Source organism: Micropterus salmoides, unplaced genomic scaffold (genome assembly GCF_014851395.1).
Source record: "Micropterus salmoides isolate LMB-PRFRI ecotype aquatic unplaced genomic scaffold, ASM1485139v1 Ms_hic_scaffold_10, whole genome shotgun sequence".
Lineage (NCBI taxonomy): Eukaryota > Metazoa > Chordata > Actinopteri > Centrarchiformes > Centrarchidae > Micropterus > Micropterus salmoides.
This window is the reverse complement of record NW_024040041.1, coordinates 28,851,171-28,912,118: the sequence shown is the minus strand read 5'-3', so window position 1 is coordinate 28,912,118 and position 60,948 is coordinate 28,851,171. Positions and strand designations below refer to the sequence as shown.

At 39.9% G+C, this 60,948-nt stretch overlaps 3 pseudogenes; 2 read left to right on the top strand and 1 right to left on the bottom strand.

Annotated features, from left to right (window-relative positions):
• Positions 1 to 361: 361 nt before the first annotated feature.
• On the top strand, positions 362 to 19,003 carry LOC119894548 (annotated as a pseudogene).
• A 5,337-nt stretch (positions 19,004 to 24,340) lies between these two features.
• On the top strand, positions 24,341 to 38,209 carry LOC119917930 (annotated as a pseudogene).
• A 2,529-nt stretch (positions 38,210 to 40,738) lies between these two features.
• LOC119894532 lies at positions 40,739 to 56,988 on the bottom strand (annotated as a pseudogene).
• Between the last annotated feature and the right edge of the window lie 3,960 nt (positions 56,989 to 60,948).

The following is a 60,948-nucleotide window of genomic DNA, read 5'->3' as shown; positions in this document are numbered from 1 at the left end:
TACATTTGAAACCATTTAAAAGTGACACAATACGGCTAAACATAGACAGTTCAGAATACAAAATGGACATACTTGACTTTTCCAAGTTAGTGTAGCCAGATCTCCAAATATAGGAGAAGAAGGTGTCATGAAACAGGCCTGACCATAGCTTATAAAAGCTGCTAAAGTCTTGTTAGGGTGAGTGATGTCTGCGGTGTTCTTTTGAAACAAGAGCGGGGAATCTTATTCAAAAGCACTCAAACATTTGATGAAACTGTGACTCTGGTAAGTCTCATCCAATTTTTAATTCTGACAACATCTCTTTACTTTTTAACTATTTGTGTGCACATGTGTTTGTCCCCGCTCACGCAGCTAGATAAAAATGAGTGATGTCGAGATGGAAATATTCGGGGTGGCTGCCCCGTACCTCCGCAAATCAGAACGGGAGAGAATCGCAGCCCAAAACATGGTGTTTGATGCCAAAACAGCCGTCTTTGTGCCTGACCCGAAGCAGGAGTATGTGAAGGGAAAAATCAAAAGCCAAGACGGTGCTAATGTCACTGTGGAGACGGAGAATGGAAAGGTGGGGGTATTTTGTGGTTTAGAAATCTGTCTGTTTTTATCTGTCATTCAAGTCACTGGACCTTTGAATTCACACTTCAGGTTGTCACTGTGCACCTGGATGACGTTCGCCCCATGAACCCTCCCAAGTTTGACAAGATCGAGGACATGGCCCTGCTGACGCATCTCCATGAACCGGCCGTGCTCTTCAACCTCAAGGAGCGCTACGCCGCCTGGATGATCTATGTAACTACAAAAGATGAACACACAAAGAAAATAAATTATCTTTCTAGTTCAAAATGTGTAGAAACCACATAGATTTATTTTCTGTGGCAAACTTCATGTACATATTTTCATTACCATGACACCCAGGGTCCTTAAACTTGCTTCATAATTTCTTTATTTTGGTGTTTTTTCTCTCTCATGTATTCACAGACCTACTCAGGGCTCTTCTGTGTGACTGTGAACCCCTATAAGTGGCTTCCAGTCTACAACCCGGAGGTGGTGGCCGGGTACCGTGGAAAGAAACGGCAAGAGGCCCCCCCGCACATCTTCTCCATCTCTGACAACGCCTACCAGTTCGTGCTCACAGGTCCAGTCTCACCATGATATACAGTGTTACATTTTGAAATTAAGACATATTATATTATTGGATGGGTGTTTATTATTTCCATAAAGCCTTTGTTGATCATATCTTATATTGTTAATCTGAATTTGCAAAGTAACTCTCAGCTTAAGTTTAGTACAATGCAGTAAAAAAAACATTTGCCTTTGTATATACAAAGAAGGTTAAAGTCAAGGGCAGCTGGATTTGGTTGAAGATAAAAGAAGACGTTTTGTCCCTCATCCAAAGGACTTTTTCAGTTCTGACTGACTGTCTTCAACCAAGTCCAGTTGCCCTTGACTTTAACCTTCTTTGGATAACTATGACCTGGATGACTGGGAATCTAAAACAAATAACATATAATGGAAATACTCAAGTACAAGTACCTCAATACTGTACTTAAATACAGTACTTAAGTAAATGTACTTAGTTACTTTCCACCACTGATAATACCTGATATGTGCTCTTATATGAATGATGATTAAAAGCATCAAGGTAATGACAGAATACCCTCAGAAAAAAAACTTAAAGAACCTGAAAAGACATTTTACACTTGCTGTGAGTGATGATGAGGTCTTCCATGAATGCTTCAAGGAGTTTTGATTTCTGTATTCGTGTCTTTCTCTGTCCTCTTTGTCCTCTCGCTGATTTGAAGTCAGAGCGGCTCATTTTTAAAAAGATGGTGTCATGTACTTCCATGCAACAATCAGGATCTCTTAAAAAATAATAACTTATGCTACTTCTACTTATGTTTCTCTCTGAACTTTAACATTGATTGTTTATTGCTTATTTAGTGATGAAAACATTATATAATGGAGTAATATTCAAGATTTGAAACCAGGTTTTCTGGGGTTTTACAGCAACTATCAGAGTGTCTGGGGTAGGCAATTTATTTCGAAACATTTTTGTTTTATTTGTTAAAAATTCTCTTTACATCTTGAAAGTAATCAATTAGTCAAATGGTCTGACACAAAAAGGAAAAAATATCAGGATCTGTGTCTGTCACAGAACTGTAAAAAAAAAGATTGAAGAGGATACATACTAAAACTGAATTAAAATATTCACAACTATCAGGGTGGTTAATGAACGTTTGCTGCAGAAATGTCACATATAGTACACATTGAAACAAACAAAACATTTTACATGCTAAAGATTTATTTTGTTTTTATTTGTTTTTTCTCTTACTTTAAAAAAATATAATTGTATTGTTTATTAGCCTATATATGTACTTTATACATATATTTTTTATTCCAATAAAACATTTTGAATTGAACTGAAATTGTAAAAATTACAGCTGAAATATACCAATGTTCACCCAGTTTCTTTCTCTGTAACAGATCGAGAGAACCAGTCTATCCTGATCACGTAAGTGCGACATCATGTGCTGCAACAGGTACTAAATATACATTATTTCTTATCACTCACCTCACACTGTACTTTTGTTAGTGGAGAATCTGGTGCGGGGAAGACTGTCAACACAAAGAGAGTCATCCAGTATTTTGCAACAATTGCATCATTCGGAGACTCCAGCAAAAAAGAGCAAGCTGCCGGCAAAATGCAGGTTCAGTCCACCTATCTTCCATTCTAATAATATATTGATTAGCTATGTAACCATGGGTTGCAACAGCTCTTTTGAAGTTATTATTCATAATTTGAGTTTACAGGGGACTCTGGAGGATCAAATCATCCAGGCCAACCCTCTGCTGGAAGCTTTCGGCAACGCCAAGACTGTGAGAAACGACAACTCGTCTCGATTTGTAAGTTCAAATCTGATCAGTAAGGAAGATGAGAGCAGACAATTTTGCACATATTATTATAATTCATTTGCTATCCATGTTTTCTCTTGATAATAAAAAAAATGTTTGTTGACAAGATAATTAACTGCTGATCTTGAGATAAAAATGCAAATGATGACAGTTCAGTAATATATTGTAACTCATAATAATTTAACTTTTCCAGGGCAAATTCATCCGCATTCACTTTGGAACAAAGGGGAAGTTGGCATCAGCTGATATTGAAACTTGTAAGTTTGCTCAAATCACCGTTATTGAGTTCCCACTGCTCTTGTAATAATATTTTATTTCCGTGTTTTTATGATTAGACCTTTTGGAAAAATCCAGAGTGACCTTTCAGCTGCTGGCAGAGAGGAGCTATCACATCTTTTATCAGATCATGTCAAACAGGAAGCCGGATTTAATAGGTAAATACGCTTTAAACTAGTTGTGAATGTGACTTTTGCCGCACTGCTACTGCAGCTGCTGAACCTGCATAAAGAGATCACTACTTTCTGTGTTTCATTCCAGAGATGCTGCTGATAACCACCAATCCATATGACTACCCTTTCATCAGCCAGGGTGAAATCACTGTGCTGAGCATCAATGATCCCGAGGAGTTGATGGCCACAGATGTGAGTGCACCATGTAGATATATTTTATCATATTGGAAATATATGCAAAGAAAATAATTTTCTTAAATAGTTTAATGTAGTGAGCTTTTTCAACTCTTAAAAAATGGACAAAGCTTCAGTGTGGCAACATCACAGCTTCACTTCTGTACACTTTTTAAGCTCAGTATGTGCTTTACGTGTCCATGTGTCTACATCATGGGTCTAAACTCAAATAACGTATTTTATTCGTTCTGATTGATTGCCATCATTCATTTGGACAGAAAAATCATGTTAAACCATAACAGAAGATCATCAAACTGTATCATAAGGATCACAATCAGAACCAGATAAAAGGAATCTGCCTTGGTGTTTTGGTGCACAACAGTGAACATAGTAGGCAGGTACTGGAAAAGTCAACAATCATAAACAAAAAAACAAGTATTTAAAATATATATAAAATAAAGAGCCGGACAGTGTTTGAAACAAAGAGGATGCCAAATGTAGTGTCTCAAAAAGTTTCTGTCTAGGGTAGGAGGTGTCAGCCATAATCCTGCCTGCTCGCCTCAGGCTCCTGGAAACTGTAAAGGTCCTGGAGGTATGGCAGATTAGAGTTACTCACCTTCTCAGCAGAGCGAATTATACGCTGTAAAGTGAAAACTTCCACTTAAAGTTGATAATATTATATTATCGGTAAACTAAGACCGACCTGTCCAGGGTGTACCCTGCCTTTCGCCTGATGTCAGCTGGGATTGGCTCCAGCCCTCCACGACCCTGTACGCAGGATAAGGGGTTGACGATGGATGGATGAATGGTAAACTAAGACTAACAATACTAATCACAACGCTTTAACATCTGTGTCTGTTCCTCAGAGTGCCATTGACATCCTGGGGTTTAACACGGAGGAAAAGGTGGGCATCTACAAGCTGACTGGAGCTGTAATGCACAACGGGAACATGAAGTTCAAGCAGAAGCAGCGGGAGGAGCAGGCGGAGCCCGATGGCAGTGAGGGTGAGACGTCTGAGCTGTTACTCCACATTTAAACTTCACTGTGGCAACATTACAGTTTCACTCTTAACGCTATCATAATTTTCCTACTTCACATTTTTAAGCATAGTATGTGCTTCACATGACTAAGTCTGATTTATCTCCCACAGTGGCGGACAAAGTTGCCTACCTCATGGGTCTAAACTCAGCTGACTTGCTGAAAGCGCTGTGTTATCCCCGAGTGAAGGTTGGCAATGAGTATGTCACCAAAGGCCAGACTCCGCAGCAGGTACAGCTGACATGTTTTTACATCTGAAAGCATGTTTTAATCATGTTCAGTGTGAATAAAAAATAATTAAAAAGTAGGGCTGGGCAACAATTACAAATTTTAATAACAATGTGATTAATCGCATAGTTATGCGCAAAATTGAATACTGAATTCTAAAGTAGTGTATTGCGCATTTTTTATTTAAATGTACTGCTATATACACAAAAGTGCAATAACATGTGGTTTGCAAACACAATAAACGCATAAGGTACTTTTTATCAGCAGTATTCCCTTTACACAGTAGCAATAAAATATTTCTTGTTAATCTCAACTTAAACATTAATGTAATTGATTCAAGTATTTAACCAAAGCTATTTGTCTGGACACTCAGGCATTACCTTTTATCTAACTTCCAGAGTCCAGAGCCATGATCATAACATCATAACAGGCACCTTCTGAGCAACAGGTTAACATATATAAATCTGTATTCTTGGTTTTTTTTTCTGAACAGGTATCAGCAGAAACATTTTTCTTTTATCAGTTGTAGATCTCGTGCTGTATTTGATGCTTTGTTGATGCTTATATGTTGTTTCTCAAATATAAGTTGCTTTGGATAAAAGCGTCAGCCAAATGAGTAAATGTAAATTTAAATGTTATCAGGGAGCAGCGTAAACAGTCTATGTTCAGTAGCAAGTGTCACTATTAGAGTGAGGTGACTTGCTCGATTTAAAGCCTCTACTCGCCCATTCAGAAATTCAAGCCCGCCCTACTCTGCTTCTGATTGGCTAGTAGTCCTTAACTAGGAACTGCACATGTGCAGCTCCCAACAAAGATCATGTGGAGGCAAGATGCATCACTCCATAACTAAAACGAAGCGTTCAACACACAGGGTGAAAAAAGGAGCTGTAGCAATGTGCAGTATGACAACAATATGGTGTTTTTTGAAAATTAAACCATGTAAACCTGTTCTGGTACAACCCCTAAATAAGATTTTGAACCTGAAAATGAGCATAATATGACCTCTTTAAATAATTAATGCGTTAATGCGATAATAACACGTTAACTTGCCCAGCCCTAATAAAAAGATTATGTTTGATTATAGGTGAACAACGCCATGGGTGCCCTGTCTAAGGCCGTGTATGAGAAGCTGTTCATGTGGATGGTCACGAGGATCAACCAGCAGCTCGACACCAAACTCCCAAGACAGCATTTTATTGGCGTCCTGGATATTGCAGGGTTTGAGATCTTCGAGGTAAACGGGATTAACACAACAATAAATAAAACACGTTTTTTTCACGTATCTTTATATTTATTTATTCTATGTGGTTTAATTCAGATGAACAGCCTGGAGCAGCTGTGCATCAACTTTACAAATGAGAAGCTGCAACAGTTTTTTAACCACCACATGTTTGTGTTGGAGCAAGAGGAATACAAAAAGGAAGGAATTGTGTGGGAGTTCATTGACTTCGGCATGGACTTGGCAGCCTGCATTGAGCTCATTGAAAAGGTACGTCACCTTTTGATGAACACAAATATTTATATCAACAGGAGATGCACGCTTTCCAAGACTAATCAGCTTTCTGTCCTGCAGCCGATGGGTATTTTTTCAATTCTCGAAGAGGAGTGCATGTTTCCAAAGGCGACAGATGGCTCCTTCAAGAACAAGCTGTTCGACCAACACCTGGGGAAGACCAGCATCTTTCAGAAGCCCAAGCACTGCAAAGGAAAAGCAGAAGCCCACTTCTCGCTGATGCATTATGCCGGAACTGTAGACTACAATATCAGCGGCTGGCTGGAAAAAAATAAAGACCCTCTAAATGACACTGTGGTGCAACTTTACCAAAAAGCTTCCCTTAAGCTGCTCTCTCAGCTCTTTGCCACATATGCCACTTCTGCCGGTCAGTTCACAGACATATTACAGCAAGATGTTGCTGGCCATATAGTTTACGACATCGGTTATGTTGCTTCTCTTGTGTTTCTGTAGCTGCTGCTGATGGAAGTAAGAGAAGTTTCAAGAAAAAGGGCTCCTCTTTCCAGACAGTTTCTGCACTTTTCAGGGTAATAACCAATAATATTTATGATGTATTTGTTTTTGTGTCAGTGATGGAAGGTGGTATGAGTTACTTACTAGTACTGGTACTGATGCACAGACTAAGCACACCCCCACCACCAGATAATTACATTTTTATTTTAATCATTTAAAATGTAAAAGTTATGTTTTTTGTTAAAATTTGTATTCATGTCCCAGAGTTCCCCTACATGATGGTCTAGGCCTCTAGGTCATTAATTATTTCTGGTAGAAATTAAATAATTAAGTTAAGTTAGTAACTGTAAAGATAAACTACACATCAGGATCCCAAGATTCAGAAAACACAACCTCAGTGTCCCTGGTAGACTCCTAACCTTGGTTAATGTCCGTGCATCGGTCTCACTACCTGACATGTAACCTTTTCTTTAAGTTAAGATCAAGACTGATTGTTAAGAGACCTGTTTATCTCATGCAGGAAAATCTAAATAAACTGATGGCCAACCTCAGATCCACACATCCACACTTTGTAAGATGCATTATCCCCAATGAAACCAAAACACCAGGTAAGGTTCAAAGTGATAGAGTCTTTACATTTTATTTTTGATTAAAGAAATTAGATATAGCGTGTTAATTAGTGAGACATTCATGTAGAAATATTTTGTTACCTTTGTTATAGAGCCATGTTAGCGGTTTTCCCCTGTTTCCAGTCTTCATGCTAAGCTAACCAGCTGCTGGCTCCAGCTAATTACAAACATGAGAGTAGTATCAATTTCCTCCTCTAACTCTTCTAAAGACTGTGTTTGTTTACCTAAAATATTGGATTATGCCTTTAACACATGTAGGGTCCATGGACCACCATCTGGTCCTTCACCAGTTACGCTGTAACGGCGTGCTGGAAGGTATCAGGATTTGCAGAAAGGGATTCCCAAGCAGGATCCTCTATGGAGATTTCAGGCAGAGGTGATGCACCGCACTTTGTTTATGTTGTCTGGGGGGATTACACACACACACACACACACGACAAAACACTGAAACTCACCTGTTTGAGGTTGAACTGTCTCTGTGAAAGGTACCGGATTCTGAATGCCAGTGCGATCCCTGAGGGGCAGTTTATTGACAGCAAGAAGGCGTCAGAGAAACTACTCTCCTCCATTGATGTGGACCATGCTCAGTATAGATTTGGATACACAAAGGTATTTCATCTGAAAATTCTGACAATGTGTGTTTCTGTATGTGAACTTAATACAGTTTCTCAAATATCAGACAGAAGCCTCTGAAATGGTTTCTCTCTGAGTCCAGCTACTTACAGTAAAAAAGTAAAACCATACACTGTGACATAATAAATTGAATTGTTCTGTAATATGACATGCCATTTAATTAAATTCATTCATTCATTTAAAGGCTTAATGGATTCCAGAGGCTGCCCCCATATATCAGCTGCTAAACCACCCTAAATAATGGAATCAGTCTGACCTTTAATGGACCGTTTTAGATTCCCATCATGGACTTTGGACAGGACATAGGGTTTAATCTGCCACAAGCAACCCAACTGATACTAAATTCATTTCCATTGACATGTTGTATCTTCACAACACACAGGTTTTTTTCAAAGCTGGCCTGCTGGGTCTTCTAGAGGAGATGAGGGATGAACGTCTGGCTGTGCTGATAACTCGCATACAGGCTGTGTCCAGAGGTTATGTCACCAGGCTGAGGTTCAAGGAGATGGCAAAGAAAAGGTCTGACAAATCAACATCTTTCTTAAACTTGCAACTTTAGTTTAATTAATATGTCCTTACAGAATGAGCCATAGAAAAACGAGAGACGGCCGATAGAAACAAATTAAAGAGCAGAGCGGAGTTATTTGATATTTACGAAAGTTATTAACTTTTAACTCAAACATTTTAAGATATGAGTAGAAAGTTTTTTTATTACTGCTGCGTTTTGAGTCAAATGTTTTTTAACTGCTACTTCAGCAGACTATAAAAAGAAATATTACTGGGACCACTACAGAAAATTGCAAATGAACAGACGCTAAACAAGGACAAACTGCTCTCAGCTGTAAAACTTGATGGGTGTGTTTGCGCTGTGGTGTGTAGTGGTGGCAAGTGATGCACAATTCACGGTGCTGCAATCCATTCTTTGTGTATTTGCCCCCCATTTTTCAGAAATCTTGGTTATGTAGTTAAATATCTTAAGGTGACGCATCTTGAAATAGTTTCTGTTCTTTCTCCACAAGTACTTCTTTGTTTTGTTTTGTCTTCTGTTTTAAATTATGTATGGAAAGCCTTAGAAAGGTCATCAGTTTTTCATGACAACATTGTTTATTGAATATTGTTTTTTTCCTTTTTCACACTGTAGAGAGTCCATCTTCATCATCCAATACAACATCCGTTCATTCATGAATGTGAAGAACTGGCCTTGGATGAGGCTCTACTTCAAGATAAAGCCTCTGTTACGAAGTGCGGAGGCCGAGAAGGAGATGCAGACCATGAAAGAGGAATTCTCACGACTCAAAGAGGAGTTTGCAAAGTCAGAGGCCAGGAGGAAGGAGCTGGAGGAGAAAATGGTCACGCTCGTCCAGGAGAAAAATGACCTTTACCTTCAAATCCAAGCAGTATGTAAACATTCAACCATGAATAGAACAAAGGGGTCTGTTTGTATTGATTTAATTCTGTCAGATAAAGAGATTAGGAGAGAAAATACTGAAGTTTAGCAGCTACATAATCAATATAATGTGGGATTAAAGGAGGTGTCATTGATCTCTGCAGGGGAAGTATAATCTTTTTTTTAAACTTTGTTGCTTTTTTAAAGTGCTCCACATACAAAATACACATACAGAACACACATGCCCCCTCAAAATAAACAAATAAATAGATACAATAGATAAATAATGTAAAAATACATCAAGGAAGGACTAAACGCAGTAAACTCAAATAATAAAAGTTAACAGCATTTTTCACTGTACTGGTAACAAATTTATTAAAGTCAGTAACTGAAATAATAGCTATATTACATTGGAGTTTACAGTATAAAATTGAGAAAAATTATTAAAATTAATTAATAAGAACATTAAATTCAAGAGAGACTATCCTAATTCTCAGGGTCTATCAGAGTGAGATATTTAAGCAATACCATGATCTTATAATCACATCGGCCGGAAATAGCAAAAATAGCACTTTCGGTGTTTGGCCTAATAAGTCAAAAGGTCAAATAAATTTTACCAAACAATTACGTTGACATGTCAGCAGTGTGGAAGCCTTTTAAATTGTCGAAAAAGACGCAAAAATGGCCGTTTGCAGACACTGTTATGCTGAATTGTCTCCTGGCACATCGACTCCATCTGTGGCTGACTTCTTAGAAAAGGCAACAAACAGTCTGACCCACTTTGAGTGTTTCTGTCAGTCGTTTGTGAGAAGGCGATAAGCTAGCCACACCTAAATTTGGAGTGCACACACATTCAAGCCTTTATGGTAAATCCACTGTGACGGACCAGTGCGAGCTGACAGGCAGGTTAGCGACTTTATCCTGTTAGATTCTCTCTTTACAAAGACAAGTGTTGCAGTATGAGAGTCCTACCTGAAGAGAGGCTGTGAAGTCTTCATGTTACTCGATACGAGAACCACATTCAACATTATTTATCATATTGGGTCAGACTTTCTGAATTTAGAGCGAGGATACACATGTGACAACGAACAGTTTTTAAAATAAGGCATCTATACAGGATTAAATAAGGATAAGGATATAAATAAGATTAATTGGATTATATTCACAGAAAGTATAAAACATATTACATGTATCCATTAAAAGTAAATGGACACGTCATTTACTTTAGTGGACCCTCTTTAGCCTCGGACCCCCACACCATAGTCTCTCCAAATCCTGTGGGAAACACAGAGTAAAAAGCACAGTTTGACTTTTTTATTTATGCAGTGGTAAAAAAGTGAATGTACTTGTTCGGTGTTCGGTATTCAGCAAATCTTTTCATTATATTCGGTTTCAGTTTCGGCCAAGAATTTTCATTTTGGTGCATCCCTAATTCTAGCTCCTCCTCTACGAATCTCAGAAAGGGATGGCAAATCCTGCAGAATATGCCATATGAATCTCGCAGTGTGTGCTTAATTTTTTCTAACCTCTGATAATATAAGATATTCCTGATCCACTGCAGATAAGATGGAGGAATTGCGTCTTTACATTCCAGTAGAATTAGACCACGAGCAAGCGGCGTACAGAATGCCAATGCTGGAGCTTATTCAAAGTGTGTGTTGAAAGTGTCCTAAACACAGATCCATCATCTGTAGATGAACTGTTCACTTTTAGTGCACTGTTAATGCACCACTGTGTCCCTGCTCTTAAGGAGAGGGAGAACCTGTGCGATGCCGAGGAGAGGTGTGAAGGCTTGATAAAGAGCAAAATCCACCTGGAGGCCAAAGTCAAAGAGTTCTCCGAGAGGATGGAGGAAGAGGAGGAGATCAACTCCGAAGTCACCGCTAAGAAGAGGAAGCTGGAGGACGAATGTTCGGAGCTCAAAAGAGACATCGACGACCTGGAACTCACCATCGCCAAAGTGGAGAAGGAGAAATATGCCACAGAAAATAAGGTGCCGTCGATGGTTTTCATCATGTAAAACCTTAAACAGTATATTAACACACTAACTTAAAAATGCTTCTCTCCCTAGGTTAAGAATTTGGTGGAGGAGCTTAGCACTCTTGAGGAAAACCTGCTGAAGTCTTCAAAGGACATCAAAGCTTTGCAGGAGGTGCACCAGCAGACGTTAGATGACCTCCAGGCTGAGGAGGATAAAGTAAACTCTCTAATGAAGATCAAAATCAAGTTGGAGCAACAGGTTGATGATGTAAGTATATAATGTCGTGTGTTTAATCATCGAGGTAATCTGATCAGAAGTTGCATAATTTCCCTGGATTGGTTTCCATGGTTGACATGAACGTCTCTCGTAGCTCGAGGGCTCACTGGAGCAGGAGAAGAAGGTGCATGCAGACATGGAGAGATCCAGAAAAAAACTGGAGGGGGATCTGAAATTGTCCCAGGAAACCATCATGGACCTGGAGAATGAAAGACAGCAAATGGAAGAGAGACTGAAAAAGTGAGTTGTTGGATACAACGTGAAATGCTTAGGTTTAATAATGATTTACCCCTTAAGATTGAAGGATCTGACGGTTATACTCATATTACTGAAATGTAATAAAATTTACATTTTGAAAATACACTTTTTACCTTTCTGGCTGAGAGTTGAATGAGATGATTGATTACACTCTCATGTCTGTACAGTAAGTATAAAGCCACAGCCAGCAGCCAGTTAGCTTAGCTTAGCACAAAGACCAGAAAAATGGTTAGCCTGACCCTTTAGTGACAACAATTTGCCATTTTAGATGGATTATATGCTGGACTATTTCTTGGCAAGGACCTTCCTCGTCTATCTGGTGCCCTCCCGGTAACCTCACGGTCAGACAAGAAGACGTTCTGTCACATAACCCCCCTTAAATGGCAAATTTCAGTTTTCAAGAGGTTCAAACAAACCAGAGTCAATGTGTTAATTAGTGAGCTTTGTAGGTGTTGCTAGGTGGATTTTGTTACCTTTGGACTAGCTGTTCCCCCCCTTTTAAAGTCTCTATGCTATGCTAAGCTAACTGGCTGCTGACACTATCTACATTTTGAATGGACAAAGGTGAGTGGTATCAATCTTCTCATCTAGTGGTGCGTTCCAGTTGACATGGGAAGTCGGAATTTCCAAGTTCAAAATTTCAAAGGGAACGCCCCCTTAAGACGGATTACCAATTTGGGAAATCGGGAGAACTGCAATGCCTTGACTTTGTGATCCAAGATGGCTGTCGTGGTATCAGCAGTTAATGAAAGCTGTAGTTTATACTGCTTATTAGCACTTCTGTGTACTTGTGATTCATAGAAATGTTCGTGCACGAAGTGCTGTTCAGCTGCTGTCTGTGGACGCGTTGCTACAGTGTTTACTGTGAGTAAAAACTGCACAATGCAGGGGTTTTTATCAACTGGCGAATCAATAGCTAACCGGTTTTCCGACTTGTTAACTGGAACGGCATCAGCTCGGGTGTGACGTCATTCCCAGCTCCGACCACCGACTTCCGAGGTAAATGGAACGCAGCAGAACTCTCAGCTAAAAAAACAGACAAATAAGCATATTTCAAAAAATGTTGCAATATTTCTTTAAACGTCAAAACCTGCTGCCTTATCAACTTAATTGTAGAAAATTTGACACTTGCAATGAAGTGTGCTGATAAGAAAAAAAATCTGTTCAGAAAGGACTTTGAAATCAGCCACCTGCAGTGCAAAATTGAAGACGAGCAAGCCCTTGGGACACAACTACAAAAGATGATTAAAGAGCTTCAGGTATGATTTATAACCATTTTGGTACATTTTCTTCAATACCCTTAGAACCCAGATTTTTACAAGTTAATACAACTTTACTGTAGGCTCGCATTGAAGAGCTAGAGGAGGAAATCGAGGCTGAGCGCTCAGCTCGAGCCAAAGTGGAGAAGCAGAGGTCCGATCTGTCCAGGGAGCTGGAGGAAATCAGCGAGAGGCTGGAGGAGGCCGGAGGAGCCACCGCTGCTCAGGCTGATCTCAACAAGAAGCGCGAGGCCGAGTTTCAGAGGCTGCGTCGTGATCTGGAAGAGTCCACCCTGCAGCACGAATCCATTGCTGCAACTTTACGTAAAAAGCAGGCCGACAGTGTTGCCGAGCTCAGTGATCAGATGGAAAACTTACAAAGAGTCAAGCAGAAACTGGAGAAAGAAAAAAATGAGCTGAAGATGGAAGTCGATGACATGGCAAGCAATATGGAGAGTGTTCTGAAAAGCAAGGTGAGAGACGCATGCAGGTAAAGTGATGTTTTCTTTCCAGAGTTTACCTTGCTTGTGATAACCGCTGCTCAATATTTCAGGCTAATCTGGAGAAACTGTGCCGGGGCCTTGAAGACCAAATGAATGAACACAAGACCAAAGCAGATGAAGCCCAGAGGTCTGTGAGTGATTATGCCACACTCAGCGCTCGTCTACAAACAGAAAATGGTATGTTTGTAAAGAAAATGCAGCACATGCAAAGGGGCAATTAAGATGTACGGATCATTTAGTTTTTGTCCTCTTTACCCTGAATAGGTGAGCTTACACGTCTGCTGGATGAGAAAGAGACCATCATATCCCAGATGACCAGAGTGAAATCTGTGGCACTCAACAAATTGAAGACTTGAAGAGACTTTTGGATGAGGAAATTAAGGTCTGAAACACACAATTAAGTCTGATCTACAATCTGTCTGAGTCACAGCAATGATTTAAACCTGCACCAGGGAACTTTGTAGAGTAGCAGCTTGAAATCCTTTAAGGTTAAGTTAGGAACTTGTACCAAACATGCTGTCTGTCATCTGTGATGTTAAAGGATACTGATTGGATATTTCTTGTGAAAATTTATTGGCAACTATTTTGAGAAGTTATTAAACGTTTAAAGTCTATATTCAAGTTTACAATCATTCCCGTCTCCCAGCAGCTTAAAATGTGAGGATTTGCAGCTTATCTCTAATGTGATTCTAAACTTACATCTTTGGGTTTTGGACTGTTGGTCGGAGAAAACAAGCATTATTTTTCAGCGTCTTCATATATCTTACAGATCAAATAAATTTTCTTTCTCATAAAACATTTGCAAATGGTGCTGTTTTTACATCCCTAATAACTTTTATTGGCACAATGCTACACTAATTAGCAACAACTAATAATCAGGGGAAGAGCATCTAACCACTTGCAGGATTGTACATTGCGTCTCCAGCATGCTCAAGTGCTCAAACTACTGTTGTATATGTTCTTGCTTTTTCAGGCAAAAAACGCCTTGGTTCACAGTTTGCAGTCATCTCGTCATGACTGCGAGCTGCTAAGAGAGCAGTACGAGGAGGAGCAGGAGGCCAAAGCTGAGCTGCAGCGCTGTCTGTCCAAGGCCAACAGTGACATGGCTCAGTGGAGAACCAAATATGAGACAGACGCCATCCAGCGCAATGAAGAGCTCGAGGAGGCAAAGTAAGACCTGTAAATCATATTTTTCAAGTCAGGGCTGATGGGTTGCTTACACTTTAACACAATTTATGTTTGGTTGAAAGGAAGAAGCTGACCCAGCGGCTGCAGGAGTCTGAGGAAATGACAGAGACAGCAAATGTCAAATGTGCATCTCTGGAGAAAACCAAGCATAGGCTGCAGGCTGAGGTTGAGGATCTTATGGTTGAGCTGGAAAGGTCAAATGCAGCTAACGCCTCCTTGGACAAGAAACAGAGAAACTTTGACAAAGTATGTCGTTGTTTTTTCCTAATCTATTTTTTTCTCTTCTGAAACATGTCCTCATTTGCATCTTGTTGAGGCCATTTTAATTACACATGCTGTTTCCTCCTCTATTAGGTTGTGGCTGAATGGAAACAGAAAAATGAGGAGAGTCAGTCAGATCTGGAAGTTTCCCAGAGAGAGTCGAGAGTGCTAAGTACAGAAATCTTCAAGCTGAAAAATTCATACGAAGAGGCTCTGGATCACCTGGAGAACATCAAAAGAGAGAATAAAAATCTTCAGCGTAAGTGTTTTGACAGGTGGTGAAAAGTTGAAGTGTTTGTTTTTGACCTACCAAGATCATGTTTTTCTTTACAATTTCAGAGGAGATCACAGATATCACCGAACAAGTCGGACAATCTGCTAAAACTATCCATGAGCTGGAGAAAGCTGCCAAGCAAGCTGAACAGGAGAAGAGAGACACCCAGGTAGCTCTTGAGGAAGCTGAGGTATGTATTACGTCCTTGAATGGCATCATAGTGTCATTTTCATTTAAATAATCCCAACCTCAAGTGTTTTTTCCTCTCTCACTGCAGTCTTCCCTGGAACACGAGGAGACCAAAATCCTGCACCTTCAACTGGAGCTGAACCAGATCAAGTCAGAAGTGGACAGAAAGGTGGCGGATAAAGATGAAGAAATCGATCAGCTCAAAAGGAATCACCAGAGAGCCGCCGACACTCTGCAGAACGCGCTGGACGCAGAGACGCACAGCAGAAACGACGCTATGCGGACGAAGAAAAAGACGGAGGGAGATCTGAACGAGATGGAGATCCAGCTGGGTCACGCCAACCGCCAGGCAGCCGAGGCAACCAAACAACTGAGGAACCTGCAGACTCAGTTGAAGGTTTGTTGATTCAGTGATCATAGAAATGTTTAGAACGATATACTGGGTCGGTTTAAAGCTCCACGCCTTTTTTTTCTGTCCCAGGACTCCCAGGTGCATCTGGGAGTTGCGCTCCAGAGTCAGGAGGACTTAAAGGAACAATTAGCTATCACAGAGCGACGAATCAGTTTGATCACGGTGGAGAATGAAGAGATGATGGCGGCGCTTGGGCAATCTGAGAGAAGTCGCAAGCTGGCCGAGCAGGAGCTGATTGAAATCAGTGAGAGGATTCAGCTGCTGCGCTCCCAGGTTAGGAGATGATATATAAGACGGTACAGGACAAGACAGGACAGGAAAGAGCGTCAAAGGAAATGGTATAAAAGGACAAAACACACCAAACCAAACATAGACAAAACAAAATGGTACAGGATGACAAGATGTGAGAGGACAAGACTGGGCAGGTTATGGCAGGACTGGAAAGGAAAAGGTCTCACAAGAGAAGTAAAGGTTAATTGACATCACTAGTTAACACTCAAAAAGTCAAGTCCAATGTGTATATAGAGCGTATTTAAAAATAAATATTGACCAAAGTGCAATACAGAGAAATTACAAATACTATTAAGTTGATAAAACAAGGAACACATATAAATAACTATAATAAGCAAAAGTACTATTTTATCATTATATCAATAATTAAGGGGCCTCAAATACAATTGTTAAAAGGGAGATCTTTAGCCCTCTGGGGTTATATGTTTTCCTTTTAGCCGTATCTTAGCTGTAGTGCTGTAGGAAAACCTGCCAATTGTTATTTATTTTGTGGCTTATTGGTTCACATGCTGACGGTGTTCTTGGTTTACAAAGCAATAAATCCAATACATGTCCATCAAAAAATGACCTGATCGGCTCAGACCTCTGTGTTGGCTTGGGACATGGGCACTTTCTTTTTCATTTTTCCCCAAATAATGAATGAATGAAATATTCTTTTACATCTTACTAAACAACCTCGCCTATTTGGGTTTCTCAAAACTGGGTGACAGTTCACCCAGGTCACCACTTTACTAAAATACAGACTTTTTCTTTGTGCATTACAAAGTTCATTATTGACTTTAAACAGCATTTGAGAGAACAATCTCATCAGACAGTCTTACTAAATGGACCTTGTGGTGGGATTGTTTTCTCAAAAAACAACTGTAAAAGTCTCTAAATATGTGAAAACTATCAATATTTGATTGTGGATCCAAACCACTCACACTTTTAATTAATATTACATATTTAAATGTTATGTGTTGAACAGAACACCAGCCTTCTGAACACTAAAAAGAAGATGGAGTCTGACTTAGTTCATCTGCAGTCAGAGATGGAGGACACTGTCCAGGAGGCGAAGAGTACTGATGAGAAGGCCAAAAAAGCCATCATGGATGTGAGTCTCCCTTCTAACCAATTAACTGCAAAGAGTCATATATCAATTTTGGCCATGGAGATATAATTTCACCGTGAGTTAACATTTGCATAAAGGCCGCCGTGATGGCTGAGGAGCTGAAGAAAGAGCAGGACACCAGCGCTCACTTGGAGAAGATGAAGAAGAACCTGGAGGTCACAGTGAAAGACCTGCAGCAGCGTCTGGATGAAGCCGAGCAGATGGCTCTGAAAGGAGGGAAGAAAGAGCTCCAGAAACTGGAAACCAGGGTATGAATCAAACAAAACCATTCTGTGGAGAAAACAGTGTGGAAAGTGATTTAAACTTTCTGTCTTTTTTAAGGTCCGTGAGTTGGAAAATGAATTGGACACAGAACAGAAATGCAGCAGTGAGGCCATGAAAGGTGTGCGGAAATATGAGAGAAAAATTAATGAGCTCACTTTCAGGTAAAAGGTATTTCCCTTTATATAACATGAAATTTGAAAGCTTGCAAAAATGAGATGTGAGAGGAATCCCTCAAATGTTTTAGGGTGAGGAGGAGAAGAAGAACGTGGCAAGACTCCAGGATTTGGTCAACAAACTGCAACTGAAAGTGAAAGCATATAAGCGGCAGTGTGAGGAGGCGGTGAGTAAAAATACATGAATGCTGTGTGAAATGTTTGCTCAATCTGTACCTAAAAAAAAAAAATATATATATATATATATATATATATTGTTTTCTGTGACACTCAGGAGGAGCAAACCAGCAAACATTTGGCTAAATCTCGGAAGGTGCAACATGAACTGGAGGAAGCTGAAGAACGAGCAGATATCGCAGAATCCCAGTTAAATAAATTACGAGCAAAGACCCGTGATGTTCTTAGTAAAGGGGAGTAGATATCTACACTGGTGTTGAACATGTATCTCCAAAATGTCACTTTTCTTCAGCTTTGTGACATTGCAGCTAATCCAGTGGGTTTTAAAATGGCGCGTTTCGATTAACAAGTTGTTTTTTGATGATATACAGTAGATGGCTGGATAAATAAAGTCAGAAAAAATAAAATTATTTTACTTTGTGCGGTGCTGAGAGTGAATTTAGGAGTCTGGAGTCAGCCTGGGGAAATAAGTTGTTCTGTAGTCTGGTGGTACAGGAGCAGATACCCTGGGATGTTGTTCTTTATGTACTGCAGAACCAGTTTCTCAAAGCACTTCATCAGAATGGGGGTGAGTGCCACAGGGCGGTAGTCATTCAGACACTGCAGAGTTTTTAGGTGAAGCAGGTGGGAACACTCTCCTGTGACAGTGAGATGTTGATAATACTAGTAATAACATCAACTACCTGATTAGCACATGTTTCTAGTACAATCCCAGCTAATTTACTGATATTCACTCTAAGCAAGACTCTTTTCACACTGCTGTGATCTAGCCTGTGATGTTTCTGATCGCCTGCTGCCACATATCTTTGGTGTTGTTTGGTGTTGAGTTCTCTCTCCAGTAAGGAAAGATGCAAACACATTGCATTGCTGGAAATGTAGGATCCAGTGTTTTTGGATAGTGATTAGGGACAAAAAGTTTAGAGATGTCGTTCCTCTGCTGCTTCGACCTTTCACCATTCAAGACAAGACACTTAACCCCAGAGGCGTGCGACCTCTGACATATATAGCAATTGTAAGTCGCTTTGGGTAAAAGCGTCAGCTAAATGAATAAATGTAAATGTAAATGTAAAATGTGTCTTTGTCTCCAAACTTTATGGAAGCAATATATTTCATCACTGGGGTAGTAGCCCCTGGTAAAACAATAATCACAAATGAAGTCACATCTATGAATTTATTACATTCTTACAACTATTTTTGGGGGGTTTGTTTTCTTTGTTGTGTCTTTAATGCAAAAGATAACTTAAATATGAAAAAAAAAAAAAAGTTAAGCAAGTGTTCACCATCTAAGTTTAGCATCCTAGCATTTGATCATTAGCTGGGATAGGCAATTTCAGGGAGGCAGGCCAGCCAGTCTTTTCATTCTGACTGAACTAAATGATTGGACTTGCATAGTTCAGGTCTGCTACAGCCACATATTTAATTTTGTGTCACAGCATTTGATTTATTGAGTGCTATGGGGATGTAAAGAGAAATACCCCAGCTTTAACACAAAGTACAGCTAAGGCTCATGGGAATGTCATTAGCCTAGCAAGTATTTAGTCATAAACAAGTATTGGTTATATTAAAACTAATTTGGATTCATCCTCTGAGGAACATGAATACGTCCCTGGCAATCAGGACATTTGTCAAGAAATTTTACTCAAACTCAAATGGCATCCTCTGGGTGGACCTAGAGGAACCAGTCGCACCAGTCCATAGAGCCATGCCGCTAGCATGGCTAAAAATGCTAACAATTATTAAGCTTTGTCACCATCTATGTAAAGATAAACTGACTAGTCAGAGTTGAAAAAATTGTTTCTTACATTCTGGATACACAGCATCCAGTCTCCATTCGGTGCTGTTAAGTCAGGGATCAGTCGAGACTGAGCTAAGTAAACAGGGACAGCTCAACATGTTCAAAGAATAGTGTCAACGCTGCAGTTATTTATGCACTGACCAAAACTAAAACCTCATTCTTACCAAGACGCAGAAATATGCATTTATTAAGTCTTTGTGCCTGTCAAGTAAATGTACCTGGACTTTATGGTAAATTAATGATATCAACACATCTATAGTGAATCCTGCCTGTAGGTCAAACACCATTACATCATCTTAAACTGCATCAGGATTTCAGTCAGTGATAAAATCAAACCAGATCTACATTTGCTGGCAGTGCTCACACACTATTATTCTCATTAACACCACAGTAACACACCAGTTCAATTGACAAAATGACATTAGCATTATCTTACTCTACCGCTGAAAACAAAGAGATCAGAAAAAAATCCAAGTAACACAGGCCTGGAATTTGGGCATTGTAGAAAAGCCTGAGTTAAACATATCAAAATCCACTTTTTTACTCTTGTCAGCGATGCAGTAATCAGCAGCAGCAGGTGTGTTCATGACATTTTTAGAAATCCACGTGAAGCAGGGTTAGAGTTACTGCTCTGCATGTGTGACTTTCAGCAGAGGAGGGTTACGTATGTAAGTGCTGAAGGTAACCTCCAAGTGAGGAAAAAGTACAAAGAGGAGGACGGGTGGTACTTAAGGAGCTGACAGGCTGTTGCTTGCTCTAACAGAAACAGGACACAGATTTGGACCGGCAGGGACAAACAGTCCACCACCTCGTTAACACTTTCAGTCAGACTGTGGTGTCATTGGAGAGAGAGACTTGTTTTGGTAGCTAAAATATTTATACTGAGAACATTGTATATATACAGATTTACACAGATAATATATACAGTATACAAACACAGGACACTGGAAGACATTACACTGCCCTACAAAGCCAAACACAGCAGATTCTGTTCAAAACTGAGTTAAATCTGGTCTGCTTTACCATGTAAAAGGTCATTTGCTATAGAAATGTGTTATTGATGAAAATTAAAATATTCAAAATTAACTAGAACATGAAAACAAAGATTAAAAAATGTCCACACTCCAAAGCCTAGCTAATGAGCTAGCCCTAGCCGCAGCTAATTCCCCCACTTTTTCCTGTTTCTTGTATTTGGAAAAATAATAACCATACTTTTGATGCTCTAACATCTTAGTAATTTAGTTTTATACTACATACATAAGCTAAATGTAATCATAAAAGGAGAAAAATAAGTAGCCAGGCACCACATAAACTAGTCCAGCTAAAAGCTAACTAGCCTAGCTAACAGAGTAGCAGTAACTGCCGTCTCTGCAGCCTTTGGCTCTACTTGGAATTTATATGATTTCATGTGGTTTATAAGGTCTGTGAGTTATAATAATCCTTACTTACTTATCCTTTTTTCACAGTTTCACTAAGTTCCTAATGTGACAGACAGGATCATCTATCCTAACATTAAAAATCACCCCAGTCATCTGGAGAAGTCATCAGATTAAAAAACATCATATTATTTGTATTATTGTCTTAATATTTATTTTTATACCATGCCATTCATTCAGTATTCATATTTTTTGTTTGTTTCTTAAATAAATGCCTTTACTGACTTTGCTTTTACTTTCACTCAGCCTTTAAATTAAGTTTTAAAGGCTGAGTGAATAATGAGATGTTAGATAAACCATTTACAAACCCCATTGGCCTATCTGACAAATTTATTGATACAAAGCTGAGAACAGAGCTGGATTTTTGTTGTTGTGTGTTTTATCATGAAAAGTCTGGGAGATACACTGTTCTCAGAGGACAGTGACAATAGCCAGATATGTATTAAAATCAAGGAAGAAAAGCCTGTGAAACAGCATTTACTCAAAAGGACACATGCTTTTCACAGATTTCTAAAATTTGACCATATTATTTTATTAAAATCTTATTTTATATTATTGTACTCATTATGTCTAAAATTAATATGAAATCTGATGAAAAACTTCTTACCCATCGTGTCAGAAATAAACACTGAGTTGGTAAAGGAAACAGAAACACATGAAGTAATTTCCTCTCTTTTAAATTGGATTTTAAGCTTAAGATTGTATTTGCTCAGTGAGATTCCTCCTTTCACAGAGCCCATAAACACACAGTAATTACTGCTTGGTATTAAGAAGTGATGTGATGTACAGTATTTTCAAGATGACAAGCTGCTGATCCCCCTAATATAATGAGATCTCAAGTTACAAACAACTCTCCCATGCTAAATGTGGTACAAAGCAGTTGTCATGTGTTGCTTTACTGCTTGCGATGTTCACACAGCATTGACTATATCACACACACCGGGTGCTTTTATGTGCAACAACTTCTCCCTCGATGTGGCCGGCTATCACTAACCTTATATGTTGCAGACAAATCAATTATAGTTTGAATAACAACACCACCATTTAAAACCATAATCAGCAGAAATGTATTTGTAGTTAATTTTAATGCCACCAGGATTTAGCGCTTGTCCAAAGATATTAAAATCTTTCTCAAATATCAAGTTCAGTGTCTCTTTACATGATTGTTTCTTCATCTGTCTTTAATGGGTGCTGTGCCACGGGGCTCAACTCATGGGCCATTCTGTGGAAAGGTTCAAACGAAGCCACAACATTTTTGTTATCCAATTATTATGTGCCACTATGTGTCTAAATGAATTGCTATGACTATGAAGCTAGAAGAAGTTGTCAGTGCAATAAAACAATAGATAGAAGTGGATAAAGCTGCAGAGCTTATTTGAGAAGTTTATATGGATAATGTGACACTCTTTGAATTATTTGATGCAATTACATTAACCACAGCGGATGTGCTAATTGTAGGACAAGAGTTCTGGGGCATTTCTGAGCTACACTGCCTGTTTTGTTTTTGGTACTTTTTTGATAAAATATTTAAGAAATTAAATAAGTGGGGTAGAAGAGACATAATACCATATATATTTTTTTTATATATCTTACAGTATAGGTTATTGGATGATACTGCTGGACAACAGAAATTATGTTAATTTAGGCGATATAAAACACTTGACACCATCAAATCACTACTTAAATAGCACCAAAAAAACAAAAAGCAAGTAAATGCCATACAAACTATGGGAAACTCCAAAGAGTTCAAAGATAATGAAGGATCTGAAAGCCTTGACTTGACATATGACAATATTGTTGATATAATTTATGAAATAATTGTATTTGCTGTTTCAGCAGCCTAAATTCCCAATAGAAAGAAAGCAGCACAGGCAGTAATCATTGACTTACATGAGGAACTCTTCAAATCAGTTTTTACATTGGCCCATTGGCTAGATGCAGGTGCAACTAAGTCAAGCAGCTTCCTTTCAAGAATTACAGGTTGCGTGATAGAGAGTTTAGACAAAGTTGTGGCTGGAAACACAAGTAAACTTTTATGTCATGTCCAGTTTATAATAATGTCATGTTAAAATACGTGCATGAATTGCACTAAACCTTGGGAACCTTGGAATTAAGTAATTTATTATTAACCCTAATCGATTGTAAAATGTTCAACACAAATTCAAAATATGTTCCGCAGAATAAAAACCTAAAGACCATTTCAAAGCAATTCCCCAATAAGAAACCTGTCTGAAATCTGATTTTCATTCTCTCACTTTCATTTTCTCATGACACATTCCAAAAAAGTAATATCAACACTGAACTGACATCTGTCCAGAGTTTAATCCGGTAAATCCAAGCAAGGTGCCTTGGAGGCGAATGAGCAGTTGCTCCTCGAGTTAAACAGGAAGGTCATGATGCATCATGGAGACACTGGGTTTGGTTCATACCCATAAATACACACAATGACAGCTTCTGTCTCCAAATCAATATTATCACAATGAGTACATTGATTAAGCAATTCGTTATGCATTTAACATGAGATGTCATACTGAACAGCAAACACAACATAAACTTTAAGCAGCTAATAGCAGTTCTCGACAGAATGAAAGGCATGTAAAAATAGTGCTTGGGGATCATCACCTGTCGCTGCTGACATGTTCCTATTACCACTAGAAGATCCTGAGCCATATTTAAGTGTTGAGCAGAGATCGATAATGCAACTTGATTGACATTTGAATGGAGTGGCACTGCCAAGATTGGAGTGTCCGGTTTGCTTCAGCAGCACATTCATCTTTATAAAAGGAGCCTCCACCTCCTGCTGCTGTTCACTTAGAGGTCTGCCATTCACTGACCATTGGTGAGATCTATCATTTTCCCCTCTGGCATCTGTCCATAACGGTGGCTCTGCACAGATTGTCGTCTTATTCTTTTGGTGTGTGATCTGTGGCACCGCAGAATCTTGAGTTCTATCTGGGTGTGTCAACCCGGTAAGTAAGATACAAAAGTATCAATAATTTGATTACAAATCGTTTGAAAATTTGGATTAATTGCACTGTTTGCCTTACTTTCATGGTTTTTTATCTTCAGACATCAGCATGAGCAGTGATGCAGAGATGGCCCAGTATGGGCCAGCAGCAATCTTTCTCCGGAAACCTGAGAAGGAGAGAGTTGAGGCTCAGAACCGCCCGTTTGATGCCAGAACGGCCTGCTTTGTGCCAGATGCCAAGGAGCTGTACATCAAAGGTGTCATCCAGAAGAGAGAAGGTGGCCGAGTCACCGTAAAGACTGAAGCTGATGAGGTAATATGTCAGCATCACTGATTCATCCCTGCATACTTCAAATTACTGTTGGCGCAGTGCAGACTTTTCAAATGAATTTGCACTTGCAACTGAATTACCAATGTAAAAAATAATTTATTCAAAAAGGAAAAATCATGTCGTACAGTTATTACGTGCTACTAGTGGCTGCCCTAAAGGTGGGGGAAATAACAATCTAAAATACTTTAGCGTGCTTAAAGTAACGTAAAGAATACATGATTTGTAATAAATGAGCTGTAACATGCAAAATGCTGGTATGAGACTTTCAGCATCAGTTGGTTTGTGACTTTATTTGTTAACAGAACCCCATATTTTATACATTTTAATGATGAATTTTATACTCTAGTGTGCTATTTTTCATTTCTTGTTGTTGAATCCTGTTAGTTCTGCTGCAGGAATTTGCTATTTATACACCCACTTGGTAACATCATACGCAGGCATGGACTTCAATTCCATTGCTATGCTGATGACATCCAAATTTATTTCACCACCAGCTCCGATAGGCCATCCCTGCCTGACTCACTCACTGCATGTATCAGGGACATCAAGCATTGGATGTCTCTTAACTTCCTCAAATTAAATGATAATAAAACTGAGATATTACTGATCAGCTCTGCTGCCTCAGTCAAAAGGATGGACCAGTCCTTCTATATTGATGGTTTCCATATTAAGCCTTCATCACTGACTCGTAACCTCTGTGTCTTATTCGACTCATTCGGCACTCATATTTCTTCTCTTGTTAAAAACTCCTTCTCTCATTTTCGGAATATTGCTCGTCTAAGATCTTCTCTCACTTTAGCTGACGCTGAAATCTTAATCCATGCATTAATTACATCACGTCTGGATTATTGCAATGCTTTATTTCTTGGTCTTCCCAAAAAACTTATTGCAAGATTACAGTACGTTCAAAACTCAGCAGCAAGAGTTCTCACCTCCACCAGGCGTTCTGCTCACATTACTCCGGTGCTTCATGACCTTCACTGGCTACCCGTAGCATCACGTATCCACTTTAAGGTATTGCTTCTAACATTTAAGGCATTAAATGGTCTTGCACCCCCATATTTGTCTGATCTACTTTTCACCTACCACCCTGCACGGCCTCTCAGATCAACTGAACTTGGTTTATTGTCCATCCCTCATTTCCGGTTGTCAACAATAGGTGGAAGGTCATTTAGTGTTAATGCTCCAAAATTATGGAATTCACTGCCCCTTTCACTTCGAAATATTTCATCTGTGGCTACATTCAAGATACAGTTAAAAACATATCTATTTAACATGTATTTCGTTTAAATGTGACTATATGTATCCTATGTGATTGTAAGTTGTGTGTTAGTGTGTAAATGTATTGTAAATGTACCATGTAAAGCGACCTTGAGCTCTGGAAAGGCGCTATATAATAAAACTTCTTCTTCTTCTTCAGTCAATATAATTTCATCTTCTCTCACTTTATTTTCCAGACTGTAATAGTCACGGAAGAAGATTGCCATCCTATGAATCCCCCAAAGTACGACAAGATTGAGGACATGGCCATGATGACCCACCTCAATGAGCCCTCTGTGCTGTTTAACCTCAAAGATCGTTATTCAGCGTGGATGATTTATGTAAGTAATGAGAGAGAGATTTTCATCTCTTTATCAGTGATTCTCGCTGTCTTGCCTAACATACTTCTCACCTGCAGACCTACTCTGGACTCTTCTGTGCCACTGTAAACCCTTACAAGTGGCTGCCGGTGTACGACCCACAAGTTGTTGCAGCCTACAGAGGGAAAAAGCGCATGGAGGCCCCGCCACATATATTCTCTGTCTCTGATAATGCGTATCAAAATATGCTTACAGGTACGAAAGAGCAAGGAGGTATTTGAGCCTCTCGCGGAAATTACAGAGCCCTGAATATCTCTGACAGCTTTGTTGTCCCTGATGTTGAAAATCAGATATTGGCCAGACACAGTGGTTGAGGAAGTATACAGTTCTTTCACACAAGTAAAAGTACTAATACCACACTGTAAAAACACTGCATTACAAGTCAAGTCCTGCATTGAAAAGGTTACTGAAATTAAAAGTAAATGTTCTTGGTGCAGAAAGATGCCCCCTGTGACTGTTACACTATTATATTCTATCACTAGATTATTGTTACTCATGCATTAATGTAAAAGCAGGATTTTACTGGAGCTCATTTGGAACTATTTTGTATCTGACTGAAACTAATGATTATTTTCATTATGGATTAATCTGCGGATTACTTTCTCCATTAATCAATTGAATGTTTGGTTTGTTCAAATTTAGAAAATAGTGAGAAATCCCATCACAATTACCCAGAGCCATCAGTGGCAACACACAGTGGTGGTAATGGACTCACCAGGCTCGACTCAACGTGGTTCACATAATAAACAGTTTATTGAACCAAGTCCAAAAAGTCACAGGCAGCAGTAACAAAATCACAGGGCAGAAGTCGAAGTCAAATACAGAGAGCTAAGGTCAAACACACCAGAGAGCGCACACTGAAATATCGCTAGGATTCTGGCACAAGGGATCAAGACAAACTGGCACTGATACAAAAGGGGAAGTAGGTATTTAAACACTAGGGCTGGTGAGACAATGAGGCAGAGCTGGAGCACATTAGGTCAGGGACAGGTAATCACACAGGACAGGGAGGCAGACAAAGACCCGAAAAGAGACAAGATGTTAAGTTCCAACAGACAGGAAGTGGTTACAGACATAAAAGTGGACACAATAATCTAACTGCGGTGGCTGGGCGTGACAAGAGTCCAAAGTGACACCTTCACAATGGTTGTTCAGTCCAAACCTAAAGATTTTATTAACAATACATTACAAAGATTGAAATATGTAATTAAAAGGAAAACTCATTTGTGAAGCTGGAACCATAAAATGTTTTTGCATGACTTTTTAATCCACAGCTCATAGTAACAGACTTCTTTCAGGGTTTTAAGCAACCTTGTCACTTAACCAAACTAATGCAAATAATGCAAAACTATAATTAATGCAGAACTGTCACTGAAGCGTGTTCATATTTTCTGTCACTGACAGATCGTGAGAACCAGTCTGTATTGATTACGTGAGTTGTGTTGCATTTTAGTAAAATTCAGTAATTCAGTATGATTCTTTGGTCTTCTTCACGTCTCTTTCATTCTGTGCTCACAGCGGAGAATCGGGTGCAGGGAAGACTGTCAACACTAAACGTGTCATCCAGTACTTTGCGACGATTGCGGTGGCTGGTGGCGACAAGAAAGAGCACTCGTCTGGCAAAATCCAGGTAATCCCTGAAAAAGATACAATAAGACTGGGTAAAGAAAACACAGTGGGACTCTGATGAGGCTGGCTGTGTTTTCCAGGGGACGCTGGAAGATCAAATCATTTCAGCGAACCCTTTGCTGGAGGCTTTTGGGAATGCCAAGACTGTGAGGAATGACAACTCCTCACGATTTGTAAGTAAGAGCTCTCAAAATAAGACCTTTCCCAAGAGACAGTTGCTTTAATAGCAATAGTCCAAGTACTGTAACCTTGTCTACTCCTTTAAATATTCCTTATGATTTTAAAAATGAACTTGCATTCTACCCAGTTTTATTTTGATTTTATGTTCCGTAGGGTAAATTCATCAGAATTCACTTTGGAACCACAGGAAAACTGGCTTCTGCTGATATTGAAACCTGTAAGTTTATTTTTCCACATTAATAATTTTCATTATATGTCTTCTTACAATTGACAATCATTATTTGATACATAATTCAACGTAGATTTGCTGGAGAAGTCGAGAGTGACATTCCAGTTGTCTGAAGAGAGGAGCTACCACATCTTTTATCAGATAATGACTGGCCACAAACCAGAGCTTATAGGTAAGCTGAGGCCATTATAGCTTGCAAATTAAGATATTTTGGAAAATGAATTCAGAAAATACGTAATCATTTTTGTTTCTTGCTTCAGAAATGCTTCTCATAACAACAAACCCATATGACTTCCCTATGATAAGTCAGGGGCAGATCTCTGTGGTCAGCATCGACGACAAGGAAGAGCTGGTGGCCACAGATGTGAGCTGTCTCTTGTCTTCCAGTCGCATACAGGTGCATTTTGCTGGCTTCTACTAACAATGAATTTAATGTAACAGACTGCCACTGATGTCTTGGGCTTCACCAATGAAGAAAAAGTCTCCATCTACAAGTTAACTGGTGCTGTGTTGCATTATGGGAACATGAAGTTCAAGCAGAAGCAGAGGGAGGAGCAGGCGGAGCCTGATGGCACTGAAGGTGAGACTCTTTACTTTTCAATTAATGAAGACATGCAGACGATATTAAAAAATATTTCATGTTTATCTCTCAGTGGCAGACAAAGTCGCTTTCCTCATGGGTCTGAACTCTGCTGACTTCTTGAAAGGCCTTTGCTACCCCAGAGTGAAAGTGGGGAATGAATATGTCACCAAGGGCCAAACTGTCCCGCAGGTACGACAATAAGTGATAATGCATGATGAGGTGTACTAATATAAGAAAATAATGCACAATGTGGAGGGTAAGTAAAGTAGACTGGCCTTTTACTTCTCCAAGACTGTTACTTTTCATATCGGAACACCTTGTTGTGCATTATTGCTCTTGACAGTATATCATAACCAGTGACCAAACCAAATTTCGGATGGTAATGCAAATGTAAAATCTGATGCTAGTGTTAAGTTTGTTTACAAAGCAATTTAAGGAAATCTTCACATCAGCCGGGAACATCTCATCAGTTTCTAACGAGACGTGTGTCAAATCGTCCCAATCCATAGCATGGTTCATGATAGATACATCATTTAAAAATAGTGTCAGAAAATGGCAACACGTGTAGATGAGATTGATGCTACTGTTTGCGAAATAACAACTCTTGAAGTTTAAATTCTGAATCGTCTTTAATTGTGCCAATGTGTTTGGCAACTCATGTGTGTTTTTATTTAAATGACAACAAGCACGGATAAGAATGACAATTGATGAGCGTTAAACTCTTAACCATTAACTGCCCCTAGCAACTGTTTTCACACCCACGGTGGATTGAAAATGAGGTTGGTGGGATGGATATGTAACTCACTACTGACTGGTTAGGGCAAAACCTATCAAATGCCTCCCACCCCAAACCATGTCCAGTTCGGACAACTGTCAGCCAGTGAGAAACATTTTATGTTTTGTGCCGTCACCACATTATAAAGATAAATAACCCTGTTCGCATTTAAACTCTATATTTTGTGTTAGTGATTTATGTATCTTCAAAATCTCCTGATCAGATCACCAATGCAGTTGGCGCTCTGGCCAAGTCTGTCTATGAGAAGATGTTCTTATGGATGGTTATACGAATCAATGAGATGCTGGACACAAAGCAACCAAGACAGTTCTTCATTGGAGTGTTAGACATCGCTGGATTTGAAATATTTGATGTGAGTTTGGGATTAAATTTATTTATTTAAAATTTATTTCGATCAGTCAGTGGTGATGATGATTTCCAACAGTAATGCTTGTTTCTCGGTTTTATGTTGATATGTCATAAATTAATGGTTTATTCTTGTCACAGTTCAACAGCATGGAGCAACTTTGTATTAATTTCACCAATGAGAAACTGCAGCAGTTTTTCAACCACCACATGTTTGTACTGGAGCAAGAAGAATACAAGAAAGAGGGAATCGAGTGGGAGTTCATTGACTTTGGTATGGATTTGGCAGCCTGCATTGAACTCATTGAAAAGGTAGGTAGGTAACTACTGCACATCAGTATATATTATACCAAATTTTAGGCACCATATATAATATATTCCTGTGATACATTCACCAGCCAATGGGAATCTTTTCCATCCTCGAAGAGGAGTGTATGTTCCCCAAGGCCTCAGACACTTCTTTTAAGAACAAACTCTACGACCAACATCTCGGAAAAAATAGTGCTTTCCAAAAGCCAAAGGTTGTCAAAGGCAAACCTGAGGCTCACTTCTCCCTGGTGCACTATGCCGGCACTGTGGACTACAACATCACCGGCTGGCTGGAGAAAAACAAAGATCCTCTGAATGAGTCGGTGGTGCAGCTTTACCAGAAGTCATCGATGAAATTGTTATCTTTCTTGTATGCTTCATTTTCTGGTGCTGACGCAGGTACAACATTTGCAAAACTTTGGAATAACTAACATCTACAGTAGAAACACGAGTTTTAGTATTCTTAAGAAAGAGACTAGTGGGTGTCTGGGGTAGAAATGATTTAGGGAATGATTCAGCAAAAGACCCCCCCCCCCTCCCCCGACACCTACATTGGCAAATGTCAAGTAATACTTTTGTTTCTGCTTTGTAGAATCGGGTGGTGATGCTGGAGCTGGCAAAGGTGGAAAGAAAGGAGGGAAGAAGAAGGGCGGCTCGTTTCAGACAGTGTCTGCTGTTTTCAGGGTACAGAAGTGATAATCTATTTAGATATGACTTTCTTGCCCTGCATTTATTTCCAAAGATGGGGACTCCGCACAGTTCAACTCTTTTCCAATAAGTTCCATCAATCAAATAATAATGGTTGGTTTGATTGTTAAGCTTTAAGGAGGCAGGACTTGTAGCCATACTGGCAGTGCTTGAAGGCTCAAATCAGGGCAAGAAGCAAAATCTTTTATTCTCAGTGTTTGACATTCGAAAAAGATGTAATGACAATTGATCTCCTGCAGGAAAATCTTGGAAAACTAATGACCAACTTAAGGAGCACTCACCCTCACTTTGTACGTTGCCTGATTCCAAATGAGGTTAAAACACCAGGTACCAATTTAACGCCAAAAATGCTCCTCTTTAATGATATAAACTAAACCAATACCATGTAGATTAAAAACGGTGTGTATCTTACAGGGATTGCGTCTGGATTCTACAGTATAACTTGCGCTTGTTCATGAATGTGAAACACTGGCCGTGGATGAAGCTGTTCTTTAAAATAAAGCCACTTCTAAAGAGTGCAGAGACCGAAAAGGAGATGGCGACCATGAAAGAGGACTTCATCAAGTGTAAGGAGGATCTGGCAAAGTCAGAGTCCAAGAGAAAGGAGCTTGAAGAGAAAATGGTTTCTCTTTTGCAGGAGAAAAATAACCTCCTCCTGCAAGTACAAGCTGTGAGTATCATAGCAAATAAAAGCCAAACTCACTTAAATCATTGTCCAAATGATCATACAATACTGCTGTTCTCTCTGTGTTTTTCTTAGGACTCAGAAAATCTTTGCGATGCAGAGGAAAGATGTGAAGGCTTGATCAAGAGCAAAATCCAGCTCGAGGCCAAACTCAAAGAGGTGACTGAGAGACTAGAGGACGAGGAGGAAATGTCCGCTGAGTTAACCGCCAAGAAGCGGAAGCTCGAAGACGAATGCTCTGAGCTTAAAAAAGACATTGATGACCTGGAGATAACCCTGGCCAAAGTGGAGAAGGAGAAACATGCCACAGAAAACAAGGTTTGTAAGACTGTTTGTTCGGTAGCTCCATATATCTCATACTTCATATCCTTAGTATTTGCTTGCTTGCTTGTGTCAGGGTGTCTCAAAAACAACTTAACATTTCAATGGAGTTTGGTTGTGTCACCATAATTATTTAAAATTAGCAGCCAAAAGTCTATTCTTACTACCTATTGCAGGTCAAAAACCTAATGGATGAGCTGGCCAGTCAGGATGAAAAGATTGGTAAACTGACCAAGGAGAAGAGAGCCCTACAAGAGGCTCATCAACAGGCACTGGATGATCTTCAAGCTGAGGAAGACAAAGTCAACTCTCTGACCAAAGCCAAGTCTAAGCTGGAACAGCAAGTGGATGATGTGAGTTGCTGCAGACAATAATACAGTCAAACACTGGTGCATCTTAATTAACTTTGTGCAATTTGCTTTCAAGCTTGAGGGTTCATTGGAGCAAGAAAGGAAGATCCGCATGGACCTGGAAAGAGCCAAGAGGAAGCTCGATGGGGATCTGAAACTTACACAAGAATCCCTGATGGACCTAGAAAATGACAAACAACAATCCGAGGAGAGGATTAAGAAGTAAGCTCATGCGCTGATCATGTACAGTATGTATGAGGAAAATAAATATTGACATCATCATTTTCTTGTCCATGCAGAAAAGAATTTGAAAACAACCAGCTGCTCAGCAACATTGCAGACGAGCAAACAATTAATAACCAGCTTCAAAAGAAGATGAAGGAGCTCCATGTAATACTACTCGGATTAAAGTCACACATGACCCAGGCTGATAACAACCATTTGTCCCCTGATGATGGTATGTTTTTTTGTTTTAAGGCTCGAATTGAAGAACTGGAGGAAGAAGTCGAGGCAGAGCGAGCTGTCCGGGCAAAGATCGAGAAGCAGAGGTCGGACCTCACCAGGGAGATCGAGGAGATCAGCGAGAGGCTGGAAGAGGCCGGAGGAGCCACCGCCGCTCAGATCGAGATGAACAAGAAGCGCGAAGCTGAGTTCCTCAAACTGCGGCGTGACCTGGAGGAGTCCACGCTGCACCACGAGGCCACAACCGCCACACTGCGCAAGAAGCAGGCGGACAGCATGGCTGAGCTGGGAGACCAGATCGACAACCTCCAGAGAATTAAACAGAAAATGGAAAAGGAAAAGAGTGAAATGAAGATGGAGATTGATGATTTGACCATTAATATGGAAACAGTTGCAAAAGCCAAGGTCAGATTTTTTGAATCGCTAATATGTTAATAGCATAAGGTACTGCAGAACTAACTGGATGAATTTGTGTTTTTTAAAAAATTAAAGGTCATCCTGGAGAAGACTTGTCATTCACTTGAAGATCAGCTCATGGAGCTAAAGACCAAGAATGAGGAAAACATGCATCAAGTGAATGATCTTACCAATCAGAGGGCCCGTTTTCAAACTGAGAATGGTAATATCTTTCCTCCTTTTAATGAAATTCATAAAGTTACAGAGTTTTAGTTTGAGTTTTAGTAAAATGTATTTCCTTTTCTTGGCTTGCGGTAGCTGAATTATCCCGACAAATGGAAGAGAGAGAGAGTCTCATTTCCCAGCTGACGAGAGGAAAGCAAGGATTCACAACAAAAATTGACGAGTTAAAAAGACTGATCGAGGAGGAAACAAAGGTAATCGAAGGTTTGCAAACACTGACACTTACATGACTTTTTTTTCTCATGAAGCATCATAATGGTTTCTTCCTCAATAGGCTAAGAACGCCTTGGCTCACAGTTTACAGTCAGCCCGTCATGACTGTGATCTCATTCGTGAGCAGTTTGAGGAGGAGCAGGAGGCCAAAGCTGAGCTGCAGCGCAGTTTGTCAAAAGCAAACGCTGAGGTGGCCCTGTGGAGGAACAAATACGAGACTGATGCTATCCAACGCACCGAGGAGCTTGAGGAAGCAAAGTAATTATACACTAAGACAAGATCAATAGATCAGGCTAAGGTTTGGCTTAAATGGCTTTAACCAAATATTAGATATCAAACAGTCATGTGGACTGTGCCTAATATGATTTTTAAAAAGTGCATATTTCATTTCTTCATTTATTTTAATATTACATTGACAAAATATTAATTTAAATGTAGTCATCATCCCACTAGAGTTTTTCAGTCTTTGTGGGGCCATCATTTTCTAATAAATCTGAATAATGCCCAAGAAAGTTTCTTGGAAAATAGGGAAAGTGTTTATTTTGTACACTTCTAATTCATTCATTCCAATTAATTGCTTGCATAACCTACAGAGTCTTGTAGTTAGTGAACAGCCAATCAGCAGAACATATGAAATGATTCTACAGGCAAGCAGTCAGTTCAACATGTACTGTATGAAGGATAAAGTTTCCAATAATAACTAAATAATGACATAATATAATACATTTTTTCTTTTTGGAATTCAAAAACTGCATTTAAAGTCACTCTTTAAACCAATTTAACTCTAACTAAAATATCACTGTTAGACTTGTGTTATATCACTGACTGACTTTTTCTCTATATTTTTCTCTAAATCTTTTACTATATTACATTGTTATTTCAAAAAGCCTTGATAGCTGCCAAAATGGGACTTTGGTTAACATTTTAATAATAATAATTACCTTTGATAGGAAAAAAATCACCCAGCGTCTCCAAGAGGCTGAAGAACAATGTGAAGCAGTGAATTCAAAGTGTGCCTCACTGGAAAAAACTAAACAGCGACTTCAAAATGAGATGGAGGATCTCATGGTCGATGTGGAAAGGTCCAACAGCTTAGCTGCCACCCTCGACAAGAAGCAGAGAAACTTTGACAAGGTATTTTCTTTGGCACTTAATTCTAATACTGCTTTATATTACAAAATTAATTCTGACTAGCTAATTTTCCAACAAATTCAGATTCTAGCTGAGTGGAAGCAGAAGTTTGAGGAGTCTCAGCAGAGCTGGAAAGCGCTCAGAAAGAATCTCGATCTCTAAGCACTGAGCTTTTCAAACTGAAGAACTCCTACGAAGAAGCCCTCGATCATCTGGAGACAACGATAAGGGAAAACAAAAACCTGCAACGTAAGTGTAATCTTATTGTGAGAAACAACAGTTTCTGAGGAATATTTTAAATAAATTATTTCAAAACCTCTCTGTCAAAACACAGAGGAGATCTCAGACCTGACAGAACAGTTTGGGGAGAGCGGGAAGACGATTCATGAACTGGAGAAATTCAAGAAGCAGGTGGAGACAGAAAAATACAACATGCAAACTGCGCTGGAAGAATCTGAGGTACAACTGATAACAAACCATCAAATATGTCTTCAGTAAACCACAGCCTTGGTGACTGTTATTTAAATGGATACACATGTTTTAAGGCCACCCTGGAACAAGAGGAGTCTAAGATCCTGCGAGTACAGATGGAGCTAAACCAGATGAAGGCTGAAGTTGACAGAAAAGTGGCAGAGAAAGACGAGGAGCTCGACCAGCTGAAGAGGAACAACCAAAGAGTGATGGAGTCAATGCAGGCCACTCTGGACGCTGAGGTCCGGAGCAGGAACGACGCCCTGAGAGTGAAGAAAAAGATGGAGGGGGACTTAAACGGGATGGAAATCCAGCTGAGCCGCGCTAACAGGCAGGCGGCCGAGTCCCTGAAACAACTGAGGAACATACAGGCGCAACACAAGGTACAACAAGAAAGAGTTATGGCTTAAAGCAAGACTGTACTGGAACACAGTCTTCCTTTTTGCAACTTATAAGTTCAATTTATAAGTCAAAAACTGCACCTTGCTCAAGTCAAGACACCTGGCTGCTGCAGCTTTACTTGGTTATGACCAGTAGCTTATGGTGGCTAACTTTTTTACTTTACAACTACTCTCTGTCAAGATATCTTGTTCTCAACCTAAGTGGACAGATAGACTGACAGTCCAGAGGGACGACATCTCTAACCTTAGGCCCCATCACTACGGGGGTTAAAAATGTCAAAACCATATCAGTTTAACAATGGATAAATGCATTTTCAGGATGCCCAAATCCGCCTGGATGATTCTACAAGAGAGCAGGATGACATGAAGGAGCAGGTAGCCGTGATGGAGCGTAGAACGGCCTTGTTGCAGGCTGAGGTTGAGGAGCTTCAAGCAGTTGTGGAGCGAAGCCGCAAAATGGCTGAACAGGAACTGGTCGATGCCAGTGAACGCGCAGGACTTCTACATTCTCACGTAGGTTGTTTACCGGTATCAACTTATCGAAACAAACCCTTTTGATGTGTAGGATTTACAAGTCACATCTCGTTTATCGTTGGCAGAACACCAGTCTTCTAAATACCAAAAAGAAGCTTGATGCGGATGTAACTCAACTTCACACTGAGATAGAGGAAGCCGTTCAAGAGGCCAGGAATGCCGAGGAGAAGGCCAAGAAAGCCATAACTGATGTAAGGTGCTCTTACTGCGCTCTGCTTTTGGTTAGCACAGACATTAATCGAATTTATAAAAACAATACTCCTGTTGTGGCACCTCTAGGCTGCCGTGATGGCTGAAGAGCTGAGGAAAGAGCAGGACACCAGCGCTCATCTGGAGAGGATGAAGAAGAACCTGGAGGTCACAGTGAAAGACCTGCAGCACCGCTTAGATGAGGCAGAAAACTTAGCCATGAAGGGTGGAAAGAAGCAGCTCCAGAAACTGGAGGCTAGAGTATGTATGTGTGTCTAGTGATGTTTTTACCTTTGTATTTTGCACTAAAATAAACATGATATTAGACAATAATGATGACTGACTGATGGAGAATACCTGGATCCTATCAGGGAATATCCCGTCTTTCTACAAAGATAGTCAGACATATGACTAGTGAGTTATTTAAATGTATTTAATTCAAATACATTCATATATTTAAATGCTATATTTCTTTTCAGGATGGCTTTGAATTGAGTTGTGCACACATAATTTAGGTTTGGTTGCAACTGCACAATCCATCCAAATCCAACCACTTATCCTGCGTACAGGGTCGCGGGGCAATGCATCCAAATGTTAAGTCCAAAATGAGTAGCTTGATCACTTATCCATAATGCATTATGTACAAACTTTTGTGAAAGTTGATTAGAAAAAAGTGAAAACATCAAAGACATTTCAGAGCAGAAATGAATGTTTCTCATCGATTCACTTTGGAGAATTTTGCTTCTACACCTCACGGTTCAGTAGTTGTGAGCCAAACGTGACGTGGCCACATGGTGGTAACAGTGAATCGGATCCAAGAACTATTAAATTGAACAACTAAAGTAGCTATTAACATGTAGCACAGACTACAACAGCACCACACATCCATCCATTGCAGGTAAAAAGGGATCTGGCACCTATTTCATAATACTGTATATTACGCAAAAGAGTATTGTAACGCTAGTCCATTAAAACACACGTTCAACTTAATCAGCTTAAAATCAGCTGTGTATATTTCTGACATAAGCGCTTCAACAAAAGTCCCGATAAAAATCCTAGGGGACAGACAATTTTTGAATTGTACTCTTGTACGTAGGTCCAGGAGCTGGAAAGTGACCTTGAAGCTGAGCAGAAACGTTCTACGGAGGCCATCCAAGGAGTCCGTAAATATGAGAGGAAAGTCAAAGAGCTAACCTATCAGGTAAAGCTGCAACAACTTCCTCCAAGCATATTGTAGAAAATGATAAAGTTATGAATGACAGAATCCAGCAGTTTACTTGACTGAGAGAAGTTTACTTATTTTGCTTCTTTCAGTCTGAGGAAGACAAAAAAAACAACATCCAACTGCAGGATTTGGTGGACAAGCTCCAGAGCAAAATGAAGGCCTACAAACACCATGCTGAAGAAGCTGTGAGTGAATCAGCAGAAATCTATTCAGTGATTCAGTAATGTGTCACATCACCAATATGTTCAACGTAATTAACTTCCAGGAGGAGCTGTCTAACGTCCACATGGCCAGATTCAGGAAGGCTCATCATGAGCTAGAGGAGGCTGAAGAAAGAGCTGATGTGGCCGAATCTCTGGCCAGCAAGATGCGAGCCAAGAGCCGTGAAATAGGGACGAAGGTACTGAGTGACTGGTGTTTTATAAGTACAGTAAATCAGAGTTTTGGCCCATAAATATCCAAAAGTGCTTTTTCAGTAAAGTATGATAGCTTGTTATGCTGTCGTGATCAAAGCTGATGTTAGAAATCAAATTTTTAATTCATATACACTGTTTTTGCATCAATGTGTTTGCTTTGCAGGCACAAGAAGGACAGGGCGAGTAGCTGAATGTTGGACTTTATGTTTCTCTGAACACTAGTAGAAATGAATGTGAACAACCGAAGTGTTTGAGAGCAAATTACATATAGTAGTTCATAGTTTACCATACTGTAATAATATCATTGCATGTTAACTCCGATCAGTAAATGATATTTTGATCAACCTTCAAATAAGTAAACACTGTCATTACTTACATAACAAATCCAGTAGTGATGAAGAGGATGTGAACATAAACAGCATCATTAACTGGTGAACTGAAGCTACAATATTTATCTCCAAATAAAGAAATTACGTTAAATATAAAAGGCAAAATAACAATATAATTTTATTTGGAGCAAAACTCAAAAAGAAGAATAATTATTTATAAAGAATTATTATAATTAAGAATCCTTCTCCACTTTTCGTTGTTGTATACAAGGTTTTGATTAATTTTGCATTATCTTTTAGCGATTTACCAACCGGGCAACTGCCTGATGGCCCTAAAGCCTCTGGGGCCACAAAAAGCCCCAGGTTCACAGTTTATTGTGGTAACCTTGTTTGGGGATATAAAGTATTAAAGCACAATAAAAGAAAAAAGGCAAGATACGGTGATGAATCTTACTTTACCTCCTGGTCTAAAGGCCCTGTTATGAAGAGGGTCCCATTTCAAAATCTAGTTTTAAAATCTTTAGTAATTCAGCTGCAGTGCTCATATCTTCCATATTCCTACATTCTTGCCATTATATTTAATATCCATATCACCACATGAGCATTTGGTTATTCATTCACATAAGTCTATTTTCCAAATCCTAGTCACCATCTTCAAATTTGTTTAGTTGCTTTCACTGTCAGAGTTTAGTTTGTTGTCGATTACTGTTGTTTAGTTTTAGAACAGTAATAAATGTTTATAAAATTAAAGTTAATATGTCCTGTGTTTGCTTGCTCACATTTCACTCACTAAACAGGATCTAGGATCTGTGGGGACAAGATCTGCTCTTCCATTCCATAGACATTAAATAAATAAATAAATAAATAACAACAACGATATTAATAATGGTTAATATGGCTTTCTCTAGATTCAATCAATCAAGTAGTGGGATTATGTTTAGATATTTTATTGAAATGAAGGCAACATACATCCACTATCACAATGCAAACAATTCCTGATGCTAATCAACATTTTGCATCCAACATATTTAAAGTCACTCTGTACGATGTAAGCGGAAACCTCTGGGTCTGAAAAGTGAAGCCAATGTGGAAGTGCCTTAAACCTGCATTCTTTCCAACGGCCAGCTGGGGGCGACTGTACTGGTTGCAGAAGTCTTAATTGGACTTAATAAGAACATGACCCTACGTCTCACTTGATTTATTACCTCAAGTCTTTCAAGTCTTCTTCAACACAGCATGATGTTTATTTAGTAAATTATGGTCCCATTTAGAGGAAAATAGACGATAAAGCAGGGTATGTTTTAGGGCGGGGCTATCTTGTGACTGAGTAGTTGCTATCATGGCGACCCAGACCGTTCTCATCTCAGTGCGTCCAATACCAATGTTTCAGAAAAAGTGACAAAACTTAGTTAGCCAAAGGTACCTTCAGCGTCTGTATGTCTCGTACAGGCGGGCAGTTTTGGCGAGGGTCCATAATCACAGAGAGAATTAACATTTTTCCCTTGTCAATGTTTGTATAAACTTTATCTAATGTGTGGTTTATAATGGACAGTGGTCCAGAAACAGTGACAATGTAACACATGGTTTTACTGAATAATTAAGTAAATATAATTTCTTAATATATCTACCTAAAGAAACCTAATTTCTTGACGGGCCACTCAATGCTGTCACAGAATAGACACCTTTTGTGCTGTGTCAGCCACCATAACTGTCCTACGCGCTTTAGCCCCTTTTCCACTGCACGGTACCAGCTCGCCTCCCCTCACCAGCAACAGAAAGTTTTATATTTTACAATTTACATGTTATTTCATCACTAAATCCACTTCTGAGAAGTTTTCAGGTGAGAAATCAACTGTGATTTCAAATATTGACAGTTTTACGAAAAGTGACGGCGGAACTAAAATGTGCTTGAAAGTAGCGGCGGGGGAAGCCTGCGCCAACCCGGAGGAGGAGCTTGTGAGGCCGGCCAGCCGCCTGCTCTAGGGTCCTCTGGTCCCACCGTCACACAGACCACTGCAGCAATAATGGCAGAGGAAAACACAGCTGGAAGGTTTTCATACCACTTATCTGTCGTTACATTCTGAGTAATGTTGAAACTTTTTTACTTAAAGCAAGAGACAGCTGTATTTGGCTTCACTGGTGTGTGTGTGTCGCATTGAAAATTACATTGCGGCAGTTGTGTGTGGCATCGCTATGACGACATTGAGGGGTACTATCTCTGGGTACTATCTCTGGGTACTATCTACCATGGAAAACGGAGCACGGCCAAACCGAGTCGAGTAGAGCTGAAGCGAGGCGAGTTGAGCTGGTACCGGTAATGGAAAAACAGCATTTGAAAGGTTAGGGGGCAGTGGTAGACTGGACAGTTGGTTGCAATTCACAACCCTCGCCACTAGATGCCACTAACTCTTACACACTGTACCTTTAAATATTATCGTGATTACATAAAAATTATATATATGATATGGCTGTATATTAGAAAGTAAATACATATTCTGTTAGGAGTATGTAGTATAGCTCAGCTTCAGAGACACAGCAGACATCTCCATGGCAGCCAAAGACTACTCCCTGCTGTCTTTTGCCTGTAAATGAGGAAAATGAGAGAGACTTCATCAGCATTAATAAGATGCAGTTTGTTACCAGAAGCTGACCAACTCACCTTGCCCATGTCACGACTCTTGACTTTCATCTTATTGATCTGGGACTCGGCGATGTCGGCACGCTCCTCAGCCTCCTCCAGCTCGTGCTGCACCTTCCTCAGCTTAGTCAGATGAGTGTTGGCTTGCTCCTCCTGTCAGACGGCAAATAGCTGATTAATAAAAAGCTCCAAATGTAAGGTTGACCAGTGTTTCACTCTCGAGGTTGACCTAAGAAGTCACTTACCGCTTCTTCAGCCTGCCTCTTGTACGCTTTGACCTTCAGCTGGAGTTTGTCCACCAGCTCCTGCAGCCTCATCATGTTTTTCTTGTCCTCATCAGACTGATATTCAATAACAGGACACAAGATAGATAGATTTGAAATCATGCTGGCAGCCTGTGAGAAGGCCATTACAAAGAGATTGCTTAAGGCAGGACCACATGATGAATGGCTGAAAATAGTTAATGTATTTCATGAAATGGTACATTTAGCTCATAGGATAATACCTCAAGACGGACGATGTCAGGAAAAATGGGAGAAATGGACTCTGATTACATGTCAGCGACAAAACAAGTCAAGGACTATTTAAACATGTGACAGGAATGAGTAGATAACACGGCAACCCAGACCTATCATGCTTTTTTCTTTAATTTTTTTTGGAATTCTTTTTTGGTATTGTTCATGTTTAATGGAAAATCTACAAAAGATAAAGTGTTAAGTACAAATTTGTAATACTACTTTAATCGAGTAGTTCCACTTTATGCAACTTTATACTTCTACCCTGCTACAATCTCAGAGGTAACTCTGACAGATGTAGTTACTTTTCAGATTTCAATTTTTCATACCCTCTATGTCCAGTAAAAACCATGACCCCCACATGTGGTGAATTTGAATTTCTCTGAAAATTCTCCTTCTTCTTAAGCTACATAAACTATTTAGACTCCCCTTGGATCAGCTGGAAAATACATCGTCACACAGCTGAAAACAGCAGTGTTGTTCTGAGTCCCTTAAAAGTGGAAGTTTGACATATGATGATTTTATACAATATGATGCATTGCTGCAGATTAAACTACCCAACAGCATATAAGGTAGTTAAAATGAGCTCAACCTTAAACATCTACAGCCGTAAAATGCAACATACACATTAATGCAGGAGTAATATTAGTCCAGAAACATCAGATATAATATTAAAACACTGACAGGGAACATTTTACTGCAGAGTACGTCTCCTTTTGATACTTTTGATAAAGCACATTTTTATGATAATACTTACTGTACATACCTTTAAGTTCTGAAAGCAGGACTTGTAGTAGAAGTGGCCCTTGACTTTAGTAGTAGTATTTTCACCTTATTTGGTATTTTACCTGATAAGTGAGCTCTTTAATCCTGCGCTCAAGTTTGCGAACCCCTTTCACGGCGTCTGACCCGTGTCTTTGTTCTGCTTCAAGCTCATTCTCCAGCTCTCGCACCTGTAAAAGAGCAGTTTGTTTTTTGAAAGACATACAGCGGACATTTCTTCAATTGATTGTATAGAAAAAAACAGCTCTGGTCATCCTCGCCTGTGAGATCGATGGGCCGCATGAAAGGAGACTTAATTATTCTCGCCCACAATTTTAAAGCAGTGTTGGCAAATCTTTGCATGACACACTTTCAATAACTCAATTTCCTGGCTCAATAAAGTAGCAGTTTTACAGAATCACAATTAATCCAGCAGAGGTTATTGGTAATTGAGGAACAATTCGTTACCCTTGCTTCCAGTTTTTGGAGTTGCTTCTTTCCACCCTTCATGGCCAGGTTCTCAGCCTCGTCGAGACGCTGCTGCAGGTCTTTCACCGTCACCTCCAGGTTCTTCTTCATCCTCTCCAGGTGAGCGCTGGTGTCCTGCTCTTTCTTCAGCTCCTCAGCCATCATGGCAGCCTGAAAAATTTAGTAAAGTAGTCACTACCTTTGCAGTTTTGTTAAACAAAATCCAGACACAAACACTTACATCAGTGATGGCCTTCTTGGCTTTCTCCTCAGCGTTCCTGGCTGCTTGAACGCTGTCATCCACCTCACACTGAATATGAGAAAGATCAGCCTCCAACTTCTTCCGACTGTTGAGCAGGCTGGTATTCTATAAGAAATATTATATAATGACATAATACTAAAATATAACTTTAACATACAGCAAATGTTGTTAAATAAAATAACTCTAAATAAATGTTGCATCATACCTTAGTGCAATTACTGTAAGAAAGGCCACCAATCAGTTTTAGACAGATGTATTTTTGAGTCGGCTGACATGATTTACAGACAATTTGGACACTTACACATATCTTGCACCTCGTGACACAAAACACAACCCCTTTATGCCTTGTTACCAAACAAAAGTTGTTGGCCACACCCTAAAGGCACTTGCTCCATTCACTTTAGACCATGCATTATAGATACTTTAAATAGGGCCCATCTAATTAATGTAAATTAAAAAATCTTTCAGCTCTGTTTTTGGTCTGCATCAACTCCTGAGGAAAATATCCGGCTCTTTACCTGCTAAATGTTGTTAAATTGTGCATTGAGAGTGAACCAAAATATGCAAAAATATTGATTATAGCCGCATTTAATCTTTAATCAAAAGAGGAAATCTATCAGGCTGCCTCCAAAGTGAATACTGATGATAAAATACAGGTAGATTTGAACCTGTGAGTGAAGCAGCTGCACTCTCTCGCTGGTGTCCAGCAGTTCCTGCTCTGCCATCTTGCGGCTCCTCTCAGTCTGCTCCAGAGCCGCTCTGATCTCCTCCATTTCAGCCTGCATGAGGTTACTTCTGCGCTCAGTGATGGCAACCTGCTCTTTCACGTCCTCGTTGCTTCTCAGAGCGTCGTCGAGGTGAATCTGAACTTCCTGTCCGGTAGAATGAAAACTGTTAACAAAGCAAACATTCGGTCTTTACGTGTCTCTCTGTTACGTGTCTCACCTTCAGCTGAACTTGTATGTTCCTCAGTTGTTTCTGGGACTCGGCCGCCTGCCTGTTAGCGTGGCTCAGCTGGATCTCCATCTCGTTGAGGTCCCCCTCCATCTTTTTCTTCACTCTTAGGGCGTCGTTCCTGCTCCGGACCTCAGCGTCCAAATTACTTTGCATCGTGTCGATGACTCGTTGGCTGTTTCTCTTCAGTTGTTCGATCTCTTCGTCCTTCTCGGCGATCTTCTTGTCCACCTCTGATTTCACCTGGTTCAACTCCAGCTGGACTCTCAGAATCTTGGATTCTTCGTGCTCCAGGGAGGCCTGAGTACAGATGTGAAATTCAGTCATATTGACCAGAGATGTTTAAACATATATGAATTAGATTAAGCTTACCTCTGCCTCATCCAGAGCGGTCTGGGCCTCCAGCTTCTCTTGTTCAGCCTGTTTCTTTGATTTCTCAAGCTCATGGATGTTTTTTCCCGACTCTCCCAACTGCTCAGTCAGATCCATTATTTCCTCTGGAAAAGGAAGCACGATGTGTTTCTGTCATTTCTCTGTAACAAAACTGGCTGTGCACAGCATTAGATGCAAAGGAGGGCGCTAACATACGTTGTAGGTTTTTATTTTCCCGTTTGAGCGTCTCTAGTTGTTCCAGGGATTCTTCAAAGGCATTCTTCATCTTGAAGTTCTCAGTGCCCAAACAACGCACCTCTTTTATAGCTGACTCCAGCTCTGACTGACCTTCCTCATATTTCTGCTTCCACTCAGCCAAAACCTACAGAAAGCATTATTACAGATGAATATTCAAAACAAACTACTGTTACTCTTTTAAAAGTTTGATAGCTGCTGAACTTCATGTCTCTGGTATACAGACCTTCTTTTGACAGCTTTGTGTTCAAATTTTAATTACAGTAAAAATGGTTTTGGCTTGTACTTGGTACTGTCGTGCGTTACCAATGCATTTGCCTCTTGTAAAAATCTTGAATCTCACCCCTATGCGCCTTGTTTGTTTTCCAGCTTGTATCAGGCTCATTGTTGCCTCTTCGGTTCTCACCAACAATAGTTTAACTGAATTGACTGTACTTGTATAGCGCCTCTTTAGTCGTCAGACCACTCAAATCGCTTTACACTACAAGTAAACATTCACCCATTCACACACATTCATACACTGATGGCAGTCACTGCCATGCAATGTGCCCACTGCTCATTAGAGAGGAACTTCATACACACACTCGCATATTAATGGCACAGCCGTATCTTTCACGCTACTAGACTTCACTGCCCAGGTGTAAAGTTCACCTTGCAGCACATACTTTTAGCATTTACCATGTTTAGTTGCTTCCTTGAGATCACATTTCCTGTGTTGTTTGATCATTATCATCTCAATTAATTACATTAATATGCATTTATATGACATTTTAGGAAGTCTCGAAATCCAGACCTTATCAAAATGTCTCTGCTTCTTGTCCAAGGCAGCAGCAGCAGCATTTGACCTCTCAACATCCATCATTAAGTCCTCCACCTCTCCTTGCAGCCTCTGTTTTGTCTTCTCAAGAGAGGAACACTTGGAGTTGACGGCCTCCACAGCTTCTTCTGCTTCCTGCAGCCGCAGCGCCAGCTTCTTCCTGCGGGAGAACAGATGTCGTAAGATCTCATGAGAATATATCCTGTTTTGAACTGGTGTGGAGATTTTTCTTACTTCGCCTCCTCGAGCTCTTCGGTGCGTTGGATGGCATCGGTCTCGTATTTGGCTCTCCACTGAGCAACCTCGCTGTTTGTCTTGGACAGGCAGCGGTGCAGCTCAGCTTTGGCCTCCTGTTCCTCGTCGTATTGCTCTCTCAACAGCTCGCAGTCGTGTCGAGCCGATTGCAAACCGTGAGCCAAGGCGTTTTTTGCCTTCAAAGAAATTACCAAATCAGCATGAACACTTAGCTACAACCTCACACTTTAAAACACCTCATTGTGATTGGCTCTTTGTCAGACTTCACCTTAACCTCCTCGTCATGAAGTCTTTTCAGCTCCTCAATCTGCTGAATGAAGGCTTGCTTTCCCCGAGTTAGCTGTGACATAAAGGTTTCTTTTTCTTCAAGCTGGCGAGACATTTCAGCTGGATAAAGAGTGTAAAAACAAATTAGGTATGTGACTGGCTTGATCGCACAGATACGTTGAAATGTTGTGGGTGGCGATGGAGCAGTGGATAGACACATGCCTTGGTGTGAGAGACCCTGGTGCGATTCCCACTGTGACACATCTACCATTGTGTCCTGAGCAAGACACTTAACCCCTAGTTGCTCCTGACGTGTGCGACCTCTGACATGTGTAGCAACTGCATGTTGCTTTGGATAAAAAGCGTCAGCTAAATTAATAAATGTAATATATCTCACCATTTTCTGTCTGCAGCCGAGCTTTCTGACTTGAAAGGTCGTTTATTAGCCTCTGATGCTCCTCCTCTTTGGTTTTTGCCTCATTCAGTTGATCTTCGAGGGAACGGCACAATTTCTCTAAATTAACCTTGAAATTCAAAAAAGGAAAACACGCACTTATTATGTCTTTACATGGAACTGAACACATCATGAAGTGTTTGATAACCAACCTTTGCTTTGGCCATGGTTTCCATATTGCCCGATAAGTCGTCCATCTCCAGCCTCAACTCGCTCTTCTCCTTCTCCAGTTTCTGTCTGACCCTCTGGATGTTATCCAGCTGTTCTCCCAGCTCAGCCACACTGTCTGCATGTTTCTTGCGCAGAGAAGCAGACGTGGCCTCGTTCTGCAGCGAACACTCCTCCAGCTCTCTGCGTAGTTTGAGGAACTCGGCTTCCCGCTTCTTGTTGAGCTCAGCCTGAGCAGCGGTGGCTCCTCCGGCCTCCTCCAGCCTCTCGCTGATCTCCTCCAGCTCCCTGGACAGATCGGACCTCTGCTTCTCCACTTTGGCTCGCGCCGAGCGCTCAGCCTCGATTTCCTCCTCCAACTCCTCAGTTCGGGCCTGCAGATGAGAGATGATGTAATTCTGCAACTGAAGTGATTTAACTTTGTAATATAACCTCAAACCCAAGCCAGTGATTAAAATCTTCACCTGGAGCTCTTTTATTTTCTTCTGCAGCTGAGCACCAAGAGCTTGTTCATCTTCTATCTTCGTCTGCAGCTGTGACAACTCAAAGTCTTTCCTGTAAAATGAAGCTCGCTGTTTATTTTAATCCATCCAAATTAAAAAACAAATCAGCTAGCAAAGTGAGATGCAGTATTAATGTTGTTCATTTTGACGCTTATAGACATGCTGAGAAATCTGTTACTTCCAGTGTGCTGGCTCTGTCTTAAATTTACTTTATTGGCATTGTCAAATAGGACGGGTGAGAGCCGATAAACCAAGACATCATCAAGAGAGTTGCACTTTAATCAGTCATAAAATGTTTATTCCCACTGGAAGGTTCTGTCCAAAAGGCTGAGTCATGAAACAGGTGAAAAAGATGTCTATTTCTCTGAGCAAGTATAGGTAGTTGGTAGAATGTAATGGAAGTGGAGCAGGACTTAAGATCTCTATACAAGGACGTTCACATCTGCATTCTGTTATTTTTGGCCATTGGGGGCAGCACAACAAGCTGTAAACACTGACATATTATCACATTATAAGGTTGTTATGAAGGGCAAGTTAGCAAAAACTTATTTTCACATCCAGCACACACACAGAGCATTAGCATTCATTTGAAGTCGTTTTTCTAGCAACCTGGTTGATGTTAGTGCATCATGAACTCTCCCTTTAGCTCTATTTTGCTCCACAAACTCCTGAATAAAACGCTCTTTAGCTGCTAAATGCTTCGCTATGTTCGCCAGCTAGTTGCAAACTTTGTCTGTCTGCAGTTTGGTGCTGAGCAGATAGTGTACAGCAGCTGGAAACAGGGCTGATGAGAACAGTGAGACTGAACCAGAAAACAATAAAATTACAGGTCGTAAAAAACAAAACAATGAGCTAAAAGACAGTAAAACTTCAGGTTTGTCACTACAAGCAACTACTTTCACATTAGTCATTCCTTCCATTGTTTTTTTCTGCATGTTTGCCTTTATTTGACAGAAAACAAAGGGAGATATGACATGCTCCTTAAGCGTTTGTTTATCAGGGCACCCATTTCTTCCAGTTTTATCGATTAGTGCAGCTTTAAAGCTACAAATCTGTAACTTTCCAACATTAAAGATTTGTTATTAGTTCCATTTTAAACCAAATTTATTGGCATTGCCAGAAAAAGGCAAGAGCAGCCTGAAAAGCTGTGACAAACTAATCAACTTTGCCAATCTATAGACACACTATGTACTTTCACCAATGCAGACCACCATACAATTGATTTATTAAAAAAAAACAAGAAAACAGCTTTTTCAGAGAGAACTTACTTTTTTAGCTTTTCATCCAGCTGCTGCTTCTCGTTCTCTAGATCCATTATTGACTCCTGAGCAAGTTTTAGATCCGCTTCCAGCTTCCTCTTGGCTCTCTCCAGATCCATACGGACCTTCTTCTCGTGTTCCAGCGAACCTTCCAGCTAAAATCCCACATACTGTAATTACATGCATCTCAACAATAGCAATATACAATTTTCAGCATCTCCTCTCTGTGAAGTAACTCACCTCATCTACATGCTGCTCTAGTTTGGTTTTAGCTTTGGTCAGAGCGTTTATTTTGTCCTCTTCTGACTGCAGGTCTTCCAGTGTTTGCTGATGAGCCTCCTGTAGGGCTTTCTTCTCTTTCGACAGTTTGGTGATATTTTCATCTTGGGTCATGATTTCTTCAGTCAGGTTTTTAACCTAAAGCCATAATAAAAAAACAATAGTCCAGTTCTTCCTTCCTTAAACACGACGATACAGCAACAGTAAGCTGCATGTGTACATAATTTTACCTTGTTTTCTACAGCATGTTTCTCCTTCTCCACTTTGGCTAAGGTGAGCTCCAAGTCGTCGATGTCCCTCTTCAGTTCAGAACACTCATCCTCAAGCTTTCTCTTCTTGGCAGTCAGCTCAGCGTTGACCTCCTCCTCATCTTCCAGTCTCTCTGTCACCTCCTTCAGCTTGGCTTCAAGCTGATCTTGCTTTTGATGAGTCCTTCGCATCTCTCCTCCGCATCCTGGAGGTTGTCTGCCTCCTGATGTCAAGTACGTGCACCATATTAGAGTTAAACTAGTACTTATTTTCATGCCAAGCACGTGACCTTCTATTAACTCTGTCTGTGTTGCAACTTACCGTCTGGACCTGGAGGAGGAGATCATTCTTCTCTTGTACGATGGACACCATTTTCTCTTCAAGTTCCCTCCGCCGGTTTTCTGATTTGCCCAGATCTTCTTTGAGCTTTATGAAATCCACCTTCATCTGGGCCATTTCCTTCTCAGCTTCAGCGCTCTTCAGGAGAGGTTTGAGCTTAAAATACAGCTTCATCCACGGCCAATGTTTTACGTTCATGAAAGAACGAAAGTTATACTGGATAGTGTAGATTGCCTCCCTGTCAGAGTAAAACTTGGATAAGTTCATTTCATCCTCTGTGGCACAAATTTTTGTTTTTACACAAAACTTCATGTTGTGCTCAACCACAAATCTGAGAAGCAGCAGAGAAGTGCATCTCAGTCTCTTTCCTATTTGTCCAAATAAAATTCTACAGTTTTGTTTGTTCATCAAGCAACAGGAAATTATAAATTCTGAGATCTTGGATTTTGTAAGCCAATTAAAACACTTTTACATTACTGATAAACATTTTCCGAGACACCCCATAGTGTTTCAGATTTCTGTGTTTCTTTTTTTTTCTATCCAACATCTCTTCATTTTGGTTAAAGCTATGTTATTTTAACATTGTGATGCAGCACAGATCTGCATCAGGACTGAAGCTATCATTGTTCACACTTAGGAATTCTCTAACATATAAAGTTGCAGTTTTAAAGCAGTAAATATCTTTACTTTCTGGCTACCATCTTCAGGTACTCCACCCGAACGAGGTAGGCACGACACAGAGCCTGAGTGGACGCCACAACCTGGGCTAAGCGCTCATCCCTCAATTCCTCCAAAGCCCCCAGCAGACCAGCTTTAAAAAATACCTGAAATAAAAGCCAATTATTTATCTGAATAGCTCATTAATATCTTTACAATTTAACCAACAATATAACAAATAAAAACCTTAGTGTGTCCAAACTTGTACTGTGTGTGATCCACGTCGATTGAGCCCAGAAGTTTCTCTGCAGCTTTTTTGTTATCCATAAACTGTCCCTCTGGAACAGCACTGGCATTAAGAATCCTGTATCTACAGGAGGAATAATAAGTCTGAGAATGGCACCAAACACATATATTTATAAAATAAATTTCGTATGAAACTGTGAAAAAAAAGTGAAGCTTTATTTACCTCTGCTTGAAGTCCCCGTAGAGGATTCTGCTTGGAAATCCTTTCCTACAGATCCGGATGCCCTCCAGCACGCCATTGCAGCGTAGTTGGTGGATAACCAGTTGGTTTTCCATAGCACCTATGATGAAGGCAATAATCTGTTTTATCTACGTAGTGTTATAGTTTATACATTTACGTTATAATGAGAGGATTATCAAACCTACCTGGTGTTTTGGTCTCATTTGGTATCAAGCAACGCACAAAGTGAGGATGAGTGGTTCTCAGATTAGTCATGAGCTTCCCGAGATTCTCCTGTAAGAAAATGTACAATCATACATGATGTTTAGTGTGAACAGTGTTTGTTGCTAGTTTTGTTTCTAATATTTAAACATGTTTGCATTTTGACAGAAAGGCAAAGTGCGAAATAACAAAAAGATATTTAACATTTAGAGCGTGCACATATGAAACTTTGAGTTCTCTCATACAATGTAACTGGAAATGTTTTTATTTTTTCAGTTTCAGGGCAGAGATTATAATTTTAGTTAAAATTGAGTTTTTACTGCCGTTTTCAGCCATTTAACCCTTTTGGATGGATTCCCAGTCCCAGGAAACGTGGTTCAGACATTTATGTCCAACTCAGCCTTTGTGGGTGGCAATGTCTGTCAGCCGTTCCACCACTTTGGTCCAGACTAAAATATCTTATAGACTCTTGGTTGCATTGCCTTTAAATTTGGTTTGATCAATTAAATTCGTCCAATACTTCAAAATGCATAACTTCCCATCAGACTCAGCTGTACTTTATGCTTAGTGCAACTGTTAGCATGCTAATATGCTAAACTAATATGGTAACCATTATACCTGCTAAACATCAGCGTGTTAGCATTGTTATAATCAGCATTTTAGCATATTGACGTTAGTATTTATCTTGAAGCACTGTGCCACACCAAGCTAATAACATGGCTGTAGAGTCTGTTTTTTTGTTACAGTTTAAAGATTCGCAATCTTCAAGTCTTATAAATGTTATGGTTTCAGAAAATCTTCTTCTGATGTCAATGTAACGTATATTTACAAAAAAGTCTAGGGCGGCTCCAATTAGGATCTTACCCTGAACAGTGCAGACACTGTTTGGAAAGATGCTCCCTTCTTCTTGGATCCTTTTTTTGGTTCCTCCTGCAGCTGCCTCTGCAGTAATGACACATTTATAACGTACAGTAACAGTAGCACTTTGATAGCTTTGAAGTACTATCCTTCTGCAAACCAACATATTTACTTTATATTTCTGCATTTACACAATTATGCAACTTACCATCTGATGCAGAAAAGCTTGCATACAACATCGCCAATATTTTTACTGATGACTTCTGGTAAAGCTGCACCACAGACTCGCTCAGCGGGTCTTTGTTCTTCTCCAGCCAGCCGCTGATATTGTAGTCCACAGTGCCGGCGTAGTGCATCAGAGTGAAGTGAGCCTCCGGCTTGCCTTTGACTGTTTTGGGCTTCAAGAAACAGTTGTTCTTTCCAAGATGTTGGTCATACAGTTTATTCTTGAAAGAAGCGTCTGTTGATTTTGGGAACATGCACTCCTCCTCGAGGATGGAGAAGATCCCCATTGGCTAGGGAACAAACCATTCTTATTAATTTTAATTCTATTTAATGAAAAACTTAAATTAAGTCCCAATTAGGCACCTTTTACAGGCCTAGTGTGGCTACATGTTTTGTCATATAAACGCAGGTCTCAATTAGACGCCTGATTTGGTTTTTATAGTAGTTCTCTGGATGCATGAAAGCCCAGCAGGTCACCTGATTGAGCTACTCTAACCTGCTTAGATTGCACATATAAATATAAATCTTAAGTTTTATCAACATGGACATGATACACATTGTTCGATTGGTTAGATTACCCACAAATGAATTTAGATTTGCAGGTATTGTAAAAAAGAGAAATTTTAAAAAGCCTAATTTTTATAGAAGTGGGCCTAATGTTCATACTGGTTAAAATAAACAGTTTGGTATGAGCCTATTTCCCATTTTAGCTAAGCAAGGGTTTTGTGCAAAAGGGATTAAAGGCCTGTCCTAAATAAAGGCAGTTCAGTGATAGAAGCAAATGAAAGCCTGGGCTATTATTAGGTTTACGGTAGGCTAATATTTTAATGACTCAGTATACACTACCTTTTCAATGAGCTCAATGCAGGCTGCCAAGTCCATACCAAAATCAATGAACTCCCACTCAATTCCCTCTTTCTTGTATTCTTCTTGCTCCAATACAAACATGTGGTGGTTGAAAAACTGTTGCAGCTTCTCATTGGTGAAATTAATGCAGAGTTGCTCCATGCTGTTGTACTATAGACAAATCGTACAGACCAAATTTGAATAAACACACATGATTCAGTTGAACCTCTGGAGGGGAAAAAATGCAATATACAAACTGAAGAACACCCACATCAAAGATTTCAAAGCCAGCGATATCGAGAACGCCAATGAAATGTTGTCTGGATTGTTTTGTATCCAGCTGCTGGTTGATCCGTACGACCATCCACAAAAACATCTTCTCATAGACGGATTTTGCAAGGGCACCTATGGAGTTGTACACCTGGAAAGAAGGAAAGTTAAAGACAGACATCCTGATGTTTTCTCATCAATATACAGAACAGAATATGAACTGTGAGGATGTTATGGAAAAACAACAGCGCGGTCGATAACAACACAATGATCATTTGATTCATAGTCTCACCTGCTGCACATTTTGTCCCTTGGTAACATATTCATTTCCAACTTTTACTCTGGGATAACAGAGGCTTTTCAGCAGATCGGCAGAGTTCAGGCCCATCAGATATGCTGCTTTATCAGCTTCTGCAAAAAACAACAACTTAAATCTTAAAGGACAACAAAGAATATCTTGGATGTATTTTTTGTGTCTTGCTTCCTTTACTTGCACCGACACTATTAATTTGGAGGGATGATCCTCACCCTCGGTGCCATCTGGCTCCGCCTGCTCCTCCCGCTGCTTCTGCTTGAACTTCATGTTCCCATAATGCATCACAGCTCCAGTCAGCTTGTAGATGGACATTTTCTCTTCACCGGAGAAACCCAGAATATCTAAAGCCTCCTGTGTCCGAAAAAGTGCGATTCAGAAATAAAGTAAATGAAAAGACAGGGCGAGTTTTTTGCGCTTTAACCGAGTCGACTCACATCTGTAGCGATTAACTCCTCAGAGTCATTTATGCTTTTGACACTGATTTCTCCTTGACTGATGAAGGCGAAGTCATAGGGGTTGGTGGTGATGAGAGTAGATCTGAAGGGAAAGGAATCAAGCTTAAATCTCTTTGTGTGAATGTCTCTGTCTGAGTAAAAATGAACAATGACAAGAGTAAGTAAGGCAAAAGATTACCAATCAGGTCAGGCTTCTTGTTGCAAGTAAGCTGATAGAAAATATGATAACTCCTCTCAGCTGTCAGCTGAAATGTCACTCTTGATTTCTCTAGCAGATCTTTAAGAAAGAAAAGGAAAAATAAATCATTTTATTTTCTGGCAACTTAATTTATCAATTTTCTGCAGCCTATAAAATGTGTAAAACTTACATGTTTCAATATCTGCAGATGCCAGTTTACCAGTTGTGCCAAAGTGTATTCGAATGAATTTTCCCTATTCAACAAAACAGCAACATCTTACTCTCTGTGTTCAGCAAATTTTTGGTAAATCAAATCAAACTGAAGTCTCTCCTGCTGACTCACAAAGCGAGAGGAGTTGTCGTTCCTCATAGTCTTGGCATTCCCAAAAGCTTCCAGCAGAGGGTTGGCTTGGATGATTTGATCCTCCAGAGTCCCCTGTTGAAAAGCACACATGTAAATCTGAACGCCCACTCCTCTCTCTCTGAAAAACAGTAACCGACCACCAGCAGCACAGCCTGTCAAGAGGCTTTAAGAGCTCACCTTCATTTTATTATTTGTCTCCTTTTTCTTCTCAGCAGACACAGCGATTGTCGCAAAATACTGAATGACACGTTTAGTGTTGACAGTCTTGCCTGCACCGGATTCTCCACTAAGCAAAAACAAAAAAATTCAATATTTTTTGACAGTTTTATCCACCTGTAGTCTACCAATATATGAACAAAGTCTCAGCTAGACGTACGTGATAAGTATAGACTGATTCTCACGATCTGAGGACACAAAAGAAGAGACATGATTACGTGGTAAGAAAGCTTTTAATCAGTTGTTGATTTTAGGCCGCTAACATACCAGTGAGCATGAACTGGTAGGCATTATCAGACAGGGCAAAGATATGAGGGGGAACCTCCATCCTCTTCTTCCCTCTGTAGGCCCGGACCACCTCTGGGTTGTAGACCGGCAACCATTTGTAAGGGTTCACAGTGACACAGAACAGCCCAGAGTAGGTCTGCATGGAAAAGAAAAGCGATAAATAATTAGCTATGCAGCAGATCGAACGGTCCAAGTTGTTGTTTCAGACTCAAATATCTCAACAACTGTTGGATGGATAGCTATGACATTTAGCACAGGCACATATGTTCCCCAGAAGATGAATCCTACTGACATTTGTGATCCCCAAAGTTTTATGTGGCACCATCATCCGTTCAAATACCTGCAAAACTAATGACATTCCCATTAGCTGCACTCTGTGTTTAGTGCCAAATAGCAAATTTTAGCATGCTAACATGTTAAAATAAAGTGTCTTGGATTTTTGTTTTACATAAAATCACATAATAAGCCCATGGTGTGATCCGGATTAAAATTCACTTAATATCTGAGGTGAAGAAATTTAAAAGACAGGAGTTTAACAAGTTTAACATTTAACAATTTTGTCTAATCCAATCCAATTGTGAAATTGTGAAGTGTTATTCTTTGACGAGACAGTAGAAGCATTATGTATTTGTCTAAGCCCATTTTCTATAGTGTATTCTAAAATTTCACCAATATCAATTTTAGCAAGAGAGATTTCTTAAAATAAAGCACAAAGTGAAGAAACCTGTTTTATTTAACCCATTTAGTTTTGGAACTGCATTGGAAAGTGGAATAATCTCATACTGATGGCAGTTTTTCCACATATTTTAAAGAATGACCCCTGTTTCCATTCAGGGGGTCAGTGTGGAGGATTACAAATACACATGGACAATAAACTGGACTGGGCCAAGAACACTCAAGCCCTCTACAGGAAGGGCCAAAGCTGTCTCTATTTTATGCTGAGGTTGAGGTCCTTCAACATCTGCAGGACGATGCTGAGGATGTTTTTTGAGTCTGTGGTGTCCAGTGCTATCCTGTTTGCGGTTGCATGCTGGGGCAGCAGGCTGACGGTAGCAGACGCTAACAGACTCAACAAACTGATCCTCAAGGCCAGTGATGGGGGTGGAGCTGGACTCTCTGTTGGTGGTGTCAGAGAGGAGGATGCTGTCCAAGCTACATGTTATCTTGGTCTCCCACCCACTCCATGATGTGCTGCTCAAACACAGGAGCACTTTCAGTGCAAGACTCATTCCCCCAAAATGCACCACAGAGCGCCACAGGAAGTCATTCCTGCCTGTGACCATCAAACTCTGTAACTCCTCCCTCTAAGTGCCTGACACATGGACACTTAATTATTCAACTGAACATGTTTTTGTGCAATATTATCTGTCAGTAATTAATGTGCAATACTATCCTGCAATTCTGCTGTTAGTTATTCACTACTTTAGTTAGTTACTGTTCTCCATTACGTTTCTTTAATAATGTCCACACACCTTTATATTTTTTATATTTATGCCCATATATTTATATTTTTCTTTATCTACCTTCTTTCTATTATTATTTCTATTCCTATGCCTTGATGTGAAATGTGTGCAACTGTGACACAGGAATTTCTCCTCAGGGATCAATAAATTATTTCTGATTTCTGATTCTGATTCTAAGTTAAGGCCTCTCCCTGTTTTAATCTGCGTCTGTGTGATTGGTGTAATATTTGCTGAAAGACTCACGTAGATCATCCATGCTGCATATCGCTCCTTAAGGTTGAACAACACTGCGGGCTCGTGGAGGTGCGTCATCATCACCATGTCCTCAATCTTATCAAACTTGGGAGGGTTCATGGGAAACACTTGGTCCTCCCTGACGGTTAAGGTCTGGAAAACAGAAACATGTCTGAAGGCGATGCTTAAAGTTTAACACACTGTCACAAAGTAGACAAAGGTCAGATAAATGTTTCCAAAGGCCACCCAAAACTAGATATTCACTGTCTTCATTAACTTTAAAAACATAATGTGAACTCAGATTTTCTTATTGCTATTGTGGAAGCAGCATTTGGAGCTCCGGGGGAGATTAAATGTGTCTGTTGAAAGCCAGAGTAATAAAATTCTGCAGATTCTTTATTGCAGGTTTTACAGACGAACGCCCTGAAGCTGCATAAAATCCTCCCACATTACCCAAGTATAAAGTCCCACTCAGACATCCCATATAACAGAAAATTCACTGTCTGTGTTGAGTGTCTAATAAAAGGTCAATTTATCAGCATAACCCTTCAGTCCACCCACTCTGTCATCCGCTGTCTTGACAGTGACTTTCCCATCCGTCTTGTCCTGGATCTCAGCCTTGACATACAGTTCTTTCTCATCGCTGACGAAGCATGCCGTCTTGCTGTCAAACTGGCGGGACTGAGCTTCCGTCCTCTCCCTCTCAGACTTGCGGAGGTACTGAGCAGCCGGCCCGAAGATTGACATTTCCCCATCTGTGCTCATTTTCTCCTCCTGGATTAAAGACAAAAGAAAACACCATCAGCATCTTTGAAATTATTTTACAAAGATAATGCTTGAAATTTAATCCCAGAATACTCACCCCTTTACTGCACCAGTATGTCCACCAGGAAGTTCGGGATTATAACTAGACTGAAGTTGGAAACAAGTTTTAGGAAAAGACGCAAACACAGAGAATAAACTGCACAATAGCGGTTACACACTGAACGAATATTTGCACTGTCCCTTTTTATACCTCACCATTGTCCTTGAGGTGAAGCCTCCTTCCTTTACATGGGCATGCAGTGGTAGAGTTACACAAACCTGTTGCTCATCATGGATAAGGACGGATCATGGATTAAGCACAAGATGCACTGAGGTTATTATATATAGAGTACAGTGACACCATAGGAAGTTACATTTGAAGAATACTGAAAATGTGCAAACGCAATTTTTTTTATTTATTTGTAAAACTCATAATGGAAGTAAAACAAATATGTGTGTGAGTTGAAAATGAGTGACAACAAATAATAATAAAAATAATGCACTTGTGGTACAAAAACCAGAGATTACAAATTGCTTTACAAGGAATACATGGGGAAAAAATACATACTATGTTCCATATGCATTTCATACATACATAAACCAACCTGCATGCACACATAAATAATAATAATAATACCATTTATATAGCACCTTTCACAAACCCAAGGCTTAACAAACAAAAATAAATAAAAAATACACTCAAGCAAAGCAAGACAAGTTAATTTGTATTAGAAACAAGGCCATGCAAACTGCTTTAATTTAACTTTAAAGGCATTAAAAAGAAAAAGAATAAGAAAAAACAGCATAATAAGACAATCTTGTGATGGAGCACTGATTTTGATTCTGTCTCGTATTGTGCCCTCAAGAAGATTTTATTTTTCTTCCTTAAAGTAAGAAGACTTTTTGAAAACAGAAGATGACTTAAGTTGTTCTCTGAAGCTTCTATTGTTTGGGATTTTCAAGTAATAAATGTCTTCAAGACAAACAATAAGGCAGATTACTGCACTAGAAACAAGAAACAACTCTATTCCATAACAAGCTAATATGTACTGGAAATAGGTGAAATAAATTCACCTTATTGGCTAAAATTGTTGTCACATTATAAGAAAATATGCTTTGGGACACAGTATTTCATGACATGACATGTTAGTTTTATGCAAAATACAGAAACTTAATTTAAAACTCTTGCTTTTTTCTCCACACCTATATTTACATCTATCCTTATTGTTCCATATATTCTTTAGAATAAATCATGTTTTCTTGTATTGTAACTCTGCTTAGCAAATGAAACTTGACCCTGCAGATCAACATGCCTATTAACAGAGTTGACATGAAGCTACAGGTTATTTATACTATCTGTAAGATCTCATCCACATTCAAACAGAAGTATAAGCTGAATATTCCCAACATGTTTGGAAGGTCTTACGATGGCGGATAAAGCCAGCAGACCGAGGTGATTAGTGCCCAGACACGAACAAGCGGACAACCTTTACAAGTGGATTTGAAGAGGATTGATTATATTCCTTTTAGAGGATTATTGCAGGCAGCTGGTGCGGAAACAAAGGCCATCAAAGCCTGAGTGGGATACAGTTGTTTAACATTGAGGCTGGAGCAGCGATCCAAAGTAAACAGTCCGGTGTGAGAAGTGCATTGTCATTCATGTGTGAGGACGTTCCATGATCTTCAGCGTTAACTAATCACAGCTCGCAGTGAATACTTCTGTCAGTTGTTTCTGGCTAACATTTCCTCGGAAGCTTTTGTTGGAGGTTATCTAGCCATGTAAGTGTAATGTCACAGCAAGGTGAGGTAAGGGACAGGGTTTTAGTTCAGCGTCTGAGTGGCTTTGCTGGCAGGTTTAGGTTTCACTTTGGTATCAGCTGGACAGCAAACACTTCTCCCATCAGAGAGCCTCTTTGAACTCAGTTGTATCGCCTCGTTTTTCCTTCCAAAATCCTTATAAAATCATGAAGCACCAGGGAAAATGTAAACCTTTTAAACCGTTATTGGTTTGTTCAGCAACACATAAACTGTGTGTGAAAGCTACAACAAGGGTTTTTGTTCAGGGATAGCTTGAAGGTTACAGGAAAGGAGAGAAGGCTGGAAAGTTGAGTCCTGAGTCAGTGATGAATGCAGTTTTCTGAGGTGGTAAATAAAAAGTGGATTAGTTATGACTCCTAAATTTGTGATTATCGTATGGAAAAAAAAACATTATAATGTTAAAAGCAATGTAAATGTAAATGCTCCGTATTTGTATAGCGCCTTTCTAGTCTTTTCGACCACTCAAAGCACTTTTACACTACATCAATGACAATGACAGGGTGGCGGTAGCTTGGTCTGTAAGGACTTGGATTGGAAACTGGATGGTCTCCGGATCGAGTCAAGCTCGGACCAGAGAAACAGAGTGTGGACTGGTATAGAGGTGGTACCGAAGGTGGCCTTGAGCAATCCCCAAACCCGATCGATGTCCAGTACTGGGTGGTATCCTGCTCACTGTCTCTTGTCTGTGTATTTTGGATCTGTAATTTTCACGATAGAGTGAAAAAAATAACCTTTTCTATTTATATATTTCTTAACTTACAAACTTTATTGAATTATTTCTATTCCATTTTGCCTTTATGTGCAATGTGTGCAACTGTGACACAAGACTTTCCCTCAGCGATCAATTAAGTATTTCTGATTCTGATCTTATATGTTGCTACGCACCTAGTCACCAAAGCAAATTCCATGTTTGTGTAAAAACTTTTGGCAATAAAGCTCTTTTTTAATCTGATTCAGATTCTTAGTTTAGCTTGTTAGCATGCTAACATTTGCTAATTTTATCGCTAAAGAAAAGGTACATCTGAGGTTTAGTTTTGCAGGAATTTGGTCATAAACCAAAGTATTTTCTGATCTTACAGTGGCGCTATATGAGAAAAATTAAAGGGTCAAAAATGATTTAAATTAATCCAGAATGTCTGTACCAACTTTCATGGCACTCCATCCAATAGTTTTTTTTATTCATTTAGCTGACGCTTTTATCCAAAGCGACTTACAATTGCTATAGGCTACATATCAGAAGTCATACGCCTCTGGAGCAACTAGGGGTTTAGTGTCTTGCTCAGAGTCACAATGGGAAATTTAACCTGGGTCTCTCGCACCAAAGGCGTGTGTCTTATCTGTTGCCCCATCTCCACCCCTAGCTTTAGCTCAAAACCTCATGGTGGCACTAGAGGAAAAGTCAGAGGATTCATCATCTGGTGATCATGAACATTTGAACAAATCTTCAGGGTAATCCATCCAACATCCTTAGAGCCGTGCTGCTAATAGGGATGAAACGATTACCGGTTTAACGGTAAACCGTGGTAAAATTCCCGAAGGTTATTATTACCGTACACATTTTAATTACCATGATAACCGGGTACGGTTAACCGCGCTGTTATAATCTCACAGCAAACACTGTCCAGCGACTCCCAGAAGCAGGCGCGCATGCGCAGAATGCAACGTGGGTTTGTTTGGGTCAGTGACGGCGGAAGACAACCCTGCGGAAAGTTTTCAGTCACTCTGAAGTCTGGTCGTATTTTAGTTTTTATGAGAGCGCTGAGGGAAACTTGATTGAAGAAAATGACCTTATAGTGAACGCTTTGGTTTGTCTTTCTGACTTGCTAACAGCGTGTAAACTGAAGCTCTCAGTGTTCGCTGCTCTTCTAAAAACCATAGACGCTGTATATATTGTTTATAAAAACGCTACACGTTGTTCTGCTGCTGTGTGCGTCGGCAGAGTCTATCCCTTCACTGCACATGGTAACACGTTACGCAGTTTAGTCAACCAACCAGCATATCTATCTGATCTATCTGATCCTTGATTATTTTGCATTGTAGGTGACTAACTGCAACACAAAGATCCAAACACCCCAAATAGTTGAATGCTGCTTTTTCTGTATCAG